The following is a 72089-nucleotide window of genomic DNA, read 5'->3' on the forward strand; positions in this document are numbered from 1 at the left end:
GTGAGAAAGTGTAGGGGGACGTGAGAAAAAGCAGACCCCCCGAGAGGAGACGCAAGGAATGCAGGGAGGATCCGCTCTAGTTTAACCCTTCCAAGGACAATCATCATGAAACTCTGAAATTGTGTTATATTGAGGTTTACTACATAAGAAAAGTATGTGCCCCCCCACCTCCCAACGACAGGAGCTTTCCTGACCTCCATCCTACAGCCATAGACATTAACACAGAGTCGGCCCCTCTGCAGGAATAACGGCCCCCGCTCTTCTGCAAGATTTTGGGAATTTTTGCCCCTTCATCCAAAAGAGCATTTGTGAGGTCAGACCCTGATGTTGGGGACACAATCTCTGCCGGGGTCTGTGCGGCTTTACACCACTCCATCCGACGCTCGGCATTGTGCTTGGTGATGTACGGCTGATGTTATACTCCGGGAGTCAATGGGACGGAATTCTAGTTTTTCATTCAATGATTAAGGCGCGAGTCCCGACCCTGTCCCCCATATTGTGTGTGTATCGGGGGACATTAATTGCAGGATAACAGGCCGGTTTATCGCCTATACAAGGGACGTCTTGGGCCGATGCAGCTGACACATTGTGACAATATTCCGATAAAACAAAACACAAGTCAATGGTTTTTATGCCAATAAAGTCTAAAGCTCAAACAATGAAAAAAGTTTTGCAACTTCTAATATTCTCTTTGCTTCATTGAAGACTTGATATAGAAAGTCCATTGGAACGCTGCAGAGCTAAGGACGTGTATCCCGTAGTGTGGTGGTCCTCCAGCTGCGGAGAACTACAACTCCCATCGGAGCATTGACGCAAGCAGAGCGAGTACCGAGTACCAGACATTTATTTACATCTATTGTATTTATACAGAAATAAAAATGCTCTATTTAGATAATTTTGCTCCTTTCTTTACACATCACTATACAAAGCCCTGATAACCATATACGGACCCCCGCCGCCCCTTTATGGCGGATTCATGCAACCCGCATCCCCTTCCCCCCCCCCCAAGAATTGTAACGCTGCAGGTTTCCGCTGTGCATGCCGGGACCTGCAGTTGTGTAGCGCTCGAGCGCCTCATTCCCTACTCTAGTCACATATCTATCCAATCCTTCGGTATGCTAATTCTACACAGGGGTCTTAAGACCCCCAATATCATTTTGGGTTGGAGCCCTTCCCTCTTAGAGGTAAAGACCATCTGTCATGTCACAATGTAATTCACCGTCATGATGTCCCCACAGCGACGACATCCCCCACAGCGACGACATCCCCGCAGAGACTACATCCCCGCAGAGACTACATCCCCGCAGAGACGACATCCCCGCAGAGACGACATCCCCGCAGAGACGACATCCCCGCAGAGACGACATCCCCCACAGCGACGACATCCCCGCAGAGACGACATCCCCGCAGAGACGACATCCCCGCAGAGACGACATCCCCGCAGAGACGACATCCCCGCAGAGACTACATCCCCGCAGAGACTACATCCCCGCAGAGACTACATCCCCGCAGAGACTACATCCCCGCAGAGACTACATCCCCGCAGAGACTACATCCCCGCAGAGACGACATCACCGCAGAGACGACATCCCCGCAGAGACGACATCCCCGCAGAGACTACATCCCCGCAGAGACTACATCCCCGCAGAGACTACATCCCCGCAGAGACTACATCCCCGCAGAGACTACATCCCCGCAGAGATCACATCCCCGCAGAGATCACATCCCCACAGACTACATTCCCCACAGAGACTACATTCCCCACAGAGACGACATCCCCCGCAGAGATCACATCCCCACAGAGATCACATCCCCACAGAGATCACATCCCCACAGACTACATTCCCCACAGAGACTACATTCCCCACAGAGACGACATTCCCCGCAGAGACTACATTCCCCGCAGAGACGACATTCCCGCAGAGACGACATCCCCGCAGAGACGACATCCCCGCAGAGACTACATTCCCCACAGAGACTACATTCCCCACAGAGACTACATCCCCCGCAGAGACTACATCCCCCGCAGAGATCACATCCCCACAGAGACGACATCCCCCACAGAGACGACATCCCCCACAGAGACGACATCCCCGCAGAGACGACATCCCCACAGAGACTACATTCCCCACAGAGACTACATTCCCCGCAGAGACGACATCCCCCGCAGAGACAACATCCCCCGCAGAGACGACATCCCCCGCAGAGATCACATCCCCACAGAGACTACATCCCCCACAGAGACGACATCCCCACAGAGACGACATCCCCCACAGAGACAACATCCCCACAGAGACAACATCCCCCACAGAGACGACATCCACCACAGAGACGACATCCCCCACTGTGACATCACTTCCCCTCTAAGCGTGGTTCTGGTTAATTTGCAGAGACTCAGTGTATATACATGGTGGCACAGGGGGCACAGGTCCTCTCCCCTCGGCTTCTTCCGTCGGGCAGGGTTATTCCACGGAGTTCGGAAGAGGCCGGTGCGTTTTCTTAGTATTTTGGTACTTTGGTGTAATCTTCGTTTTGGATGTTCCGGCAGAGACATATGGACAGGACAAGTCCTATTAACTGCAGAGGAGATGGAAATGGTGTAAGACACGGCGACACAGGGGCAGCAGAAGGGCGGCGCAGGCGTGGCGCAGGGGCGGCGCACATTAGAAGAAGCTCAAAGATACTAACAAATCCAGGCTCAATAACATTCAGATTCACCCAAATTTTTAATTTTTAGTGTCAAAAGAAAGAAAAAAAAAAAATCAGCCAGACGCCAAGCATAATAATTAAGAAATAATAATTTTTTTTTTTTTTTTTTTTTTTTTTTTTTTTTTTTTTACACCCCATCCTGGCAGGTTCAAGTCGCATCAAAATTATATATCAAATTTTGGGAGATTTGCTCAAATGATAAATTCAGCTCTGCTACATCTGCATGCGCAGCTACACGGCCAGCACCCCGATCCTCTGCCGTGCATCAGTCTTACCTCGGTAACGCCGACTCCCACGCACACGCCCAAGATAATCCCCAGATTGTCCTGCAGCCAGCTCTCCACTTGTTGCACACAGCCCTGAAACACAATGGCGGCATTTAGAAACTGGGAGCGGCGGAGACTTACTACATCAGACGGGAACAATGCCTGGCACGTCCACGCTTCAAGTGATACAGTTATATTGCCAAAATGGAGCGGCCCTTTAAGTGCTACACTTTACATGCCTGTCTAAGCAATGATCATCATGTTCCCCTAACAATGGAATGGAAATTTTCAACAATTTTTTTTTAAACAGATTAGTAGATGACATTGGTACCACTTGATTTTGCTTCTTTGCACTTTGTAAATGAGTTAACTGAGAATCCATCAGTGAGCTCATTGTGATGAGGAATTGGGACTTATCTCAAACGTTTTATGAACATATCAAAGTTGAGCTAAACTTTGATGTGGTCATAAATCAGCCGAGATGAGCTCAGAAACAGACAGAGAAGCAAAATTAGCTCGCTGACGGAGCCTCAGTGAAATCATTTCTGCAGTGAGAAAATGATGGCGACAGGCTATAGAAGGCAAAAGATGCAAATTATTTTAAGACACCCAACTGCAAGAATATCCATATCCTATAAATTGCACAAGATTCAAAAACTCACAACTTGATGCAGATTGGCGACGGTAGAATTGCAGAAACCTTCAGATATTGTCGCGTTTTTCTGGCAGGAGCAGGGATACACGTTGGTTTTGTTGGCAAGAGAATGATTTTCAGTCCAGTTCTGGTAACTGATCCAACCACAGCACTGGAGCTGCAACCCAGAAAAAAACAGCACGAGGCATGACGACAGTACAAACACTCAACGAAAATTCACTGCGCTGACAAACGTGCCAACACAATGCTTCGATAAATCACCGGGGATGAAAAAAGATGAACTACAATGGGATATGGTAAGATTTAGAGGAGATTCCCATAAATATAGGGTGTTTATAATAAGATCTAATAGAGAGGCTGCTAGGGGGCGGGTACTTACAAGTCCCTCCCCTGAAGAGCTGATTAGAGGCGGGCATAATAGAGAGGCTGCTAGGGGGCGGGTACTTACCAAGTCCCTCCCCTGAAGAGCTGATTAGAGGCGGGCATAATCTAATAGAACAGTATTAATCCATTAACAAAATGTCCAAATAGAAATGAAACAGTTTGCATTGTGAGTAGGGAGCACAGCAAGTCCTGTCAGATGATTAAAAATGATAACGAGGGTTTCATATAAAAAAGTGGGGTGAATAAGCACTTCTGAATGGCAAAGTGTTTCAGTAAGATGTTATTTGCTTATTGACAGCTCCTCGGGGGAGGGACTATTGTGTTTGCCCGCCCACCAGGAACCTTCGTATAGATAACTAAACTTATAGGGATCTACAGTGAAAACTGAATTTTTCCATCCTAATTATTTTGTATATACTCCTTCAGGACCCCAGTGAAAACCCGCTATGGCGAGCTGGTGAAGGATTGTCCAGGATTGTGCCACCAGCACTGCTGCACCCTGAATCTCACCCCAAGTTCTATGAATGGCCACATAGGTCAGGGCATACTGTGCTCGGGGCAATAATGTGTTCTCATCATATTTTATCCCTACTACAAGTCCTAACAGCAACCAATAAAATGAGAAGAATCATGAATTATAGGCTTCATAATAGGTCAAGACCGTAATTATACCAGTGCGTTATAAGCGGCTATAAACCTCCACCGTAATCACCGCTCCACACTCACGTTGTGCTGGATGTAGTCCCACGTGGCCTCCGAGCTCGCGTTCACGGTGTCACTGGGGTTGTAGTTCACTATCAGCTCATGAATGACGCCCGACATCTCAGTTTTGAGCTACAATCAGGGAAGAGAAAGAAAAAAAAAAAAAGAAAAAAAAAGTCAAAAAAGAGAAAAGGGAAAGAAGTCAGGCAGCACAAGTGACTGTACCGGGACGGGATCCTGAGTGGCATCACTCTGGGCAGCGCCAATGACGCTGAGGGACAGTTCCTCACTCACCCAACTACCTATGTCCAAGGCAATAAATGGAAACCTGAACACAACCAACAACCTACCGAGCCGCTCGATAACTCGCCCAAACACATAATACAACCAAGCTCCACATCCACCACCCACATATGAGGATAGCCAGCCACTAATTCATTCACTCCTTATCTATAGCTACCCACATATACCCTATACGTGCACGTATCTACCTAATCCCATACAATCACCCATCTACCCACCCAACCAACCCAACTATTCCTGCACTCAACCAATTATCCCCTTACCTAATGGTCCGCCCACCTATCACTAACCCAATCAACCATCCACAAATCAGGCCACCCCACAGTCCATCCACCAATCCGCACCCCTGTTCGTCCATCCAATCTGCCCTCCAGTCCATACATCCAGCAAATTAATCCACCTACCCATCCCCAAAACTATCCATAGACCTACCTACAGATACCATATACCTTCACACATCTATCAATCCCATGCAACCACCTAACAACCAACCCATATATCAGACCAACTATCCACTTACAAGTCCACCTACCCATCCAACCAGCCACAAATCTACCCATCTACCACCCATGTATGCAGATAACCATCTAGTAAAATCCAGAGGCCCATCACCCACTTAACCATAGACCTACCAACATACTGTATACCCTATACTTCACACACCATCAATCCCATACAACCAGCTATGCACCCACCCAACTAAACCACCCACCCAACCAAATCACCCAACTCTCCAACTACCCACCCAAATCACCCAACTAAACCACCAACCCAACCACCCACCTAAACCACCAAACCACCCACCTAAACCACCAAACCACCCACCCAACCAAACCATCCAACTAAACCACCCACCCATCCAACCACACCACCCAACTAAACCACCCACCCAACCAAACCACCCATTCATGCACTAAAATCAATTATCCACCTACCTAATGGTCCACCCACCTATCACTAAAGAATCCATGAATCTTTCAGACCACCCCACAGTCATCCACCAATCCACTCTGTCCGTCCAACCGCGACCCAGTCCATCCATCCGTGACCCAGTCCATCCATCCGCCCAGCCACCAGTCCACCCAAATAAACCCTCCAGTGACAGTGTCCCCCCCTGCAGGTGGGCGACCATTGCCGGACCCTTGTACTTACAGATTCCCTTTGGAGGTAAATCAGGACCCCGGCTGCGATCTGAGCGAGGAGAATGACGAGCAGGAACGAGAAATACTGAAATAAGAACAGAGACTGTAAGGACAACGACCGGAATCACAGCGAATAACTTACAGGCGCCACTATTCCATCGTATTATTCACGGTGCGACGGTCGTTTATTATTTTACATTTTATTGCTGGTGATCGGAAACGTCGGGCTTGGGATTCAGTACCGGAGCCATTATTCCATTTCAACAATTTACATAAAACACTTTGAAAAGTCAAAAAAAATCTTTGGGAAAAGTGAAGTTGTACAAAAACTTAGCATTTTTTGGGGGGGGAATTTTTTGGGCAGAAATGGGCAAGACACAGAGGGGCTACACCCGAATGTCAAGGTCTTCAGAAACTAGTTTGTTTCGCCTCTTAATGACTTTGGTGCATGTTATCCCTGCACGCCATCATTAAGACTGAAGGAATAATTAGTCAGTGAAATACGCACCAGTCCCAGCAGACAGCGGACTTCATTCACAGCCCCAATGCAGCCCAGGAATCCCATGATCATTGTGACGCCTCCCACCGCGATCAGGATGTACGAGCCGATCTTCAGCGAGGACGAGGAGCCATCTGTGTGCAAGACAACAATGGAGAGTTACATACAAGCCCTCTGTCCAGTGGTGGCGGCTTTACACCACTCCATCCGACGCTGGGCATTGTGCTTGGTGATGTACGGCTGTGTGCAGATGCTCGGCCATGAAGAGTTACATACAAGCCCTCAGTCCAGTGGTGGTGGCTTTACACCACTCCATCCGACGCTGGGCATTGTGCTTGGTGATGTACGGCTGTGTGCAGATGCTCGGCCATGGAGAGTTACATACAAGCCCTCAGTCCAGTGGTGGCGGCTTTACACCACTCCATCAGACGCTGGGCATTGTGCTTGGTGATGTACGGCTGTGTGCAGACGCTCGGCCATGGAGAGTTACATACAAGCCCTCAGTCCAGTGGTGGCGGCTTTACACCACTCCATCAGACGCTGGGCATTGTGCTTGGTGATGTACGGCTGTGTGCAGATGCTCGGCCAGGAGGCTCCCGGAGGGGGCGCAGTGTTTGTGCTGATATCAGAGGTGGTCTGGACTCTGCTCCTCAGCACTCGGCCCCCCGCTCTGTAACATTACAGCCCTGGCTCCATATGTCGCCTCTCGCTCAGGACAAGCAGTAACTTGTTTTCTATTCTTAAAACTGTTGACTTTTCTATTTTCCTTGCGGAAGTCCATGTGACTGGTCTGTGCTGTGTCAGGACGCTCTCTGACAGTCTCTTTCCATTTGCAATCTGCAGTGGAGCAGAACCTTACAGGTCAATGATCGACAGATGGCGTCCGACCAACACTTCCATCCAGCGGGGTCATTTCCCATCAGTAACTTCTCGCATATGTTACTTGTGCCACAATAACCCAATCTGTCAGTTCTCTTCCAGACGCAGCGCCCCTTATGTCCACAGGTTTTGAGTGGTATTACAATGCAGCTCCATTCATGTAATGGCTGCAATACCGACCACAGCCTGCAAGCAATGGTGGCGCTGCTTCACGTCTATACATGTGAAGCACCTCATCAGCAATCACATCAGCACAGCTCCGGGACGTCTCCTCCCCATAGAGGTTTCCTATCTTAGCACATTTCAATCCCCAGTTTTCAGATTTGCAAGAAAAATATAAAACATTAATGCCGACATTTACTGCTGGTGATTTTTCTTTTAGGTCGCAGCGATGAGGGGAAAGGATTTATAATTATTCACTTCATGATTTCTGTAAATGTAAAATTTAATGGACGATTCATTAAGAAATCTGACATAAAATATCTTACGTCAAAATATCTTCGCTCAACTCGGAAGTTGCTCAAAAATTCTGCAACATTTATCATTTACTGTCCGATCCCAGCCAATAGGGAGACGGCACAGGAGGGATGGGGAGAGTCTATGCCCGCCTGTCCCGGCCAATAGGGAGACGGCACAGGAGGGATGGGGAGAGTCTATGCCTGCCTGTCCCAGCCAATAGGGAGACGGCACAGGAGGGATGGGGAGAGTCTATGCCCACCTGTCCCGGCCAATAGGGAGACGGCACAGGAGGGATGGGGAGAGTCTATGCCCACCTGTCCCGGCCAATAGGGAGACGGCTCAGGAGGGATGGGGAGAGTCTATGCCCGCCTGTCCCGGCCAATAGTGAGACGGCACAGGAGGGATGGGGAGAGTCTATGCCCGCCTGTCCCGGCCAATAGGAAGACAGCACAGGAGGGATGGGGAGAGTCTATGCCTGCCTGTCCCAGCCAATAGGGAGACGGCACAGGAGGGATGGGGAGAGTCTATGCCCACCTGTCCCGGCCAATAGGGAGACGGCACAGGAGGGATGGGGAGAGTCTATGCCCACCTGTCCCGGCCAATAGGGAGACGGCTCAGGAGGGATGGGGAGAGTCTATGCCCGCCTGTCCCGGCCAATAGGGAGACGGCACAGGAGGGATGGGGAGAGTCTATGCCTGCCTGTCCCAGCCAATAGGGAGATGGCACAGGAGGGATGGGGAGAGTCTATGCCCGCCTGTCCCAGCCAATAGAGAGACGGCTCAGGAGGGATGGGGAGAGTCTATGCCCATCTGTCCCGGAAAATAGGGAGACAGGACAGGAGGGATGGGGAGAGTCTATGCCCGCCTGTCCCGGCCAATGGGGAGACGGCACAGGAGGGATGGGGAGAGTCTATGCCTGCCTGTCCCAGCCAATAGGGAGACGGCACAGGAGGGATGGGGAGAGTCTATGCCCATCTGTCCCGGAAAATAGGGAGACAGGACAGGAGGGATGGGGAGAGTCTATGCCCATCTGTCCCGGAAAATAGGGAGACAGGACAGGAGGGATGGGGAGAGTCTATGCCCGCCTGTCCCAGCCAATAGAGAGACGGCTCAGGAGGGATGGGGAGAGTCTATGCCCGCCTGTCCCAGCCAATAGAGAGACGGCACAGGAGGGATGGGGAGAGTCTATGCCTGCCTGTCCCAGCCAATAGGGAGACGGCACAGGAGGGATGGGGAGAGTCTATGCCCATCTGTCCCGGAAAATAGGGAGACAGGACAGGAGGGATGGGGAGAGTCTATGCCCATCTGTCCCGGAAAATAGGGAGACAGGACAGGAGGGATGGGGAGAGTCTATGCCCGCCTGTCCCAGCCAATAGAGAGACGGCTCAGGAGGGATGGGGAGAGTCTATGCCCACCTATCCCGGCCTATAGGGAGACGGCACAGGAGGGATGGGGAGAGTCTATGCCCGCATGTCCCGGCCAATAGGGAGACGGCACAGGAGGGATGGGGAGAGTCTATGCCCGCTTGTCCCAGCCAATAGGGAGACGGCACAGGAGGGATGGGGTCAGTCAAATTCATCAGCAGTTATGCCACTCTGGTGCTGCTATTAACTTCAGAAATGGAATTCTAGGAATTAAAATGTAAGTAGCCTCCTCAGAGAGGAAGAGGACTGGACCTCCAGCTCCCCCCATTTTTCTCTCCCTATCTAGAGACTACTTGCATATTTCCATTTCCAGAGGAGGTTTACAGGACTTACAGGTGTCCCCATGTCAAATTGGTACTCTACACTATGAGAAATGTTACACCTTTAAGACCCCATCCTCGGCCTCTCACCCAGCCATCCAGATCTCCTGCTCTGCACTGATGAGAGGCAAAAATCTGAAACACGTGTCTGCAAATGGAGCTTCTGCTTTGGCTCATCATCCTTTGTGGTCAGGCCGGTCAGGGAAGAAGAGGAAAGTGGTGCTGGGGAATAGCGCCAGGGAGGAAGAAACCTGGCGTGTCAAAGCACTTCCCAAGAGCACTTCAGCCTCATTTGCATGAAATAAAGCAACCATTTTGTTTTGTTCAGTCATGGAGCAACAGGTTAAAAGATTGTGTCACCCGTGGCGTTACTGAAGCAGAGAGCAGCATGACCATTGGGGTCTATTCCCTGAGCCCTGCAGCCCCCTGCAATACTCCAGATTTGGATCAGTCGCCCTGTTCTTCTGGGGGGGGGGGGGGGGTGCGTGTTTACAAGCATTTAGTATACTAGAAGTGCAATAAGAGGTTTTCTTGTATCTTCATAAAATTACCATTTTGTAGGTTTAGATTTTTCTGGACTTAGCAGAACTTACGTAAGACGGCGATGAAACTGGTTTTATCCACCAGGATCCATATTCCGAACCCGAGGATCACGGCTCCGAGAATCTGCAAACAAGAAGTGAGATGAATAACCAGATCGTCAGCCAGGAGGACAATATTAGACGCAGCTCCGGATGTGACTGGAGGATAACAGATAATGACTCCTACCTGCACGAGACTTTCAGTGGATCTCCACCAGTGACACACTCGCCGTTGCAGAACTACAACCCTCAGCATGCCCGGGCAGCTGGATATGAAACTTTGATTGCCCTCATATTGGGGTTCTGATGCAATGACCCTCCCCCGAGGATCCAGGGATGGATCTGTTATCTGCTGCGGCTGAAACCTTCCTACATGTTTCCATTAACAAAAATAAAAAAGGGGCAAAGAAATGGACGATATGATCCCGGTGTTCGGACCTCAGCTTTACCCAATGAGCCCAAAGTGAGGGGTCAGGGGTGCAAGGGTTAATGCCGCCCAGCTGCACCCGGACAGACCTGCTCGGCGAGATGAGGAACTTGCTGAATCTACACAAACACCCTCAGCAAAGAATGGACGCGGCTTCGATAATCAGCGGCGCCACTAATCAGCGGCTATAAAGGAAGACATTAGCGGCCAATGGAGCGTTCACCGCATCCCAGATAACAGAATCAGGGGCTAAATATCAGAAGCGGCTCCTCAAAATGGAAGGATATAGGAGGAGTGGTTGGGGAGTATGGCCACTGGGTCAGTTCATGCAAAACTACTGCAAATTAAAGTCATGGAGGGTTTTTCCAGATTCCTATTTTTTAATTACGCAGCTTGAATCTAAACTGACATTATTGTCCGTCTGTTCAGATCGATGCCAATCTCCCTATAGTTTGCGATAATAAAGCCACTAGGTGGCGCTGCTGCGCTGAAGCTTACAGGGATTGTCCAGGAGAGTGCAACTTCCCAGAAATTACCGCACAGGAATATTTACTTATGCAACGGGATATCAATCTAGGTAGATTGTCAGCTCTTTGGCTCGGTGGTTGTAGGGAGTTACCGGCGATGATGCCCTCGGCTCTGGGGCGGACCGGATGTGCGGCGCCTGGTACCCTCCAATACTCATCGGAATGCACTTTATACAGTTTCCTATGTGTGGAGTCACGCGGACCCCCAACCCTCACAGGGACAGCGGCTGCTCTCAGGGCTATGGAGTCGGTAAGCCAAACCTCCGACTCCTCAATTTCCATAACACCGACTCAGACTCCGACTCCACGACTCCGACTTAGGTGTACGGGCAGATACGGGCCGCCCTGTCTGGTGGTCACTGCCACCACACGGCGACGTGTCCAGTCCCAGAGGGAACGAAGCCCAGAATATCGGTCAAGGGGAAATCAGAGCGGAATCGAAGATTGTTACAATGTATCAGTGCAGGTGAACTGTATGGATTTAGAGCTCGCAGAGCATTGTACGGGGTATAATTCAGAAAGTGACACTTCAGGGCCTGAAACAGCGCCCCCCAGCTGTCATTTATAACACTACAAACAGTTCCTTTCGGGGTGGGAGTTATATAGGACCCCTCAGCACCGCTGTACCCCTTATAGGTACCTCTCAGGCAGTAATCACACTCCTCCGGGCCAGGACCGTACAGGCTGAAAAAAAATCGGGAATGCTTCTGTTTACTGACAACAAGCAGCAATCTTTACAAAAATAGAAAGAAAGAAAACGGTGGAAAGATTGCAGAACTCTCTGCAAACTGCAAGTTACCCCAGGACTTTTTGTCCATTCGCACGCCAAAGAGACCGACCTCTGGCTCATCAGCGCCGTGACCGCTTCAGCGCGGTCGTTTTACAGGAATCTCGGCTTACGGCGCCAATGACTGGCGCTCACGGACATGCGGCACAGGAAGGGTTAATGCAGACATTCCCTAAATTCCCAGGATGGGTCCAGCTGTCCTTTAAAGAAGTGCAGTTGGGGGGCAGCGGCTTCACATCCAACAGCGGAGGAGCAGCGGGCCGATCCCGCAGCTGCTCCATGTCCGTGCGTGCGTGCGGAATGTCCAAACAGCTGCAGCGCAGCCGCGCTTAACCCTTCACTGCTCGGCGGTTACAACGGCTCCCGTTCTTATACAGGATGCGACCGTCCAGTTGTTGCAAAACACCGGCCGATACTTTCTGATAGACTTTGGCCTCGATTTATTATTGCGTTTGCAACTCTTTTTTTTCTCTTCTTCTAGTTTTTGGTGTTTTCATATGTGCCCCAAATTCTACTTGGGGGGAGGCAGTGGGGGGGTGGGGGGAGCATTTTCGTTTCCCATTCAGCAACTGCAACTTCGTTGACAGTTTCAAGATCTCTGCTTGTTGTCGGTGGATGGAAGGATTCGTGGTTACATCCAGGTGCATAAAACTCGTACAGAGCCCAAAACGTCAGCGCTGAGGGGGTGAGACGACTCGCTACAATCCCATCAGTCTTCAGGATGATACATTTTACCTGCACTGATACATTGTAGCACATAGGGGGAGAGAAGGACCTATGCAAGCTGAGTGTGCCCACCATTGGCTATGGCGCCCCCTAGGTTTGCCCTGGCACAGCTCATTTCCTGCAGACACACAGGGAGGTGCCACGCACACAGATTATTTCGCAGAGGTTACAGCACAATGTTTAGTAACCGGAAGCCGCAGATCAGGAGCTTTATCTGTTCCTCATTCTGTGCAGACAGATACACGGCTCCATCATCAGAAGGGGAAACGGACGCAGCTTCCGACCCATTCATCCACATCAGCCATCCACACCGCTCACAGGAGGGGCAGAAACGGCTGCTCATCCTGAGCCTGCTGGTGCACCAAGAGAATGCTACAGCTACAGTAAATACTGGGCACAGATCCAACAAGATCTTTATATAAGGAACCTATAGGAGGACGAGGAGGAGATTTCAGGGTCAGGAGAAGTTTTATTAATGAGGAAGGAACTTACAGTCTGTGGGAAAAACTCACTGTAGCAAAGTATCAGCTGTGAAGGGCGATCTTCCTCTATATACTACAGTCATATCTATAGTAATAGGTCTCATGTGCAGAAAGAGCGCCACTCCTGGCCATGGGCAGACTCTGGTATTGCAACTCAGTCCTCATTACTCGGCTACTAGATTAGATACATGTCAGGTACAAAAGTGGCAAATATCTACGATCACCCCAAGTGCCAGCGTGTAACTCACTCTCCCTCGTCCCAAGCGTCAGTGCCGCTCTCCTGCCCCCCAGGGTCTATAGATGTCGGGACAGGTGCCGTGACGGGATGACCTGTATGGCGGGCTCCTCACCAGGTTTGGTCGGACTTGTGTAATGCACAGGACGAAGACCCCAACTTGGAAAAGGAAAACGGAATAAAGAAAACAATAGGAAAGATAAGAGCGGCTCCGATAAGCTGCTGCTAGGAAACACGAGAAGAGAAAAACTATAAGACGGGAACCTCACACGGGGTCAGCCGGCACAGGGACCGGCGGGGTCAGCCGGCACACGGACCGGCGGGGTCAGCCGGCACACGGACCGGCGGGGTCAGCCGGCACACGGACCGGCGGGGTCAGCCGGCACACGGACCGGCGGGGTCAGCCGGCACAGGGACCGGCGGGGTCAGCCGGCACAGGGACCGGCGGGGTCAGCCGGCACAGGGACCTCACACGGGGTCAGCCGGCACACGGACCGGCGGGGTCAGCCGGCACAGCGACCTCACACGGGGTCAGCCGGCACAGGGACCGGCGGGGTCAGCCGGCACAGGGACCTCACACGGGGTCAGCCGGCACAGGGACCGGCGGGGTCAGCCGGCACAGGGACCTCACACGGGGTCAGCCGGCACACGGACCGGCGGGGTCAGCCGGCACAGCGACCTCACACGGGGTCAGCCGGCACAGGGACCGGCGGGGTCAGCCGGCACAGGGACCTCACACGGGGTCAGCCGGCACAGGGACCGGCGGGGTCAGCCGGCACAGGGACCTCACACGGGGTCAGCCGGCACACGGACCGGCGGGGTCAGCCGGCACACGGACCGGCGGGGTCAGCCGGCACACGGACCGGCGGGGTCAGCCGGCACACGGACCGGCGGGGTCAGCCGGCACACGGACCGGCGGGGTCAGCCGGCACAGGGACCGGCGGGGTCAGCCGGCACAGGGACCGGCGGGGTCAGCCGGCACAGGGACCGGCGGGGTCAGCCGGCACAGGGACCTCACACGGGGTCAGCCGGCACACGGACCGGCGGGGTCAGCCGGCACACGGACCGGCGGGGTCAGCCGGCACACGGACCGGCGGGGTCAGCCGGCACACGGACCGGCGGGGTCAGCCGGCACACGGACCGGCGGGGTCAGCCGGCACACGGACCGGCGGGGTCAGCCGGCACACGGACCGGCGGGGTCAGCCGGCACACGGACCGGCGGGGTCAGCCGGCACACGGACCGGCGGGGTCAGCCGGCACACGGACCGGCGGGGTCAGCCGGCACACGGACCGGCGGGGTCAGCCGGCACACGGACCGGCGGGGTCAGCCGGCACACGGACCGGCGGGGTCAGCCGGCACACGGACCGGCGGGGTCAGCCGGCACACGGACCGGCGGGGTCAGCCGGCACACGGACCGGCGGGGTCAGCCGGCACACGGACCGGGGTCACAGGGGCAAAAACACCATTATTATCACACTGCGCTGATAAACATTATAAAGGAGGCTCCCAGAGTGGACAGCGCAGGTGACCGTGTGTTATTGTTCGCTCTCATCAGTCATTTCAGGCTGGGGGGGGCGGTCATTATATTTGTCATCTATCTGCAATCCATCAAGCAGATTCATCCATTTCTGTGAATAACATTAGCAGGAGGTGATTAAGGGTTAATGGCCCCATCGATACTTACAAAGAACAGGAGGTTAAATAAGAACAGGAAGTATTTGATCACTTTCATGCAGCCTCCACTTGCCATTTTCTCTGAGTTTTAGAACCTGGGAAAAGAAAAAAAAGACATCGAAGGGTTAATAACCTTATATTTATATAGCCAAGGGTCATTTTTTGCGGTTCATGAATGTCAGGAAAACAACAACAACTTCAGCTCTGCTATTCCGACCACTGGAGGATCAAGCAGCAAAAAACATCCAAGCTCCGCGGCCAGCCCCAGACAAAGACGTCCCCGGCCAGCCCCATTCCCAGCCGTCCTTGTCCCCAGCCAGCCCCATACCCAGCCGTCCTTGTCCCCAGCCAGCCCCATACCCAGCCATCCTCGTCCCCGGCAAGTCCCATAACCTGCCATCCTCGGCCAGCCGCACACCTATATACCCAGCCATCCTTGTCCCTGGCCAGCCCCATACTCAGCCGTCCTTGTCCCCGGCCAGCACCACCATACCCAGCCGTCCTTGTCCCCGGCCAGCCCCATACCCAGCCGTCCTTGTCCCCAGCCTGCCCCATACCCAGCCGTCCTTGTCCCCGGCCAGCCCCATACCCAGCCATCCTCGTCCCCGGCAAGTCCCATGACCGGCCATCCTCGGCCAGCCTTACACCCATATACCCAGCCATCCTTGTCCCCGGCCAGCCCCATACCCAGCCGTCCTTCTCCCTGGCCAGCCCCACACCCATATACCCAGCCATCCTCGTCCCCGGCAAGTCCCATAACTGGCCATCCTCGGCCAGCCCCACACCCATATACCCAGCCGTCCTTGTCCCCGGCCAGCCCCATACGCAGCCATCCCCGGCCAGCCCCAGACACACACATTTTATCTACACTGACATATTGTAACACCATCAAAAACAGGAAAGTGATTCGAGCCATTTATGGACCTCAGAGGATTTCTTTAAAGTGATAGTACATCATTAATTCCACATCTACGTTTGTTACCACTAATCTCCGGTGAACGCATTAGTTGCGCAGTCGCACCGTCCGTTATTATAGATGGCGGCTCTCTGTCTGCATTACACCGTGCTGAGGGCTTCTATAATGAGCCAGTCCCGATCAAGTAAATAAGTGCACGGGAAAGAGTTAATTCCCTGCCGAGGATCCCAGGCCCATGGCGGTCCTATAATGGGATTATAATACAGGGCCTGTAGTGTCACCTGCCGAACAAGCCCAGACACCCCACGGCCCAGGGAGCGGGCGTCGCTCACTCCACTTTACCTTACGCCCTAATTTAACACCCAGATTTCAACAGTAACAAAAATTGCTTGTTGGATGTAAACAGAACACTGAGCAAACGGGACAATCGCTTACTGGCAATTCCACAAAGTCACAGAAGTAGGCCTGGGAGTTAGTTACCAGCGCTGTGATAACATGGGATACAGGCGGGGGGTCCCTCATCCCTCGAGGATACATGTGGGGGTCCTCCGTCCCTCCAGGATACATTTTGGGGTGGGGGTGGGGGGGTCTCGACATTTACAAGCAGGGACCATTTTGCTGTGATGCTCTGCAGCCTCTCAATCATGACGTCTTCGAGGACTGGCACGATGCAATGATATTCGGAGTCCCACTACCACCCAGGACCCCCGGCCAAGCCTGCGGCTGCTTCTTTGTGTACAGCGCCGCCTAGAGAGAGGACCTGTCCATTGTCATTAGCAGTATTGTGGAGGGCTGCAGACAGGGGAACAATGAGACCTCTGTGTTCCCCAAATACGAGGAGCACTCCTCCTGTCCCCCCTGCACTGGCATTAATGAACGAGCCACGGGGGGCTACCAACAAAGGCTGCACAAGAGCCCAGTCTGGCAGCTGCAGGTCCGCGCTCTCCTTTTATATCTATGGAAATGAACTTCACCGAGGCCTCGTTCCCAGGGGCGCAGACACAAAGCCCAGCATCTACTAAAGGCAAATAATCTGATTGTCAGAGATAAGGGCATACGTACACAGGAAACCACCACTCTACCCCTATAAGGGGACGTCAGGGTCAGAGGTCGCCGCCTGGTTAAACCCTACACTATTCCCAATGTCATGGTAATTTCCGCACTATTATAATTCAGCTCCATTCCAGAGCAGCGATCAATATGGCGGCACTCGCTCATTACCAGCAATCACAAGAAGAATGACTATTTAGGTGGATTGGCACGATACGGCCACAGCTCACCTTAGACGACCCCCAGCGATTATCATGGCCAAGAAGTCCTTGTTCTATTCGTCTTTATTGACTTATTGCGGAAAGTGTCCATAAAACCTTTCCCTGCGAGAATTCATTGCTTTACAGGATTTATTTCCAATAATTCAGCGCCACCCTTGTCTGCAGGTTGTTTGCGGTATTACAGCTCAGCCACATTTACTTTAGTAGAATAGAACACGCCATGGTTTTCTAATCCTGGACATTCACACAAATCCCTTTAATTCAGCGTTCGATAGTTCGGAAACTCTAATGATAAAGATATGCAAAATAATCCAAAACTGCAATTACTGGGAAAAGCTCCTCCTATATGAAATTTATGAATTTCCATCTCTGGCGCTGTTAAATAAAGATGAAAAATAAATAAATTCTGACGTTTAAATCAAACGCTGCCCCCTAGAGACTAAATAATCATTAAAAATCATGGCCAAAAAAGAGCAAATGACCTCAATCTATACAAATCTGAAATTCCTTTATTTCGAAAGAATGAAGGCCAATGTAATCTAGTGTCATACGACTAGTAATGTTTCGGTTGTGTGCGCCCCTTTAAGAATTCACGACCGATAAGACTGCACCCAAGAAATAAAGACTCCATCGAACATTCCTGGGCAGCTCACTCAGCGCTAAACATCTAATAATAAAACCAGAAAACTTCACTTTTCTTGGGCAAATTTACAAAAACGGGAAAAATAAATACTTTGTATCTGCAGATGCCAATTTCTATAAAATCACACATAGCGGAGAGATAATTTTTCAGATCTGCTTCAGAACATTTCGTGCAAAGCTAAAACATAAAAAAAAAAAAAGTTTCTCTCCAAACTTTAGAAGAAAAAGGTTTCTCTCCAAACTTTAGAAGAAAAAGGTTTCTCTCCAAACTTTAGAAGAAAAAGGTTTCTCTCCAAACTTTAGAAGAAAAAGGTTTCTCTCCAAACTTTAGAAGAAAAAGGTTTCTCTCCAAACTTTAGAAGAAAAAGTTTCTCTCCAAACTTTAGAAGAAAAAGTTTCTCTCCAAACTTTAGAAGAAAAAGGTTCTCTCCAAACTTTAGAAGAAAAAGGTTCTCTCCAAACTTTAGAAGAAAAAGGTTCTCTCCAAACTTTAGAAGAAAAAGGTTCTCTCCAAACTTTAGAAGAAAAAGGTTCTCTCCAAACTTTAGAAGAAAAAGGTTCTCTCCAAACTTTAGAAGAAAAAGGTTCTCTCCAAACTTTAGAAGAAAAAGTTTCTCTCCAAACTTTAGAAGAAAAAGGTTCTCTCCAAACTTTAGAAAGAAAAAAGGTTCTCTCCAAACTTTAGAAAGAAAAAAGTTTCTCTCCAAACTTTAGAAAGAAAAAAGTTTCTCTCCAAACTTTTAAAAGTTTGGAAAGACACTTTTTAGACTCCTGAAAGGTCACCTAATTATCTCCCATGGCCTTCAGTTTTTCCAGACAGAACTGTTGCATGTCCCTTTAACAACCATTGATCGCATCACGGGCATTATGTCCCATGTGTGGCCCCAAAAAATCCATCTGTGGTTTACTGGCAGAAGTCACTGGATAAAGGAGTCAGTTCTTGTCTTACGATTTGTGCAAGAGCCCCCTATAGTCAAAGCAGGGCCCCCTATAAAAGCTTAGAGACGACTAAAAATCAACAGAAGCTTCGGTGCGGGTACTTTTGGCAGAACTAGCGTTTTTCAGACAAATTGCACCTATAAAAAGTTCCTGGTACAAACTCCATCGATCTTATTGCACTTTGAGGAGTTTATAAAGTTACTATTTACAGGGCCACACACACCTTTAGATGAACGACGAGATGACATTACAGCTTGTCTCAATGCAATGTGAAAGCTCAGCTAAGCTTTGGATGGAATGTCCAGAGACAAACTTGCTGACTGTTTCCACTTAGAACCCACCGACCTGCCTGATCAATGCTGTCTAGTTATCCGCATTAAATATGATCCATAGATATGTCAGTCCGCCCTAGAGCGAGCACATAAGACCCCGGCTCACTTCTCGTCCTGTGGCAATCAATGATGGAGGATGTAGTCTAAGGATTATACCACTGTGGTCTCCCGCAAGTTATGAGACCGGGGTCAAAACTAAACACAAGAACATGAGGCCGGAATCCATGCCACAACTTCCCTAAAGAACTCGTGCCCCTCAAAAACTAATTCCAAAAATGAAACATTCACGTTCCTGTTCCTTTAAAATGACTGCTGCCAGAGGGCTGACAGCGCTAGATGGCGGTGGACGGTTATTAGCATGCAGATAAATATTTACCATCCTCCATAGAAAACACATGGTCAGGCAGCGAGTGCCAACACGACTGCTGCGTCTGTGTACGAAGGGATGTAGAACTGGGGGTCCGGAGCAGAGACGAGGGGAACGAGGCCAAGGTGTGAACAGACGCAGCATTGTGGAGAGACCCTGAACACCGAGCGTTTCATGGCCCCCGTAAGGGCCCTTTAAGAAAATAAAGTGCAACGAACGGACAATAATTGACTATAAAAGGGTTAACCATGACACTATAAATAAAAAAGAAATAAACTATGGCCTGCTTGCTGACAGTTTCCACATGGGACAAGATCTAAAATTAAGTGTAAACAACAACAAAGGTAGTAAAACTGGAGTATTGGGCTGTGCTGACGAATTAAGTCTATGGATCAATACAAGAGTAATTTAATTTCCCTTATTATCTATGACTATTCCAAATGAACAGGAATGGACCCACCTATGGTTTAGCCACAGACAGTGCAAGCGATGCAGGGGCAAAATGTGAAAATATAAATATATATATATATATATACACTAGATGTTGGCCCGATTCAAACGCATCGGGTATTCCAGAATATATATATATGTATGTATGTATGTATGTATGTATGTATGTATGTATGTATGTATGTATGTACAGTTAGGGCCAGAAATATTTGGACAGTGACATTTTCGCGAGTTGGGCTCTGCATGCCACCACATTGGATTTGAAATGAAACCTCTACAACAGAATTCAAGTGCAGATTGTAACGTTTAATTTGAAGGGTTGAACAAAAATATCTGATAGAAAATGTAGGAATTGTACACATTTCTTTACAAACACTCCACATTTTAGGAGGTCAAAAGTAATTGGACAAATAAACATAACCCAAACAAAATATTTTTATTTTCAATATTTTGTTGCAAATCCTTTGGAGGCAATCACTGCCTTAAGTCTGGAACCCATGGACATCACCAAACGCTGGGTTTCCTCCTTCTTAATGCTTTGCCAGGCCTTTACAGCCGCAGCCTTCAGGTCTTGCTTGTTTGTGGGTCTTTCCGTCTTAAGTCTGGATTTGAGCAAGTGAAATGCATGCTCAATTGGGTTTAGATCTGGAGATTGACTTGGCCATTGCAGAATGTGCCACTTTTTGGCACTCATGAACTCCTGGGTAGCTTTGGCTGTATGCTTGGGGTCATGGTCCATCTGTACTATGAAGCGCCGTCCAATCAACTTTGCAGCATTTGGCTGAATCTGGGCTGAAAGTATATCCCGGTACACTTCAGAATTCATCCGGCTACTCTTGTCTGCTCTTATGTCATCAATAAACACAAGTGACCCAGTGCCATTGAAAGCCATGCATGCCCATGCCATCACGTTGCCTCCACCATGTTTTACAGAGGATGTGGTGTGCCTTGGATCATGTGCCGTTCCCTTTCTTCTCAAAACTTTTTTCTTCCCATCATTCTGGTACAGGTTGATCTTTGTCTCATCTGTCCATAGAATACTTTTCCAGAACTGAGCTGGCTTCTTGAGGTGTTTTTCTGTCTATTTTTGTTATTGATGAATGGTTTGCATCTAGATGTGAACCCTTTGTATTTACTGTCATGGAGTCTTCTCTTTACTGTTGACTTAGAGACAGATACACCTACTTCACTGAGAGTGTTCTGGACTTCAGTTGATGTTGTGAACGGGTTCTTCTTCCCCCAATTAAGTATGCGGCGATCATCCACCACTGTTGTCATCCGTGGACGCCCAGGCCTTTTTGAGTTCCCAAGCTCACCAGTCAATTCCTTTTTTCTCAGAATGTACCCAACTGTTGATTTTGCTACTCCAAGCATGTCTGCTATCTCTCTGATGGATTTTTTCTTTTTTTTCAGCCTCAGGATGTTCTGCTTCACCTCAATTGAGAGTTCCTTTGACCGCATGTTGTCTGCTCACAGCAACAGCTTCCAAATGCAAAACCACACACCTGGAATCCACCCCTGACCTTTTAACTACTTCATTGATTACAGGTTAACGAGGGAGACGCCTTCAGAGTTAATTGCAGCCTTTAGAGTCCACTGTCCAATTACTTTTGGTCCCTTGAAAAAGAGGACGCTATGCATTACAGAGCTATGATTCCTAAACCCTTTCTCCGATTTGGATGTGGAAACTATCATATTGCAGCTGGGAGTGTGCACTTTCAGCCCATATTATATATATATAATTGTATTTCTGAACATGTTTTTGTAAACAGCTAAAATAACAAAACTTGTGTCACTGTCCAAATATTTCTGGCCCTAACTGTATGTTGCGCTGTCAGTGGTGTTTAAATCCCGCACTAATATCGCTGATTGGCTGATATCCGAGACAGACAGACAATTAGACCCTTAAGGTACCGTCACACATAACGATTTCTTTAACGATATTGTTGCTTTTTGTGACAGAGCCGCGCTTAGTAACCCGATATTTACCCTGGTTACAATTGTAAATGTAAAAAAAAAAAAAAAAACCACTACATACTCACATTCCAGTGTCTGTCACGTCCCCCGGCGTCAGCTTCCCGCACTGACTGAGCGCCGGCCGTAAAGCACAGCGGTGACGTCACCGCTGTGCTCTGCTTTACGGCTGGCGCTCACAGTCAGTGCGGGAAGCTGACGCCGGGGGACGTGACAGACACTGGAATGTGAGTATGTACTGTTTTTTTTGGTAAATCGTTTAGTGTAACGGTACCTTTAGACAACACAATGGCGGCACTTGACAGCAGTGGAGGACAATGATTATTCCAGAATTCCTGGCGGCCTCGACCAATCAGCGACGCGGGATTTCCAGTACAGACAGACAAACCCTTAGACAAATATATATATATATATATATATATATATATATATATATATATATATATATATATATATATATATATATATATATATCCCTTAGGTGCCACAAATATTAAAGAAGCACTCCTCCTCCTCCTAACAAAATGCTTATCCTTTTAATATATTGCAGGCATCACATGATATAGCACTGTGTACTTACAATTGCTCTTTTTGCCTTTCTACCAAGTAAATTTTTCTCTGCTCTATGTAGAAACAGGTGGTTTCTAGTCCCTGCAGAAATCATTCCCCTCTTCACCTCACGACTCAGCTTCTCCATCTGCCCTCCTGCCAGGGACTGTTGCAGTGATTATGACTCCTACAGGGAAAATTGACCTCCTGTTTGTCCATAGAGCTTAGAAGGATTCATCTCATTAGTATTAATGACGTGATCTCATAGACCTAATGGAAAAGAGAATATATAATATGATGACTGCAATATATTGAGAGGATAAAAACAAATGAGGAGAATGGAGGGAGGAGGAGAATGGAGGGAGGAGGAGAATGGAGGGAGGAGGAGAATGGAGGGAGGAGGAGAATGGAGGGAGGAGGAGAATGGAGGGAGGAGGAGAATGGAGGGAGGAGAATGGAGGGAGGAGGAGAATGGAGGGAGGAGGAGAATGGAGGGAGGAGGAGAATGGAGGGAGGAGGAGAATGGAGGGAGGAGGAGAATGGAGGGAGGAGGAGAATGGAGGGAGGAGGAGAATGGAGGGAGGAGGAGAATGGAGGGAGGAGGAGAATGGAGGGAGGAGGAGAATGGAGGGAGGAGGAGAATGGAGGGAGGAGGAGAATGGAGGGAGGAGGAGAATGGAGGGAGGAGGAGAATGGAGGGAGGAGGAGAATGGAGGGAAGAGGAGAATGGAGGGAAGAGGAGAATGGAAGAGGAGAATGGAAGAGGGAGGAGGAGAATGGAAGAGGAGAATGGAAGAGGGAGGAGGAAGAGGAGGGAGAATGGAAGAGGAGAATGGAGGGAAAAAGGAGGAGGTAGGAGGAGAATGGAAGAGGGAGGAGGAGAATGGAAGAGGAGGAGAATGGAAGAGGAGAATGGAGGAGGGAGTGGAGGAGGGAGAAGGAAAATGGAGGAAGGAGAATGAGGGAGGAGAATGGAGGAGAATGGAGGAGGGTGCAGGATTGCTTCTGTAATATGCACGCCACTCGTCAACTCAATCTGCTCCAATTTGCAATGATTAAATTCTCAAATTTCACAACTTCCACAGTTCTTATAAATGAGCCTTTAGATTGTTGGGAAATAAAACAAATAAGTCAAAGATTTTTCTTACTTTGAATTACTGGAAAAAAAAGTGCAGATCTGTGCTGACTAATATGACAAGTGGGCCTATAGGGGGCGCCAGTAGGCACTCATCACTTAGAGGGGATTGCCCAGGATTAGAAAAAGGACTCCCCTTCCCCTGAGGAACAGAGACTCTGCCGCTATCAAGTCTTATATGACTGCTCTGCCGTGTGTAAAGCACTCCGGCTGCAATATCAGACGCGGCCTATAGACAAGGGAGGCGCCATTTCTGTAATAACTCCTGGTCTCATACAACCACTTTAAAAGGACGTTTTAATATGTAAACCTACAAGCGGATCCTTTCTCTTTGCCCACACAGAAGGGAAGGATGGAAACCTGCTGTAACAGCAGAGGGTCCGGGGGGGACTTCCTATAGTTAGGGTCAGTCCAGGTGGTGGTGTAATCACATTGCCAATCAGCTCTTCAAAGAACAGCAAAAGAAGTTCAGAAATTGAATAGTCCGGCAGAAAACACAACCCCCATCCGCTACTGGTATGCATCTTTAATTTGAAGGATTTGCCTCATATTCGATAGACCATATTTGCTAAATGGGTCCCCTGACAAATTGACCGGACCGCTAACAATCAGCCATATGCTGAGAAACACTGTCACAAATGCTCGGTTCTCCCACAGCACCCCCACAGGAGAAATGCGGTATTACACGTCCTAAAGAAAATCGGTGTCCTGTGTGTAACCTGTGCGGGGGCCGAGTCCTCCAGAGCAGGATAGGACGGAGATCACGTTACACAAGCAGAGAAACCACCTGGAAATCTACCTGGCACACAGACGTCTCCAGGTCTTGGCAGGTTTTATTGTAGGGCATTGATCCAGCATGCGATCCGCCCCATGTCCTAATAACGATGGAAATGCCCGAGAAGTGTGAATTACAGAACACTTCCCATGCCCGGAATGGCAGCAGACGCATGCTTCTTATAACAAGCGGACTAGGACAACCGATGCCCACCACAGACATGTACATGCCCACATTGGACTGGTCACCACCCCAAACATGCCCGTCGTAGGAAATATACAATTCTGGGGGTTTTATTAAAAGGCGGTGTTATGAATATTCTGTGTTCAGCTTCATTCACACGACCAATTTTTGCATACTAATGATGTGTCACTTTGTACCTGTGATAGACTATGGGGTCTGCCGATAATCTATGGGGTCCATGACCATCGGTCAGATCAAATTCAGCAATGCAAGTATGAAAAAAATCTGACAACATTTGAATGATATCGAAGGCTGGTATAATATTAAGTAAATAGGGCAGCACACTGCAGCGCCAAAACATGCAAACTTGAAAACACGAAACCTGAACTGCATTACTGCACTAGAAATATGAAAAATGAGAGCTTTTAGCGCATAAAAATGGCCATATTTATGTGTACCTCGTAGCCACTTTACGGCATCTCTCTTATACGAGGTCCTACGCTTGACCTACCTCGCTGAGAATAAACGTCTCCATCTGAACGGGTACATGTGAAACCTCTTCTTGGACTCAAATTCTCTCTGTCTGTGGAGGGGTATTGGACCTACTATAATTAAAACATAATTATAGCGAGGTAGGTCAAGCGTAGGACCTCGTATAAGAGAGATGCCGTAAAGTGGCTACGAGGTACACATAAATATGGCCATTTTTATGCGCTAAAAGCTCTCATTTTTCATATTTCTAGTGCAGTAATGCAGTTCAGGTTTCGTGTTTTCAAGTTTGCATGTTTTGGCGCTGCAGTGTGCTGCCTTATTTACTTAACTATATACGAGTTGGCGACTCTGGGTTCAGCACCTGTTCACACTCAGTCTATGTTTGGATGTGCAGGTCAGGTTTTTGAAATGGTTTAATATTCATTGACAGTCAGGAAAAAAAAATGCCCGTCCAGCCCCCAAGTAACAAGCCCGTCCATCCCCCAAGCAACGCGCCCGTCCAGCACCCAAGTAATAAGCCCGTCCATCCCCCAAGCAACGTGCCAGTCCAGCCCCCAAGTAATAAGCCCGTCCAGCACCCAAGCAACGTGCCAGTCCAGCCCCCAAGCAACGCTCCCGTCCAGCCCCCAAGTAATAAGCCCGTCCAGCACCCAAGCAACGTGCCAGTCCAGCCCCCAAGCAACGCATCCATCGAGCACCCAAGTAACAAGCCCGTCCATCCCCCAAGCAATGCGCCCGTCCAGCACCCAAGTAATAAGCCCGTCCAGCACCCAAGCAACGCTCCCGTCCAGCCCCCCAAGCAACGCTCCCGTCCAACCCAGCCCCAAGCAGCGCTCACGTCCAGTCCAGCCCCCAAGCAGCGTTCCCGTCCTGTCCAGCCCCAAAGCAGCGCTTTTGTCCTGTCCAGCCCCCAAGCAGCGTTCCCGTCCTGTCCAGCCCCCAAGCAGCGCTCCCGCCCTGTCCAGCCCCCAAGCAGCGTTCCCGTCCTGTCCAGCCCCCAAGCAGCGCTCCCGTCCTGTCCAGCCCCCAAGCAGCGCTCCCGCCCAGCCCCCAAGCAACGCTCCCGCCCAGCCCAGGCCCCAAGCAATGCTCCCGTCCAGCCCCCAAGCAGCGCTCCCGCCCAGCTCCCAAGCAACGCTCCCGCCCAGCCCCCAAGCAACGCTCCCGCCCAGCCCAGGCCCCAAGCAACGCTCCCGCCCAGCCCAGGCCCCAAGCAGCGCTCCCGTCCAGCCCCCAAGCAGCGCTCCCGTCCAGCCCCCAAGCAGCGCTCCCGTCCAGCCCCCAAGCAGCGCTCCCGTCCAGCCCCCAAGCAGCGCTCCCGTCCAGCCCCCAAGCAGCGCTCCCGTCCAGCCCCCAAGCAGCGCTCCCGTCCAGCCCCCAAGCAGCGCTCCCGTCCAGCCCCCAAGCAGCGCTCCCGTCCAGCCCCCAAGCAGCGCTCCCGTCCAGCCCCCAAGCAGCGCTCCCGTCCAGCCCCCAAGCAGCGCTCCCGTCCAGCCCCCAAGCAGCGCTCCCGTCCAGCCCCCAAGCAGCGATCCCATCCAGCCCCCAAGCAGCGATCCCATCCAGCCCGAAAGCAGCGATCCCTCATAAAAATGTATGAATAAAGTGATTGGGATTTACCACTCTGATAAGGGAAATGGTAAGTCCCTATAAAGCATCTCATTTTTCATATTTCTAGTGCAGTAATGCAGTTCAGGTTTCGTGTTTTCAAGTTTGCATGTTTTGGCGCTGCAGTGTGCTGCCTTATTTACTTAACTATATACGAGTTGGCGACTCTGGGTTCAGCACCTGTTCACACTCAGTCTATGTTTGGATGTGCAGGTCAGGTTTTTGAAATGGTTTAATATTCATTGACAGTCAGGAAAAAAAAATGCCCGTCCAGCCCCCAAGTAACAAGCCCGTCCATCCCCCAAGCAACGCGCCCGTCCAGCACCCAAGTAATAAGCCCGTCCATCCCCCAAGCAACGTGCCAGTCCAGCCCCCAAGTAATAAGCCCGTCCAGCACCCAAGCAACGTGCCAGTCCAGCCCCCAAGCAACGCTCCCGTCCAGCCCCCAAGTAATAAGCCCGTCCAGCACCCAAGCAACGTGCCAGTCCAGCCCCCAAGCAACGCATCCATCGAGCACCCAAGTAACAAGCCCGTCCATCCCCCAAGCAATGCGCCCGTCCAGCACCCAAGTAATAAGCCCGTCCAGCACCCAAGCAACGCTCCCGTCCAGCCCCCCAAGCAACGCTCCCGTCCAACCCAGCCCCAAGCAGCGCTCACGTCCAGTCCAGCCCCCAAGCAGCGTTCCCGTCCTGTCCAGCCCCAAAGCAGCGCTTTTGTCCTGTCCAGCCCCCAAGCAGCGTTCCCGTCCTGTCCAGCCCCCAAGCAGCGCTCCCGCCCTGTCCAGCCCCCAAGCAGCGTTCCCGTCCTGTCCAGCCCCCAAGCAGCGCTCCCGTCCTGTCCAGCCCCCAAGCAGCGCTCCCGCCCAGCCCCCAAGCAACGCTCCCGCCCAGCCCAGGCCCCAAGCAATGCTCCCGTCCAGCCCCCAAGCAGCGCTCCCGCCCAGCTCCCAAGCAACGCTCCCGCCCAGCCCCCAAGCAACGCTCCCGCCCAGCCCAGGCCCCAAGCAACGCTCCCGCCCAGCCCAGGCCCCAAGCAGCGCTCCCGTCCAGCCCCCAAGCAGCGCTCCCGTCCAGCCCCCAAGCAGCGCTCCCGTCCAGCCCCCAAGCAGCGCTCCCGTCCAGCCCCCAAGCAGCGCTCCCGTCCAGCCCCCAAGCAGCGCTCCCGTCCAGCCCCCAAGCAGCGCTCCCGTCCAGCCCCCAAGCAGCGCTCCCGTCCAGCCCCCAAGCAGCGCTCCCGTCCAGCCCCCAAGCAGCGCTCCCGTCCAGCCCCCAAGCAGCGCTCCCGTCCAGCCCCCAAGCAGCGATCCCATCCAGCCCCCAAGCAGCGATCCCATCCAGCCCGAAAGCAGCGATCCCTCATAAAAATGTATGAATAAAGTGATTGGGATTTACCACTCTGATAAGGGAAATGGTAAGTCCCTATAAAGCATTAAACTGCCAGCACGGATCGGTTAGTGGCAGAGTATTTACAGACTTGGCTGCAACAGGAAAAACAGAGGAACGGAACAATGTAGCGTTTAGGAAAATATGCTCCAGAATTGTTATTTCATGGGGAATATGGGGACAGATGTCTGAGAATGACGGATCCCCTTAAGGAGCACCCACGTAATTCTTTACAAAAGGGATTATCAAGGATTTTTTTCCCCATGCACCAAGTGATATTTCAGGTCATCACCGTTCAAATGAGCTGCAATACCAGACCTGACCCACCGACAATAGTGGCGCTCTAATACAGGGTAAAAGAAGAGATGCATTTCCCTAACCCTGAGCACAACTCCATGTCACAGGTGCTCATCTATGGTTCTATGACTCATCTTTGCCTTTAATTCCAGCACAATTTAAAGCTTCATTGCTCCAAATATTTGACCTGTTCCTTACTCTGCAATTACCGTGGCTTTGCTCTGACAGCGCAGCTTATAATTATCGGCTCCGTGTTTTCGTACATCTGAGACTTTTCTAAAACATTTAAAAATAAATATTTAAACTTCTTTATTTTCAAAATCAAATTCATTGTTCTAGAATGTGACTTATGGAACGTCCGGCACCTCCTGATAACGATACATTGTATTATTGCTTAAAGGGCAATTCCACAGACTGTGCTTTCCTATACTTCGCCACACACCTGGATGCTCCGAGCAAACTCGGAATATTTGCTGCACAGAAACGTGGAGTAAAATCGTGGCTCACAGTGGTGGTCAATGCAGGGCTGCTCAGATCTGGATCCAGCGAGCATGGTGGAGGACAGTCCCCTGCTCTTCGGTCCTCCGACAGCCATTGTCTACCCCTAAACCCCCTTTTTATCTTCACCCTTCCCGCTCCTCCCCCATTCTGGAACTCTGGTTCCCATGCAAATCCTTGAGTGGGGGAAGGAAAGCAAGAAAAAAGGAAATCCATTCCCACACTGCGAATTCAATGATGATGCACAACAGTGTCAGCCTAGCATTGCTGGAGGACAATAGTAGCAAACCCTCAGCTGTGAGAAAAGCTAGTTCTGTATCCACTGTAAAGAACGGCATTATTTACACACAATGAGATATTGTAGCAATAAGTATTGGAAAGTTAGAGAAGTTTTTGTTTCCAGATATAGTGAAGGATTTCGGGACCATTAGTGTTGGATCGATGGTAGAAGCCTAGAGGCCATAAGACCTGGAGGACCGTGCCGCGGGGGCACAGGGGCAGCGGCCAGGAGCACAATTTTATTTGAGAACTTTCAAAACTAAAAAAAAAAATAATATAGAAAGTAGCAGAGGTGTCACCAACGCTGAAAATCCAGAGAAGCTACAGTGGCTTGCGAAAGTATTGCCATTTTTTGCGTTTTGCTGCGTCACAATCCGGAGAGTCATTGTTTGTTTTTTGAGGGTTTGCATCAGTCCATGTGAAGAACATGTCTACAACTGTGAACATTTGGTTTTATTTTTTATTGTGAAGCAAACAACAAATATGACAAAATAAGGGAAATTGTGAGTGTGCATAACTACGGTATTTACGCTCCTAAAGTCAGTACTTTGTAGAGCCTCCTTTTGCAGCAATTACAGCTGCACGTCGCTGTGGATAAGTCTCTGAGTTTTCCACTGGGATTTTTGCCCGTTCCTCAATGCAAAACTGCTCCAGCTGCTTCATGTTAGATGGTTTCCTCTGGACAACAGGAATCTTCAATTCTGACCACAGATTCTCAATTGGATTCAGGTCCGGGCTCTGACTCGGCCACTCCAAAACATTTCCACTTTTCCACTAAAACCACTCAAGCGTTGCTTTAGCAGTATGCTGTAGGTCATTGTCTTGTTGGAAGATGACCCTCCGTCCCAGTCTGAAATCGCTGACAGACTGAAATAGGTTTTCCTGAATAATATCCCTGTTATATTTCACCCCATCCATCTTCCCCTTGACTAGGACCATTTTCCCTGTCCCTGCTGCCAATAAACAACCCCACAGCATGATGCTGCCACCACCAGGTTTCACTGTGGGGATAGTGTTCTTGGGACGATGATGAGCAGTGTTTGTTTGGCACCAAGCATAGAATTTACCTTTGTGGCCAAGAAGTTCAAATTTGGTTTCATCTGACCACAACAGCACCTTCCTCCATACATTTGGGGAGTCTCCCAAATGTCTTTTGGCAAACTCAAAATGAGCCTCGCAATTCGTGTAAGTAAAAGCTTTTTTCTGACCACTTTTCCATAAAGGCCACCTTTATGTAGCGTATGGCTTATTGTGGTCATATGGACAGATACTGCAGTCTCTGCTTGGAAACTTTGCAGCTTCTTCAGTGTTACCTTTGTTCTCTGTGCTGGAACACCAGAGATTGGCATTTTTTATATAACCCAACTCTGACTTGTACTTCTCAACAACTTTGGCCCTTACTTGTTTGGAGATCTCCCTGGGCTTCACGGTGGTGTTTGGAGATCTCCCTGGGCTTCACGGTGGTGTTTGGAGATCTCCCTGGGCTTCACGGTGGTGTTTGGAGATCTCCCTGGGCTTCACGGTGGTGTTTGGAGATCTCCCTGGGCCTCACGGTGGTGTTTGGAGATCTCCCTGGGCCTCACGGTGGTGTTTGGAGATCTCCCTGGGCCTCACGGTGGTGTTTGGAGATCTCCCTGGGCCTCACGGTGGTGTTTGGAGATCTCCCTGGGCCTCACGGTGGTGTTTGGAGATCTCCCTGGGCTTCACGGCGGTGTTTGGAGATCTCCCTGGGCTTTACGGTGGTGTTTGGAGATCTCCCTGGGCTTTACGGTGGTGTTTGGAGATCTCCCTGAGCTTCACGGTGGTGTTTGGAGATCTCCCTGGTCTTCGCGGCGGTGTTTGGAGATCTCCCTGGTCTTCACGGCGGTGTTCGGAGATCTCCCTGGTCTTCACGGCGGTGTTTGGAGATCTCCCTGGGCTTTACGGTGGTGTTTGGAGATCTCCCTGGGCTTTACGGTGGTGTTTGGAGATCTCCCTGGTCTTCACGGTGGTGTTATGTAATCAAATAGTTAAAAAGTCAGGAGGGGTGAATAATTTTGCAAGCCCCTGTACATGCCCGCGTCTTATGGCCGCGTGCCCCTAACTCAGAGCGATCCTGTTGTAGAGCCGGAGGCTATAGGAGCCACCAACGTGGCTTTGTTTTGCTTTAATGGTGCACTTGTAGCGCAGTTTTCAGGGTATTTACGACCCATTACTCCGGGATTAGACGGTGCAATACTCGCCTTGCCAGCGCCACCGACGACCCACTACTGCCGCTTGGAAACTGTTTCGATATGACCTCTCTCACCTTTGTAGCAGAATAGTGGAAAGAAGAAAGTTTCAGACTTTCTATAAACCCGATCAGAAGCGGCCGCGCCCGACCACTGCAGCTGTAACATCGACTATCAGCTCGCAGAGCGATTAATGCATCGGCTCAGAAACGGAAAATCTCTTCTAAACTGAGACCTTAATATTCGATAAATTATGCATCTGATGTACAGCGAGCGCCGGAGACGTGCTGGGAAGTGGAGCGCAATCGTCCTAAAGTGATAGCCGGGAATATTGTGGCCGCTGCAGCTCACACAGCTTTTCTAGGGTCCTGAACAGTAAATCTGACAATACATAAAACAGTCATTGTAATAACCGGGCCTGCCACGTCCACAAGCCACGGACCGGAGAACCTGTCACACTGCAGAAATATGTAAGTATTCTTATGTGGCGTTAACGCCGCCGTTCTCCTGAATCCGGTGATGTTTTTCTTTTGGTCCTGCTCCTCTCCGTTCCTGAGATATGGCCCAATCTTCCCTATATATAAATCTAGTATTGTTAGCCAAGTGGGCGTGTTCTCCAGCGCTTCTCTGTGTTTATGCTTGAGGTCCATACCCACTTGACTAAGAAGATTTATAAGCAGGGAATAAAGGGCCGTATCTCAGGAACGGAGAGCAGCAGGAACACAAGAAAAACTACGCCGGATTCAGGAGAACAGCGGCAATTACTCAACCTAAAAAAAACAAAGAAATAATAATACATATTTTTAGCACCCGATAGTTGCTTATATAGAGGTGACCCATGTCCCCATCCCAAACATTAAACTGAAAATTAGCCCGGACTTCATCCTTCATTTTTTAAATAGCTGATAACATAGAACAAAAGCTCAATATGTAAAGAAGTTACGGAAAGAAACCTGTATTCTTGGTTGTACTAGAAAAGGACCTCATAGAATTAACACTTCAACTCCCTAGAGATAAACATATTGTCCATCTGCGGTAGGAAGTGTTTACATATAATTATCATTCTAACGATAAATTTAGATGTTAAGTAACACACCCTGACCGAGGTATTCGGCGCTGGCATAGTGCCTCCTCGGCAGCGGTAACAATGTGGAAGGGCACGGCATGAGCAATACAAGGCGGCGTCCATTAATAGGAATCGGATCACAACAAAGTCAGATTTACCCTAAACATTCCAGGAGTGAACTACAACTCCCATCTTCTAGGGGGATCAAGCATCGTTTCCCTTATCGTCCAATGAGGTCTCCGACTACACAGTTCCGAAATAGAAGCTGATCCATTTACAGGAGTCTCCTGGAACCTCATAGAAATCAGTATTTCCACCAGTCCAGAGAATTCTAAGAATAATGAACTTATTATAAAAGGTCTCTGCTTCCTGATAGTGAAAGAAAAAACACCCAGAGGCTGAAAGCCGAAATATCAAATGTAAACAAAATGTATCAATCACCAGAGGACATTGGATACATTGTAGCAAACGATTAGGATGTCACCTGCCAACCAGATCACTATAGCTATGCCCCCGGCACCCACCAACCAGATCACAATAGCCATGCCCCCGGCACCCGCCAACCAGATCACTATAGCTACATCCCCCCCCCCCCCCCCCGCGCTCACCAACCAGATCACCATAGCTATGCCCCCCGGCACCTGCCAACCAGATCACCATAGCTATGCCCCCCGGCACCTGCCAACCAGATCACCATAGCTATGCCCCCCGGCACCTGCCAACCAGATCACCATAGCTATGCCCCTGTTGGTCGCCAACCAGATCACCATAGCTATGCCCTAACATTGACCAAATCCGCAGTGAAGCAGGAAGATTCAGGTCCATTACTAGATGGGCAGCAGTCCTTTACAATGGTTTCCTTTACTGTTTGTTTTTTAAAAAGTCACAAAGTGGGAACATTCGCCCTAATACACCATTATTTAAAACTCTCCCCTCTCCAATCTGTCCTGAATGCTGCAGCCAGGATCATATTCCTCACCAACCGTTACACCAATGCCTCTACCCTGTGCCAGTCATTACACTGGCTACCCATCCACTCCAGAATCCAGTACAAAACTACTACCCTCATCCACAAAGCACTCCATGGCTCAGCACCACCCTACATCTCCTCCCTGGTATCAGTCTACCACCCTACCCGTGCCCTCCGCTCCGCTAATGACCTCAGGTTAGCATCCTCAATAATCAGAACCTCCCACTCCCGTCTCCAAGACTTTACACGTGCTGCGCCGATTCTTTGGAATGCACTACCTAGGTTAATACGATTAATCCCCAATCCCCACAGTTTTAAGCGTGTCCTAAAAACTCATTTGTTCAGACTGGCCTACCGCCTCAATGCATTAACCTAACGATCCCTGTGTGGCCTATTTATAATAAAAAAAAAAAAAAAGGTTCCTCGCATCATGTTCTCATACACTTTATGCAGTTAATAGCCCTCTGTGTCTGTACTGCTACATACTTAGGCAGGTAACTGGTTCATGCAGCTTTACATGAACACCTGAGCCTTACACTATGGCCGGTCCGAATAACTAAAGCAATTGTTACCATCCACCTCTCGTGTCTCCCCTTTTCCCCATAGTTTGTAGCTTGCGAGCAGCAGGGTCCTCATTCCTCCTGGTATCTGTATTGAACTATATTTCTGTTATGCTGTAATGTCTATTGTCTGTACAAGTCCCCTCTAGAATTTGTAAAGCGCTGCGGAATATGTTGGCGCTATATAAATAAAAATTATTATTATTATTATTATTGCCCAATAACTGCATTTAGCGTCTTCTACAGCCGACAACTCTTTTCCCCCTAATTAATCTGGAACACACCTGGAGGGGTCTCAAACTGGAATGTGTAGCGTTTTACAGAAGACACCTGGTGTAAAAGATTTTGTCCGCACCCTTCTTCTCACTCATCGGTTCCTGGCTTCAGTTTTTTATGGAATATGAATCTGGATTCCCATCCTATCTGCAGGATGGAAAACAGGACCAGAGGGTCAGCCAAAGCCAGCAGAGGGTCCGCAAGTGGGGGGGGGGACATTCCGATATCTCTTCACTATCTTTCCCTTTTAATGTGCCTGATGTTATATTGTATCTGTCCAAGAAAAACAGCATTTCCGCACTGTTTTCTATGGGGCCAAATTCTGATCCACCGTCATTGGCCGCTATCCTCATCTTACATGTATACAGGGGGATTTCTTGTTAAATCAAAAGTTGAAAACACGGGAAAGGACAACATTTAAAAGGAACCTAAAAAAAACAATCAGTTTAGCCTCCAGAACAGATTTTTGAATAATGGTGGACAAAAGAGGAGTCAATGTTTGCATAAGAAGGAGCTGTATGTTACTCCATTCCCCAATACTCTCCTATTGTTCACATCTGCCCTGTGTGATCAGAGGATCTGCAGGATCCTACACCTGCTGCGCCAAACACCAGGGCTGCAGAAATGCAAAATCAGAGCTCAGAAGAACAAAAGGAGGAGAATCTCTACACAATGGAAACCAGGTAATGTCAATTTAGGTTCAAAGGTTTCTCAGAGGAAGGAAGGACAGTGCAACAAGTTCTCCAAGAACAAGACAAGTCATTCTGGTTGTCACTGTCATCTCAAAGATGACACATTGGAAAATATTATATCACCAAGTAACAAAACAAACCAAATAATAAATATATTTTCAGTATCTGCAGTACTAACAGTGTATCACCTTACCCATCCTGTACTGATCCCGAGTCACATCCTGTATTATGCCCCAGAGCTGCACTCACTATTCTGCTGGTGCAGTCACTGTCCATACATTACATTACTGATCCTGAGTCACATCCTGTATTATACTCCAGAGCTGCACTCACTATTCTGCTGGTGCAGTCACTGTGTACATACATTACATTACTGATCCTGAGTTACATCCTGTATTATACTCCAGAGCTGCACTCACTATTCTACTGGTGCAGTCACTGTGTACATACATTACATTACTGATCCTGAGTTACATCCTGTATTATACTCCAGAGCTGCACTCACTATTCTGCTGGTGCAGTCACTGTGTCCATACATTACATTACTGATCCTGAGTTACATCCTGTATTATACCCCAGAGCTGCACTCACTATTCTGCTGGTGCAGTCACTGTGTACATACATTACATTACTGATCCTGAGTTACATCCTGTATTATACTCCAGAGCTGCACTCACTATTCTACTGGTGCAGTCACTGTGTACATACATTACATTACTGATCCTGAGTTACATCCTGTATTATACCCCAGAGCTGCACTCACTATTCTGCTGGTGCAGTCACTGTGTACATACATTACATTACTGATCCTGAGTTACATCCTGTATTATACTCCAGAGCTGCACTCACTATTCTACTGGTGCAGTCACTGTGTACATACATTACATTACTGATCCTGAGTTACATCCTGTATTATACTCCAGAGCTGCACTCACTATTCTGCTGGTGCAGTCACTGTGTACATACATTACATTACTGATCCTGAGTTACATCCTGTATTATACTCCAGAGCTGCACTCACTATTCTACTGGTGCAGTCACTGTGTACATACATTACATTACTGATCCTGAGTTACATCCTGTATTATACTCCAGAGCTGCACTCACTATTCTGCTGGTGCAGTCACTGTGTCCATACATTACATTACTGATCCTGAGTTACATCCTGTATTATACCCCAGAGCTGCACTCACTATTCTGCTGGTGCAGTCACTGTGTACATACATTACATTACTAATCCTGAGTTACATCCTACATTATACCCCAGAGCTGCACTCACTATTCTGCTGGTGCAGTCACTGTGTACATACATTACATTACTAATCCTGAGTTACATCCTGTATTATACCCCAGAGCTGCACTCACTATTCTGCTGGTGCAGTCACTGTGTCCATACATTACATTACTGATCCTGAGTTACCTCCTGCATTATACCCCAGAGCTGCACTCACTATTCTGCTGGTGCAGTCACTGTGTACATACATTACATTACTGATCCTGAGTTACCTCCTGCATTATACCCCAGAGCTGCACTCACTATTCTGCTGGTGCAGTCACTGTGTACATACATTACATTACTGATCCTGAGTTACATCCTGTATTATACCCCAGAGCTGCACTCACTATTCTGCTGGTGCAGTCACTGTGTACATACATTACAGATCCTGAGTTACATCCTGTATTATACTCCAGAGCTGCACTCACTATTCTGCTGGTGCAGTCACTGTGTACATACATTACATTACTGATCCTGAGTTACATCCTGTATTATACCCCAGAGCTGCACTCACTATTCTGCTGTTGCAGTCACTGTGTACATACATTACATTACTGATCCTGAGTTACATCCTGTATTATACCCCAGAGCTGCACTCACTATTCTGCTGGTGCAGTCACTGTGTACATACATTACATTACTGATCCTGAGTTACATCCTGTATTATACTCCAGAGCTGCACTCACTATTCTGCTGGTGCAGTCACTGTGTCCATACATTACATTACTGATCCTGAGTTACATCCTGTATTATACCCCAGAGCTGCACTCACTATTCTGCTGGTGCAGTCACTGTGTACATACATTACATTTACTGATGCGGAGTTACCTCCTGTATTATATTTCAGACAATGTATCAGGTTGGGCAGGCAGTAGAACTGTAGGAGTTCAGCTCTGAAGCTGCATGTCACACTTCATTTATACCCTAATCCCACCTTCTGCGGCTTCATTGTGTATAAACGCTGGTGGAAGCTGCGGAGAATCATTCCGCACTGGATAATGGCGTTATGTGACTTTAGTCCAGCAGTTGGAAAGAAGGTTGTTGTCGCTTACAGGAAGCATCCAGTGGTTTTGTTTGCAGCTCTAGATGTGACTGGAGTAGAATGTTACATTTTTTATCGTTTTCCATTCCCATGATAGGACACAGCTCTGTGCCGACACTCGTGTCACAATGCAGAGTCACCAGAACCATTTCCTCTTGCAGATGCTGATGATGTAACATATAATCCTTTTACTGTAAGGATGACAAGATGCCCGGGGACAGCGAGGTGCGCCTGAGCGAGGCGGCGACGTTCCTGCGCAAGGTGAGAGCAGGGGGCCGAGACCGCCCGACAAACCGCTGCAACAATCAGACTTTACATGACAAGTGTCTCCCCAGGTGTAAATCTACGAGCGGCGATCACTGCTGGAAAATCACTGATTTACGGATCACACTTTGGAATCTTACTGGTCTCAGACCGGTAACTCTTATTACCTGTAAACGCCGCCGCTCTCCTGAATCCGGAGAGGTTTGCCATTTTGTCCTCTCTTCTCTATATAGAAAGCGATTTGCATTTTTATTAAATGTCACCTTTTTTATTTCCTGATATTCTGTAACATTTTGGGGGCTTAATTCAATTAGAATGACACATGTGCTTCGTAAATTGTGGAAAAATTCACAACTTGTTCTCCACTATAATGTTGATGTTCCGCACCTGCCCAGACTGGGACGAGGTCTGCGACCGTCCACCATGGCCACCGCCTTCTGCTGTGCTCCACGTTGTGTTTTCCAAGTTGCCCGGTGTCTCTTACATCAGGCAAACACAGAAAATAAACTTTAAAAATGGCGCAGAAACAGCTCTGCAGATTCAGTCACATCTGTAGGGGGGCCGCTCTGTTTCAGCAATAGGTGGGGGTCTCAGAACCATCCCCACAAATCCCACTGATCAGCGGATTGGAGGAATCGTCCCAATGTAATACTAATACAATAATCTATATATATAATTGTCTAAGGGTCACTTCCGTCTGTCTGTTCTGGTTGTTCGCTCGCTGATTGGTCTCGGCAGCTGCCTGTCATGGGTGCCGCGACCAATCAGCGACGGGCACAGTCTGATTAGTCCCTCCCCTACTCCCCTGCACTCACTGCCCGGCGCCTGCTCCATAATCCCCTCCACTCACCGCTCACACAGGGTTAATGGCAGCGGTAACGGCCCACGGTGTAACGCACTCCATTACCGCTGCTATTAACCCTGTGTGTCCCCAACTATTTACTATTGACGCTGCCTATGCAACATCAATAGTAAAAATAAAACAAAAACCTGCTATACTCGCCCTCCGCCACCTTTCTCGCTCCTCGCCACGCTCCCGGGACCGCTCCATTGCAAGTGGCAGCTTCCGGTCCCGTCCCAGGGCTGGTGTGCGACAAGGACCTGCCGTGACGTCACGGTCATGTGACTGCGACGTCATCATAGGTCCTGCTCACACCAGCGCTGGGATCGGAAGCTGCCGCTTGCAATGGAGCGGTCCCGGGAGCGTGGCGAGGAGCGAGAAAGGTGGCGGAGGGCGAGTATAGCAGGACTTCCAACGGGCTAGAGGTGAGTATCTGTTTTTTTTAAGTCTCTATATTACGTGGCTCTGTGCTGGGCAATATACTACGTGGCTGGGCAATATACTACGTGGCTCTGCTATATACTATGTGGCTGGGCAATATCCTATGTAGCTCTGCTATATACTATGTGGCTAGGCAATATACTACGTGGCTCTGCTATATACTATGTGGTTGGGCAATATCCTATGTAGCTCTGCTATATACTATGTGGCTGGGCAATATACTACGCGGTTGGGCAATATACTACGCGACTGGGCAATATACTACGTGACTGGGCAATATACTACGTGACTGGGCAATATACTATGTGGCTGTGCAATATACTACGCGACTGGGCAATATACTACGTGGCTGGGCAATATACTACGCGGTTGGGCAATATACTACGCGACTGGGCAATATACTACGCGACTGGGCAATATACTACGCGACTGGGCAATATACTACGTGGCTGGGCAATATACTACGCGACTGGGCAATATACTACGCGACTGGGCAATATACTACGTGGCTGGGCAATATACTACGTGGCTGGGCAGTATACTACGTGGCTGGGCAGTATACTACGTGGCTGGGCAATATACTACGTGGCTGGGCAGTATACTACGTGGCTGGGCAATATACTACGGGCTGGGCAACATACTACGTGACTGGGCAATATACTACGTGGACATGCATATTCTAGAATACCCGATGCGTTAGAATCGGGCCACCATCTAGTAATAATAATAATAATGAGGATACCAGTCTTGTAATAATCCAATGTATCGGCGGGGAAAAAAAAGAGCTTTGAACTTGTATGCAAATTAGCCTGAAAGTGCACTGGGGGCGGGTGAATACTGAGTACAGACACGCCTCCAATGCACTTCCAAGCTGATTTGCATATGGCTTCAAGGCCTAAATTCTCAGCGCCGGACTGTCCAATTACTGAAAAATAGGCCACATGTTCATTGTTGTTCTTTGACCTTTACAGCCTGCTTCAGTAGTGACATATCCTGACTGGTTCTCTCTAATTGGTGGGAGTCATGGAGGTGGGATCTACATAGGTAGAGGCCTCATTATTGACAAAGGCACAGGAGCTTATGCCCAGCGCTGAATGGGTTATATGGATGTGCCGCCCACCGTACCTATATAACGCTCTGTTCAACTGATATTCTAGTCAAAAAGTTGTAGATATATGTTGCAGGCTTTGGACACAGACCTCACATCCGGCCTATATTACTGGGAGAGAAACCCAGACCTCACATCCAGCCTATATTACCGGGAGAGACACACAGATCTCACATCCAGCCTATATTACTGGGACACACAGAGCTCACATCCAGCCTATATTACTGGGAAAGAAACCCAGACCTCACATCCAGCCTATATTACCGGGAGAGACACACAGATCTCACATCCAGCCTATATTACCGGGAGAGACACACAGACCTCACATCCAACCTATATTACCGGGAGAGACACACAGACCTCACATCCAGCCTATATTACCGGGAGAGACACACAGACCTCACATCCAACCTATATTACCGGGAGAGAAACCCAGACCTCACATCCAGCCTATATTACCGGGAGAGACACACAGACCTCACATCCAGCCTATATTACCGGGAGAGACACACAGATCTCACATCCAGCCTATATTACTGGGAGAAACACACAGACCCCACTTCCAGCCTATATTACTGGGAGAGACACACAGATCTCACATCCAGCCTATATTACTGGGAGAGACACACAGAGCTCATATCCAGCCTATATTACTGGGAGAGACACACAGAGCTCACATCCAGCCTATATTACTGGGAGAAACACACAGACCTCACTTCCAGCCTATATTACTGGGAGAGACACACTGAGCTCACATCCAGCCTATATTACTGGGAGAGACACACATACCTCACTTCCAGCCTATATTACTGGGAGAGAAACCCAGACCACACATCCAGCCTATATTACTGGGAGAGACACTCAGACCTCACATCCAGCCTATATTACTGGGAGAGACACACAGGTTTTTAATAGTGTCAGTCTTCTCATATGGACCTTTAAGGCACCGCTAGACTCAAGGGCCAGGTACAACTGCAACCCCTGCACCCCTCACTATAGTTACGCCGTTGGATACATATGATGTTTTCTCATTTAAAACTCAAACTGCAAACACATCGACAGTAATCCACTAAGTTATATCTAAGAAAGAGAGTAGAAGATTCGTCTTACCAGCGGATAAGTGGAAAACTGTGATTGTGGATTCTCCTCCGGCAACGCTTTGAGAAATGAAAGAGAAACGAGTCCGTCCTCTTATTATGGAGCTGCAGCTGCTCAGGGTGTAACCAGACACCGGGGCCATGGACGCAGGTAAGGGCAGGGCTTCCCCGGCGCAGGTAAACAGGAAGGGGGGCAACGAACCCAAGGTCAGAAGGACAATTTACACCTATAGAGACTGGGACACGTGACCTGCGCCATAACGGGATCCTATAGAATGCCGCGTACATCCGTCTACTTTGCCTGGTTCTGTAGCCGTGTACACAGATTGTAACCAAATCAGTCCCCGATACCAGGAGCTCACAATCTAATCTCTCATAATCTAATCTCTCACATTTGCATTTCAGTAAGAAGGAAACTTATAAATTCACTGAAAGTATAAAAACTTTGTACAAAATTTTATTCTATTCTTATTAAGTTGCCCCGAGATAACAGCGCCAACATGAATAGTGTCAGAGGACCCCATAAATGTATAAAATGGGAATAATTGGATATGTTCACACTGGCACCAAGTCAGTATTTTTTTTTTATAAAGTTTTCAGATCTGATGCGTTTTTGGGAATTTTTAGCAAATTTGATTTTTTTCAGCTTTTTGACTTGACATAGTGTCAAGTTTCGGTAGTATTCCGAGGAATCGGCATCAAAGAAGAGACATGACACTTGCAGATTGTCCGCAGAAAGGTTTTCGGAACCTCAGTTAAGAAAAACTCGGTGGATTTCCCATTGTAATTAACAGAAGTTTCCAAAAAAAAGTTTTTAAAAATTTGTTATGTAGATCGAGAAACTCTTAATTTGGCGCCGCTGCGTGACGGAATGTGAGCGAACGATCGTAGAAAAGTATAGAACCGTCCCAGAAGTTTCAGGAACAAAGTTTACAAACAGTCTTCTAATTAATGGAATTTCAGAAACTTCTGTTTGTATGAAATAACTTTATAATTATGATACATTCTACATTATATTCCAGTTTTGTGCTGGAAAAATGCCGGATTATCGACCTTTTTAGATTACGAGATGATGGATTAGCGGATTCTCACTGTGCTTCATATTCAACATCATTCTGATAGGAGAGTAATCTGTAATCTCATTTAATCTGCCATGATATTTCCTGAGTGGTGGGTGATGAAATGTGCAGAGAACAGATATAAAAGCCAGGAGAATAATCATAATATTTATTATTTATTATTACTAAATAATAATAATAAATAAAAAATAATAATTATAATAAAGATTTTTGAAAGCTGGGGTCTACATTACGGAGAGGGTCCGATAATCCCCCTCTCACGCCCCTGGTAATTCTGGGTTAAAGGAATTTTACCGATTATAGTTTGATGTTGGTTTCTGGATTTTTTTTTTATTTCTTTTTTTAGTATGACCCTGTGGGACGATTCCTGAGGAATTTGCTGCAATTCCGTCAATCACTCCCCCCTCACTCACAAGATACAGCCGGGAGGCATCGACTAAACTTACGGCACTTTGTTCACTGCGGCGTCAATAATTCATTGCTCCGGACAAGTGCCGGATTATCAGACATTCCGGATCACCAGAGGTGACATCCACTCTCTGATCTCCAGGTGACTTTATATTCTCCGTCCCGCGGCCATTTAATGTAAGCTGATTATTTGCTTGTTTAGGCCGGCCGACTGCACCACCAAGCAGATAGGCAGTCATTGTTCTCGGCAGCACAAGATGCTGCCGAGAATAATGATTTTTTTTTTTTATGCAATTTCATTTCACCCAATGAAGCAATGAAGTGATGGCAGCCTGATTATATTGGCCGATTATCTGGATATGAGCATTCCTAGGATTGCTCATAGCTTATATAAAGTATAAAGGGACCTAAAGCCAGAATGGTAATTAGCAGGGTAAGAGATCAAACAAATTTGGTCAAATTTTTGTTGCCTTATGTTTGAGCAGAATGCTCCGTCATCTGGTGAAATGAGTTTTAAGCCTAGCTACAATTCATTGTTCTCGGCAGCACGTGCTACCGAGAACAACTCCGGCCAATGAGCCGGAACGTTTGTATTGGCGATCATACTGAGTGAATGGAAATGTGTATGGGAGAATCGGGAGGGATGACTGCACCCGAACCATCTGTATGGGGCCCCGAAATCAGCCAGAGAGATGCAAGATAACCGGGAACTGACGGCACCGGAAGAAGCGCTGCAGATTCCGAGATCTGATCGTCTGCCGCTTCCTAAGTGCGGAAGGTTAATGTAGATGTGACATAAGGAAGTTAAGGTTAAAAAAAGTTTTAGAAAAGTTTTTGAGAAGTTGTAGAGAAAATGATTCCTGATCAGCGGAGACCCCCAGACCACCGAGACCTCATTCAGATGGCAGATCTTCACAGATCGAGCATGTTCCCATTATAGTCCATGGGGGGATGCTCCCATGTCCGCGTTAATTTTTCGTTTTTTTGCTGACCATTTGTCCATGCAAAGATCACGGAGACGTGTCCAATTTTTGATCGGAGTCATGGATCAGAGTCGCTCATACGGGTCTAAGGACCCATGGAAATGGCGGACAGCACGTGGGCGACATCGGTGCGGTCCGTGATTAACGCTGCAGCGGACGGGAAAAATGGACAAAATTCATTTTTTCATACATGATGGACTCACAGAAGAACAGACGACACTTGAAAAGTGGTTTTATGTACGAGAAAAATGACCGGCGTTTTGTGACGAGGCCTTAGAGATCACAGGGGTCTCACCAGCCGGACCCTCACTGTCATGCCAGAAGTTTCCTAGAAGCGCATTACTTATCATTGGGATTTTCCACCCCTGTGACGTCACCCACCAGCCCACTCAGGTCACAAGTGGAGGGTTTTTCCCACTCAAGAACTCCCCAATATTAATATTACTTCTCTCCATGACACAGATTACAGATCTGAGAGTCACACGATCAGGGGAGGGGTCTCCGCAGTGTAAGGATGGAAACCCCCTTTAAATCAGAGAATTATTCAGCCACTGAGGGAATCATCCGGCTTGGCGAGGGGGCGATACATGGTGTACATACAAAGACAGCGGCAGATTAGAGGACAACGTGAGCTCTGCTACATCTGTATAACGAGAGCCAATCATCAAACTTCATACATTTATAATGTAGAAAATCAGCTCTGCTACATCCTCCTGTGGGTATAAACAGATGCACCAGAGCTGGACTGGAATCTACAGCAAAAACCCAACATAAAAAGCTCTAACTTTTCTAATCCACAAAAACCCTCTAAAAAAGACAAGAACATGAGTCTAACCAGATGACAAACTCAACTCTGCTGAATCTGTATGTTTGTGGGCACAACCACAACTCAGTAACCGCAGTCCCAGCAGCGCGCACACACACAGGGCGCAGTCCCCGCAGCGCGCACACACACAGGGCGCAGTCCCCGCAGCGCGCACACACACAGGGCGCAGTCCCCGCAGCGCGCACACACACAGGGCGCAGTCCCCGCAGCGCGCACACACACAGGGCGCAGTCCCCGCAGCGCGCACACACACAGGGCGCAGTCCCCGCAGCGCGCACACACACAGGGCGCAGTCCCCGCAGCGCGCACACACACAGGGCGCAGTCCCCGCAGCGCACACACACAGGGCGCAGTCCCCGCAGCGCGCACACACACAGGGCGCAGTCCCCGCAGCGCGCACACACACAGGGCGCAGTCCCCGCAGCGCGCACACACACAGGGCGCAGTCCCCGCAGCGCGCACACACACAGGGCGCAGTCCCCGCAGCGCGCACACACACAGGGCGCAGTCCCCGCAGCGCGCACACACACAGGGCGCAGTCCCCGCAGCGCGCACACACACAGGGCGCAGTCCCCGCAGCGCGCACACACACAGGGCGCAGTCCCCGCAGCGCGCACACACACAGGGCGCAGTCCCCGCAGCGCGCACACACACAGGGCGCAGTCCCCGCAGCGCGCACACACACAGGGCGCAGTCCCCGCAGCGCGCACACACACAGGGCGCAGTCCCCGCAGCGCGCACACACACAGGGCGCAGTCCCCGCAGCGCGCACACACACAGGGCGCAGTCCCCGCAGCGCGCACACACACAGGGCGCAGTCCCCGCAGCGCGCACACACACAGGGCGCAGTCCCCGCAGCGCGCACACACACAGGGCGCAGTCCCCGCAGCGCGCACACACACAGGGCGCAGTCCCCGCAGCGCGCACACACACAGGGCGCAGTCCCCGCAGCGCGCACACACACAGGGCGCAGTCCCCGCAGCGCGCACACACACAGGGCGCAGTCCCCGCAGCGCGCACACACACAGGGCGCAGTCCCCGCAGCGCGCACACACACAGGGCGCAGTCCCCGCAGCGCGCACACACACAGGGCGCAGTCCCCGCAGCGCGCACACACACAGGGCGCAGTCCCCGCAGCGCGCACACCACAGGGCGCAGTCCCGGCAGCGCGCACACCACAGGGCGCAGTCCCGGCAGCGCGCACAGCACAGGGCGCAGTCCCGGCAGCGCGCACAGCACAGGGCGCAGTCCCGGCAGCGCGCACAGCACAGGGCGCAGTCCCGGCAGCGCGCACAGCACAGGGCGCAGTCCCGGCAGCGCGCACAGCACAGGGCGCAGTCCCGGCAGCGCGCACAGCACAGGGCGCAGTCCCGGCAGCGCGCACAGCACAGGGCGCAGTCCCGGCAGCGCGCACAGCACAGGGCGCAGTCCCGGCAGCGCGCACAGCACAGGGCGCAGTCCCGGCAGCGCGCACAGCACAGGGCGCAGTCCCGGCAGCGCGCACAGCACAGGGCGCAGTCCCGGCAGCGCGCACAGCACAGGGCGCAGTCCCGGCAGCGCGCACAGCACAGGGCGCAGTCCCGGCAGCGCGCACAGCACAGGGCGCAGTCCCGGCAGCGCGCACAGCACAGGGCGCAGTCCCGGCAGCGCGCACAGCACAGGGCGCAGTCCCGGCAGCGCGCACAGCACAGGGCGCAGTCCCGGCAGCGCGCACAGCACAGGGCGCAGTCCCGGCAGCACACACACAGGGCACAGTCCCGGCAGCACACACACAGGGCACAGTCCCGGCAGCACACACACAGGGCACAGTCCCGGCAGCACACACACAAGGCACAGTCTCGGCAGCACACAGAGCACAGTCTCGGCAGCACACAGAGCACAGTCTCGGCAGCACACAGGGCACAGTCTCGGCAGGGCACAGTCTCGGCAGCACACACAGCACAGTCCCGGCAGCGCACACAGCACAGTCCCGGCAGCGCACACAGCACAGTCCCGGCAGCGCACACAGCACAGTCCCGGCAGCGCACACAGCACAGTCCCGGCAGCGCACACAGCACAGTCCCGGCAGCGCACACAGCACAGTCCCGGCAGCGCACACAGCACAGTCCCGGCAGCACACACACAGCACAGTCCCGGCAGCACACACACAGCACAGTCTCGGCAGCACACACACAAGGCACAGTCTCGGCAGCACACAGAGCACAGTCTCGGCAGCACACAGGGCACAGTCTCGGCAGCACACAGGGCACAGTCCCGGCAGCGCCCACAGCACAGTCCCGGCAGCACACACAGCACAGTCCCGGCAGCACACACAGCACAGTCCCGGCAGCACACACAGCACAGTCTCGGCAGCACACACAGCACAGTCTCGGCAGCACACACAGCAGTCTCGGCAGCACACAGAGCACAGTCTCGGCAGCACACAGAGCACAGTCTCGGCAGCACACAGAGCACAGTCTCGGCAGCACACAGAGCACAGTCTCGGCAGCACACACACACAGCACAGTCCCGGCAGCACACACAGGGCACAGTCTCGGCAGCACACAGAGCACAGTCTCGGCAGCACACAGAGCACAGTCTCGGCAGCACACAGAGCACAGTCTCGGCAGCACACACACACAGCACAGTCCCGGCAGCACACACAGGGCACAGTCTCGGCAGCACACAGAGCACAGTCTCGGCAGCACACAGAGCACAGTCTCGGCAGCACACAGAGCACAGTCTCGGCAGCACACACACACAGCACAGTCCCGGCAGCACACACAGGGCACAGTCTCGGCAGCACACACAGGGCACAGTCTCGGCAGCGCACACAGAGCAGTCTCGGCAGCGCACACACAGAGCACAGTCTTGGCAGAACACAGGGCACAGTCTCGGCAGCACACACACACAGCGCAGTCTCGGCAGCGCACAGGGCACAGTCTCGGCAGCACACACAGGGCACAGTCTCGGCAGCACACAGGGCACAGTCTCGGCAGCACACAGGGCACAGTCCCGGCAGCACACAGGGCACAGTCCCGGCAGCACACAGGGCACAGTCCCGGCAGCACACAGGGCACAGTCCCGGCAGCACACACACACAGCGCAGTCCCGGCAGCACACAGGGCACAGTCTCGGCAGCACACACACACAGCGCAGTCCCGGCAGCACACACAGGGCACAGTCTCGGCAGCACACACAGAGCACAGTCCCGGCAGCACACACAGAGCACAGTCCCGGCAGCACACACAGGGCACAGTCCCGGCAGCACACACAGGGCACAGTCTCGGCAGCACACACAGGGCACAGTCTCGGCAGCACACAGGGCACAGTCTCGGCAGCACACAGGGCACAGTCTCGGCAGCACACAGGGCACAGTCTCGGCAGCACACACACACAGCGCAGTCCCGGCAGCACACACAGGGCACAGTCTCGGCAGCGCACAGGGCACAGTCTCGGCAGCACACACAGGGCACAGTCTCGGCAGCACACACAGGGTACAGTCTCGGCAGCACACACAGGGTACAGTCTCGGCAGCACACAGGGCACAGTCCCGGCAGCGCACACAGCACAGTCCCGGCAGCACACACAGCACAGTCCCGGCAGCACACACAGCACTGTCTCGGCAGCACACACACAAGGCACAGTCTCGGCAGCACACAGAGCACAGTCTCAGCAGAACACAGGGCACAGTCTCGGCAGCACACACACACAGCGCAGTCCCGGCAGCACACACAGGGCACAGTCTCGGCAGCACACACAGAGCACAGTCTCGGCAGCGCACAGGGCACAGTCTCGGCAGCACACACAGAGCACAGTCTCGGCAGCACACACAGAGCACAGTCTCGGCAGCACACAGAGCACAGTCTCGGCAGCACACAGAGCACAGTCTCGGCAGCACACAGAGCACAGTCTCGGCAGCACACAGGGCACAGTCTCGGCAGCACACACAGGGCACAGTCTCGGCAGCACACACAGGGCACAGTCTCGGCAGCACACACAGGGCACAGTCTCGGCAGCACACACAGGGCACAGTCTCGGCAGCACACACAGAGCACAGTCCCGGCAGCACACATGCAGGGCACAGTCTCGGCAGCACACACAGGGCACAGTCTCGGCAGCGCACAGGGCACAGTCTCGGCAGCACACACACAGGGCACAGTCTCGGCAGCACACACACAGGGCACAGTCTCGGCAGCACACACACAGCGCAGTCTCGGCAGCACACAGGGCACAGGTCTGATCCAGCACGGACTGCAGACGTGTCCTGGCAGCACACCCTCCTCAGGCCTCCTGCTCCACAGACCCCGGTGCTGGGAACATGGTGACCCGTGCTCTGTCCCTGACTGCATCAGACGCACATGTGAAATGTCTGCAGGGAGCGGGGCTGAGCTCGTGGAGACCGTCAGATCCAGAAAAGGCAGTGTCCCTTTAAATCCTCCCTCCCCCGTTGTAGCAGTCGGTGGTCTCTTGGGGGGCTCTGCAGCTCGGGCTCCTTTCCCTTCCGCTTACCGAGGTTTCTCCGCGAGTTTCCCGCCGTCCCGGACCCTCCTGTTGCTGAGATCCCGCCTGGAAGCCGCCGGCAGCTGCTCTGAGGAAACTTCTGAGAGACTCAGAGTCCAAGGCTGCAGCGAGGAGAGGGCGCTCCGCCGCCACCTGGCGGCCAGAGCGCGAATTACAGCGAGCGCGGACAGCGCTGTGTGCACTGTGTGACCAGTAGGGGGCAGAGCGGTCGGGGCTGCAGCTGTTCAGGGGTGAGGGGTGATAATAACGGGCTCAGTCCTCTGCTGTTTGTTGCCCAGCGAGTTTTATAGTTTATTTTACAATTCTTCCATCACTATAAGTCTTCATTAGATCACCGTGTTATATCGCCACTGGTCACAGTAGAGCCGTGTGCACACTGGACTGTTGTGGGATTTTATTTTATTCTTCGCATTGCAAATAGTAGAATGTTCTGGAAAGTCCGACGCGTCGCGGAATATACATCTTCAGTTCCCGTCAGGTTTTTTCAGATTTTTTTTTGTGTTTGTGCTGATACCAGAGGAGGTTTGGGTCTGCAGAGCGGTGGTGACTTTTCTGCCCTCTGCTCCTCCGCACTCGGCCCCCCCGCTCGGTAACATTATGGGGTCTCCACTTTGTGGTTGGGGTTCTTACCATTTCTCAATATCACTCACAGGTGATGGGGGAAAATTCAGGATAGATAGATACAGTAGATAATAGATATGGAGCCCCCCGGTGGGCAGTGGGGTACTCGGTCCTTCGGTTCTCAGTGGGGATGTCACGGTGGTGGACCCGGTCCGTGGCCCTCGGGAGGTCCGGTGATGTTGTGGGGGAAAGGTCTTTAAAGGGGTATGTTCGTGACACCACCTGTGGTATTCGGTCGGTGGGGACCGACGCTGCTCAGGGGTCCGCTGGGGTGATGTTATGGCAGCTGGATGGTATACCTTCCCACAGGTGAAGTAGGTCCCCAGGGCTTCTCAGTAAGGTGGATGGTGTGAGGCGCAGTGAATAACGAGGACACAAGGTTGCAGTCTCTTTACCTTTACTGAAGTCTTCAGCATCCACAGTCCAGGGTAGGGACCACAGGGCAGGCAGAGTCCGGCCGGTCTGAAGGCAAATCCAGAGTCCCCTTATCCAGGTGGAATTCAATAGCCTTCCTATAGCACCTGAGTGTTGTAGTCCCTCCCTGCTGAGCAAATCGGTGAGGTCCTCACAACTATTGTAGATGTTAAGTCTCTTCCTCTCTATACCCCTGACGGATAGGACAAACCTATATGACTGATGGCCTGAGGCTTTTTATAGGGAGCCTAGAGATGCCCCAGCCCCCACAAGTTGCCACCGTGCCTCCTGGGTATATGGTCGGGCAGCTAACGTGGAATCAACTGTCCTGCCAGTCTCTGAAGTAACGGCATAGAGCTCTTTACTCCCTCAGTGTTCCGGCCACCGGCTCTGCGCTCCAGATGGAGGCAGCCTGCTTCTAGCTGGTCTCCCACTGATGTTCCTCTCCTGTTGCTATGACTTCGTTGCTCACTCACTGCAACGCAATTCCTTTCGTGTCCTTTCTTAGGATGCTGCCGCATGAGATGGAGGCGCAGCTCCGTGTACCCTCACCTTCCGCAGGCCGCAGTCTGGAGCTGGCTGGAGATTACTCCAACCAGCCTCTGCCAAACTCGGTCGGGACTCACTGACTATCTCCTACTCCCTCCAGTCAGCTTCTGTCCCACTTCCTCACCAACCCACCAGTTTTACCTAAGTGCGAGGAGTGCCCTAATAGATAGAAGCATGGCTCCCCCTGGTGGACTGGAGTGTGAAGTGTGTTGTGTGGTTGTCATACCTGGACAGAAGATCTCCTTCATTGCCTTCAGACGTAACATCACTCCCCCTGGTGGAAGAACAACATTACTGCAATGAATCAGGACTCTGGGGCGCTGCAGATAGATGATAGATAAATAGATAGATAGTAGATGGGCAGCACGGTGGCTCAGTGGTTAGCACAGCAGCCTTGCAGCGCTGGGGTCCTGGGTTCTAATCCCACCTTGGACAACATCTGCAAAGAGTTTGTATGTTCTCCCCGTGTTTGCGTGGGTTTCCTCCCGGCACTCCGGTTTCCTCCCACATTCCAAAGACATACTGATAGGGAATTTAGATTGTGAGCCCCATCTGGGACAGTGATGATAATGTGTGCAACCCGTAAAGCGCTGCGGAATATGTTAGCGCTATATAAAAATAAAGATTATTATTATTATAGATAGATGATAGATAGATAGTAGATACTGTAGATAGATGGATAATAGATCATAGATAGATAATAAATGAAAAGATAATAGATAGATAATGGCTAATAGATGAATGATAGCTAGATAGATGATAGATAAACAAATAGGTAGATATTATAATATATAGATATATAAATAGATAATATAGATAATGAAATGCCAGAAAGTTGTGACATTTTTGTAACCTGACGACTATTTTCTCTCACTGTACAGGAATGTGAATGTTCTAGTTGGAAAAATAAACAGCTGTTTCTTGAGGCAGCAGAATATTACAGGTATCATCCGGTCGTGTGCGGGACGTCGCTATGTTCCTATCCATGATGGGGTGTGTGGGGTCCGCACAGTACGGGGTCCGCACAGTATGGGGTCCGCATCCGCACAGTATGGGGTCCGCACAGTATGGGGTCCGCACAGTATGGGGGGCCCGCACAGTATGGGGTCCGGACAGTTTGGGGTCCGCACAGTATGGGGTCCGCACAGTATGGGGTCCGCACAGTATGGGGTCCGGACAGTTTGGGGTCCGCACAGTATGGGGTCCACACAGTATGGGGTCCGCACAGTATGGGGTCCGCACAGTATGGGGTCCGGACAGTTTGGGGTCCGCACAGTATGGGGTCCACACAGTATGGGGTCCGCACAGTATGGGGTCCGGACAGTTTGGGGTCCGCACAGTATGGGGTCCGCACAGTATGGGGTCCACACAGTATGGGGTCCGCACAGTATGGGGTCCGGACAGTTTGGGGTCCGCACAGTATGGGGTCCACACAGTATGGGGTCCGCACAGTATGGGGTCCGCACAGTATGGGGTCCGCACAGTATGGGGTCCGCACAGTATGGGGTCCACACAGTATGGGGTCCGCACAGTATGGGGTCCACACAGTATGGGGTCCGCACAGTATGGGGTCCGGACAGTTTGGGGTCCGGACAGTTTGGGGTCCGCACAGTATGGGGTCCGCACAGTATGGGGTCCGCACAGTATGGGGGGCCCGCACAGTATGGGGTCCGGACAGTTTGGGGTCCGCACAGTATGGGGTCCGCACAGTATGGGGTCCGCACAGTATGGGGTCCGGACAGTTTGGGGTCCGCACAGTATGGGGTCCACACAGTATGGGGTCCGCACAGTATGGGGTCCGGACAGTTTGGGGTCCGCACAGTATGGGGTCCACACAGTATGGGGTCCGCACAGTATGGGGTCCGGACAGTTTGGGGTCCGCACAGTATGGGGTCCGCACAGTATGGGGTCCACACAGTATGGGGTCCGCACAGTATGGGGTCCGGACAGTTTGGGGTCCGCACAGTATGGGGTCCACACAGTATGGGGTCCGCACAGTATGGGGTCCGGACAGTTTGGGGTCCGCACAGTATGGGGTCCGCACAGTATGGGGTCCACACAGTATGGGGTCCACACAGTATGGGGTCCGCACAGTATGGGGTCCACACAGTATGGGGTCCGCACAGTATGGGGTCCGGACAGTTTGGGGTCCGCACAGTATCAGGTCCACACAGTATGGGGTCCGCACAGTTTGGGGTCCGCACAGTATGGAGTCCGCACAGTTTGGGGTCTGTTCTCTTATCTGCTGTTCTCTATCTATATTCAGTCAGTGGCGCCCTCTGCTGAAAAGTTTCAGTATTGCAGACACAGACATTTTCCTATACCAGAGTCACTGATTCCCTGCAGCACAGACGACATTACGCCGCAATACTGAGGAGTGCGGATATTATTCTGCCATGGGGAGAGATAGAAAACTCACCCAAAACAGCAGACTGTCTGTGTGTCTGTGCCTCCTTCTCTGCAGTTGTTCGCTCCTTCCCCTAGCTCAAAAGACAACCATGTGCAGGAGCTGTAACCTGATCTCTCAGTGAAGTTGATAATCCGTCTCATCTCTGCATTTCTGAAGGTCAGTTTTACCAGTGAATTATAGGGGTTGTCCGGTCCAAATCGATAAGACTGCAGTCACTCTGGTGGCCGTGGCCTCACTCCAAACACTTCTGTAGAGCAAGATGGCGCCACCGACTAGAAACGCAGCTGTCCAGTGGGCGTGGCCGAATATAAGGCACCGCCTCGCTCCATACAGGTGTATATAGTGAGGCTGCGCATCGCCGGTCCTGGAGAATCTCAGCAGTGCCCAGTATGTGATCTGGGGGATTGATAAGTGCAGTCACACAGAGTGACACAGATTCATCACTCCCCTCCAGACTCCTCTGTTCTTCTACAATCTCTTTTGCCCCCCTCCAGACTCCTCTGTCTCCATCCAGACTCCTCTCTCCCTTCCAGTCTCCTACATCTCCCTCCAGATTCCTCACTCCCCTCCAGACTCCTCAGTGCCCTCCAGACTCCTCTGTTCTTCTACAATCTCTTTTGTCCTCCTCCAGACTCCTCTGTCTCCCTCCAGACTCTTCTCTCCCCTCCAGACTCCACTGTCCTCCTCCAGACTCCTCTGTCTCCATCCAGACTCCTCCCTCCCCTCCATACTCCTTCTCCAGATCCCTCCTATATACAGAGCTCCTGTGTGTAATGTCACTGGTAATCACTGTATTACCTGTACACTGACACTATATGCAGAGCTCCTGTGTATAATGGCACTGGTGATCCCTGTATTACCTTTACACTATACACTATATACAGAACTCCTGTATATAATGTCGCTGGTGATCACTGTATTACCTGTACGCTGACACGATCCACAGAGCTCCTGTGTGTAATGTCACTGGTGATCACTGTATTACCTGAAGACAGACACTATATACAGAGCTCCTGTGTATAATGTCACTGGTGATCACTGTATTACCTGAAGACAGACACTATACACAGAGCTCCTGTGTATAATATCACTGGTGATCACTGTATTACCTGAAGACAGACACTTTATACAGAGCTCCTGTGTATAATGTCACTGGTGATCACTGTATTACCTGAAGACAGACACTATATACAGAGCTCCTGTGTATAATGTCACTGGTGATCACTGTATTACCTGTAGACAGACACTATATACAGAGCTCCTGTGTATAATGTCACTGATGATCACTGTATTACCTGTACACTATACACTATATACAGAGCTCCTGTGTATAATGTCACTGGTGATCACTGCATTACCTGTGCACTGACACTATCTACAGAGCTCCTGGGTATAAAGTCACTGGTGATCACTGCATTACCTGTACACTGACACTACTGTATATACAGAGCTCCTGTGAACTGTAGAATGTCACTGGTGATCACTGTATTACCTGTATACTATACACTATACACAGACATCATGGGTTTAATGTCACTGGTGATCCCTGTATTACCTGTACACTGACACTATATACAGAGCTCTTGAGTATAATGTCACTGGTGATCACTGTATTACCTGTACACAGATACTATATACAGAGCTCCTATGTATAATTGCAGTTAGTATTGTATTTTGTTATTGATTATCAGTATCGTATTATTCGATCACTATGTGGTGGTAATATGTGATCTGGTCATGGTGTGGCGGTATTTGTCCCTTGTATGTGGTATTATTCAGTCACTATGTGGTGGTGATATGTGGTCTTGTCATGGTGTGGTGTTATTTTTTCCTTATATGTGGTGTTATTTGGTAACTATGTGGTGGTAATATGTGGTCTGGTCATGGCGTTGTGGTATTGTTCCTTATATGTGGTATTATTTGGTTAATATGTCGTAGTAATATGTAGTTCAGTCATGGTGTGGTGGCATTTCTCCCTTGTATTTGTTATTATTCGGTCACTATGTGGTGGTAATATGTAATCTGATCATGGGGTGGCAGTATTTGTCCATTATATGGGGTATTATTTGGTCACTATGTGGTGGTAATATGTGGTCTGGTCATGGTGTGATGGTATTTGTCCCCTGTATGTGGTATTATTGGTCATTTAAAAAAATGTATGTGACACATTCCCTTGAAGAAAAATAAAGAAAAATATACCTACAAAGAGTATTGGGTATTTTAACAAATGTTTAATACGTTTGAGTAAAGCCCGGCCAAAAGAGTCTACCTTATTCTGGTGGCGGCTAAGAAATCTTTTGACCAAAACAAAAGCTGCCGGCTTTATGTGCGATCTGGTCTTAGATGGGAACTGTTAGTGAGTGATTGGTGAGGACGTGGCGCAGAAGTGTTTTTTCTATGAGTGGGTGGTGGGACTGTGGACAGTTCGAGGGGTGAAGGTGGAGCTGGGGTGGAGCCTGGGCGGAATCTCAAGGGGGCCCCGAAACTTTTGCCAGTATGGGGCCCTAAAAATTCCTGGTGGCAGCCTTGTGTACGGGAGCCTTCAGATGGTCAGCTGTCAAACTGGAGGCATGTGGTCTACTGTATATGGGGGGCCTTTAGGTTAGACCGCTCTGCCTGGCCCACAAGCACACAGCGGCCGGCCAGTAGTTTCCTGCTCTCTAGTAGCCACTCCATTACCAGACCCTGGTCTCATGTTGGAGGAATTGATTAATTTACACTGCAGACTCCTCCGTGTCCCCTGTTGCCCCCATAGCTTCACCATTGCTGAGCACTGCAGAAAGCAACAGATGCAAGGGACAGAAGGATCGGAAAAAGACACATAACCCGACTGCAGAATAATAATAATAATAATAATGGCATGAGACAATGTAGAGTTTATGTAGTCTGTAGCATTGGATACACATAAATAGGCATTGGAGCTGGGTACACAATAAGTAGGATATTTTAATCAGGATGATATGCAATGTTGCTTTCCTTTACCACCATAAGAAAAGTATACAAACCCTTTATATACTGTAATAGATGACAAGAAATACTATATATGTGCCATGTGTGACATTTCTGTATTTCTTCTCACCTAGAAATTTTTTATCACGTTGTAATTGTAAGGTCCATCCAGCAGATGGCAGTGTTGTCAAACGTTTGGTAGGCAACTAGCATTATGCCTTATCTTGGCATGTCAGAGGCAGCATACTGGCATATTTACCCCTTAGACCTCAGTCCGGAGCCTCTCACCTAGCCAAATCAGATCTCATACTTTGCACTGATGAGGGGCAATAGCCCGCAACACTGTGTCTGCAAATTGAGATTCTGATTTGGCTTTTATCCTATGTCATAACTTTCCAACAGGTGGCGCTAGAGAGTTCAAGTTCTCTTCATCTCTGAAGAGGCAATTTGCATATTACATTTTTCAGAGGAGGATGCGAGGCGAATAAGTCTCCTTACCTGGGCAAGCCAGAGCCGACATGTCACTCTCCACAAGGAGCAATGTTACCCCTTAAAGTTTGGTAGCAATCTAAGAAAGTCAGAATCAATAGAATTTGTCATAGATCAATCTATCAAAATTATAAACTTTCTCTTGTCCTGAAAGTTTGCTACAATGTATCAGCTGGATCCTCCTATTATATTTTTACTTTGTGCTTATTTCCATGGAATATACGCCTGGCTGTTCTCCTTTTGACCACTAGAGGGCAGTGTAAACCACATGATAACATTATTATTATCCTTCATGGTTTTAAGGGGTATCTACTGGGTAACTGCCCCATTTCTTCTGAGATACAAGTACTAGACCCACAGGAGTAAACAGAGAGCACGGCATGAAACATTCACTGCCCTGGACCATCAGTGACTTTATTATGGACTTCTGCCATTTATGCATTGTATGGCGGTATTATTTGTGCAGTGGAAGAGCTTTATTTGGCGGTCACTATATGGCAGTATTTATTTACACCGTATTGTAGTATTACATAGGTAGTGTATGGTGGACACTGGATGGTCGTTTTATGGAAGTATTGTGTAGAGAATACAGGCTATACGGGGGTATTATGTGGCCACTATATGGCTGCATTATTTCTCTATTCTATCGAGACATTATATAGACAGTATATGGTGATGTTATTCGTAGTATATGGCAGAATGGCATGGTCGTTGTATAGAAGCATTCTGTAGGGAACTTATGGAGGTGTTTGGTGGTCACTATATGGCAGTATTTATTTTATATTGTATTGTAGTATTATATCGGTAGTGTATGGTGGGCACTGGATGGTTGTTTTATGGAAGTGTTATGTAGGGAACCTATGGAAGGATTTGGTGCTCACTGTATGGCAGTATTTTTTTGATACCATATTGTAGTATTATATCGGTAGTGTATGGTGGGCACTGGATGGTCGTTTTATGGAAGTATTGTGTAGGGAACCTATGGAAGTGTTTGGTGGTCACTATATGGCAGTATTTTTTTGATACTGTATTGTAGTATTATATCAGTAGTGTAAGGTGGGCACTAGATGGTCGTTTTATGGAAGTATTTTGTAGGCAACCTATGGAAGTAATTGGTGATCACTATATGGCAGTATTTTTTTGATACCGTATTGTAGTATTATATCGGTAGTGTATGGTGGGCAGTGGATGGTCGTTTTATGGAAGTATTGTGTAGGGAACCTATGGAAGTGTTTGGTGATCACTATATGGCAGTATTTTTTTGATACCGTATTGTAGTATTATATCGGTAGTGTATGGTGGGCAGTGGATGGTTGTTTTATGGAAGTATTGTGTACGGAACCTATGGAAGTATTTGGTGATCACTATATGGCAGCATTTTTTTGATACCGTATTGTAGTATTATATTGGTAGTGTATGGTGGGCACTGGATGGTCGTTTTATGGAAGTATTGTGTACGGAACCTATGGAAGTATTTGGTGATCACTATATGGCAGCATTTTTTTGATACCGTATTGTAGTATTATATCGGTAGTGTATGGTGGGCACTGGATGGTCGTTTTATGGAAGTATTCTTTTTATTGTATCCATGGAAGATTATGTGGCTTTCAGTCCTGAGCTGTTTTCAGGATCTGGTAATAAGAGGCCGTAGCTGGTCCTAATATAGCGGCGCTATAGGGCGAAGGTTACCTACTGTAAGTCATTATCTCCTCGGAGCGGACACTTATCTGCTTTACAATGTGACACTGGATGGGGCACAGGATCAGGACATGGCGAATGGACATGGCCGTGAGGTTTGGCCGCCCGCTCCGGTTCTAGGCAGGAATTGCAAAACAAAGGCGCCCGTCAGTGCGGGATTAGCAGAAAGCAGATTATTTATGAAGATGCATAAAATGCTGTTCAGGAAGCCAAGATGTGAGAATGTCACAGCTGGATCCCAGGAGAAGACTCGCTGCCAGGGAGGGTTTTATGGCGCAGTACATGCAAAGTCTGTAACTCCCTCAGCGTGTACATGGTGGCAGGGTGGTCTCCAGCGACAAGTCCTCCTGGTGAACCCTTTGTACCCCTTGTTACATGGATCTGCGTGAGGAAGAACCGGCGGTAGGGCAATTATAGGGCAACTGTCCTCAGTGATTGCTCAGAGCGCACTCATGCCACCTAGTGGTGAAATATGGAAATACCGTTAATAGCATAATATTTTATTTTTTTTCGCGCAAATTTGCAGAACTGTGTAAATTTTTGCAACAATTTTGCAGCAGAAAACGACACAAAAAAGTCCTGTGTGTGATCGCCAGACAACAAATTGTATTGCACATTTCTTAAAGGGCTATTCCCACCATGGAGATTTATGATAGACCCCCCCCAGAAGGATATGCCCTAAATGTCCGATATATACAAGTCCGTCGTGAGAGAAAGCTGTAAATACTAAATAAACATTACAGATAGTGTGTGACAGTGCAGCAGTGAGAAACTCAAGCACAGCCGCTGTTGTTGAAGGGGTTAAACCTCTGGAGCTTCTTCAATCTTCAATCCAGGCTGATACAGGAGGAGTCCGGCTGTCACCGGCAGTTCTTGCTGTTGGCCATGCAGGCAAGGTAATCAATGATGTGCTTTTATGTAATGGTGCATTAACCCCTTTACCCCCAAGGGTGGTTTGCACGTCAATGACCAGGCCAATTTTTACAATTCTGATGACTGTCCCTTTATGAGGTTATAACTCTGGAACGCTTCAACGGATCCCAGTGAATCTGACACTGTTTTCTCGTGACATATTGTACTTCATGATAGTGGTAAAATTTCTTTGATAGTACCTGCGTTTATTTGTGAAAAAAACGGAAATTTGGCGAAAATTTTGAAAATTTTGCAATTTTCAAACTTTGAATTTTTATGCAATTAAATCACAGAGACATGTCACACAAAGTACTTAATAAGTAACATTTCCCACATGTCTACTTTACATTAGCACAATGTTGGAACCAAATTTTTTTTTGTTAGGGAGTTATAAGGGTTAAAAGTTGACCAGCAATTTCTCATTTCTACAACACCATTTTTTTTTTAGGGACCACATCTCATTTGAAGTCATTTTGAGGGGTCTATATGATAGAAAATAATGAAGTGTGACACCATTCTAAAAACTGCACCCCTCAAGGTGCTCAAAACCACATTCAAGAAGTTTATTAACCCTTCAGGTGTTTCATAGGAATTTTTGGAATGTTTAAATAAAAATGAACATTTAACTTTTTTTCACAAAAAATTTACTTCAGCTCCAATTTGTTTTATTTTACCAAGGGTAACAGGAGAAAATGGACCCCAAAAGTTGTTGTACAATTTGTCCTGAGTATGCCGATACCCCATATGTGGGGGTAAACCACTGTTTGGGTGCATGACAGAGCTCGGAAGTGAAGGAGCGCCATTTGACTTCTCAATGCAAAATTGACAGGAATTGAGATGGGACGCCATGTTGCGTTTGGAGAGCCACTGATGTGCCTAAACATTGAAACCCCCCACAAGTGACACCATTTTGGAAAGTAGACCCCCTAAGGATCTTATCTAGAGGTGTGGTGAGCACTTTGACCCACCAAGTGCTTCACAGAAGTTTATAATGCAGAACCGTAAAAATAAAAAATCATATTTTTTCACAAAAATTATCTTTTCGCGCCCAATTTTTTATTTTCCGAAGGGTAAGAGAAGAAATTGGACCCCATAAGTTGTTGTCCAATTTGTCCTGAGTACTCTGATACCCCATATGTGGGGGTAAACCACTGTTTGGGCGCATGGGAGACCTCGGAAGGGAAGGAGCGCCGTTTGACTTTTCAATGCAAAATTGACAGGAATTGAGATGGGACTCCATGTTGCGTTTGGAGAGCCACTGATGTGCCTAAACATTGAAACCCCCCACAAGTGACAACATTTTGGAAAGTAGACCCCCTAAGGAACTTATCTGGATGTGTGGTGAGCACTTTGACCCACCAAGTGCTTCACAGAAGTTTATAATGCAGAGCCATAAAAATAAAACAATTTTTTTCCCACAAAAATTATTTTTTAGCCCCCAGTTTTGTATTTTCCCTAGGGTAACAGGAGAAATTGGACCCCAAAAGTTGTTGTCCAATTTGTCCTGAGTATGCTGATACCCCATATGTGGGGGGAACCACCGTTTGGGCGCATGGGAGGGCTCGGAAGGGAAGGAGCTCCATTTGGAATGCAGACTTAGATGGAATGGTCTGCAGGTGTCACATTGCGTTTGCAGAGCCCCTAATGTACCTAAAGAGTAAAAACCCCCCACAAGTGACCCCATATTGGAAACTAGACCCCCCACAAACTTATCTAGATGTGTTGTGAGAACTTTGAACCCCCAAGTGTTTCACTACACTTTATAACGCAGAGCCGTGAAAATAAAAAATCTTTTTGTTTTCCCACAAAAATTATTTTTTAGCCCCCAGTTTTGTATTTTCCCAAGGGTAACAGGAGAAATTGGACCCCAAAAGTTGTTGTCCTATTTGTCCTGAGTACGCTGATACCCCATATGTTGGGGTAAACCCCTGTTTGAACACACGGGAGACCTCGGAAGGGAAGGAGCACTGTTTTACTTTTTCAACGCAGAATTGGCTGGAATTGAGATCGGACGCCATGTCGTGTTTGGAGAGCCCCTGATGTGCCTAAACATTGGAAACCCCCCAATTATAACTGATACCCTAATCCAAACACACCCCTAACCCTAATCCCAACAGTAACCCTAACCACACCTCTAACCCTGACACACCCCTAACCCTAATCCCAACCCTATTCCCAACTGTAAATGTAATCTAAACCCTAACTGTAACTTTAGCCCCAACCCCAAACTGTAGCCCTAGCCCTAACCCTAGCCCTAACCCTAGCCCTAGCCCTAACCCTAGCCCTAACCCTAGCCCTAACCCTAGCCCTAACCCTAGCCCTAGCCCTAGCCCTAACCCTAGCCCTAACCCTAGCCCTAACCCTAGCCCTAACCCTAACCCTAGCCCTAACCCTAGCCCTAACCCTAGCCCTAGCCCTAACTCTAACCCTAGCCCTAATGGGAAAATGGAAATAAATACATTTTTTTTATTTTTCCCTAACTAAGGGAGTGATGAAGGGGGGTTTGATTTACTTTTATAGCGGGTTTTTCAGCGGATTTTTATGATTGGCAGCCGTCACACACTGAAAGACCCTTTTTATTGCAAAAAATATTTTTTGCGTTACCACATTTTGAGAGCTATAATTTTTCCATGTTTTGGTCCACAGAGTCATGTGAGGTCTTGTTTTTTGCGGGACGAGTTGACGTTTTTATTGGTAACATTTTCGGGCACGTGACATTTTTTGATCGCTTTTTATTCCGATTTTTGTGAGGAAGAATGACCAAAAACTAGCTACACATGAATTTCTTTTGGGGGAGGCGTTTATACCGTTCCGCGTTTGGTAAAATTGATGAAGCAGTTTTATTCTTCGGGTCAGTACGATTACAGCGACACCTCATTTATATCATTTTTTTATGTTTTGGCGCTTTTATACGATAAAAACTATTTTACAGAAAAAATAATTATTTTTGCATCGCTTTATTCTCAGGACTATAACTTTTTTATTTTTTTGCTGATGATGCTGTGTGGCAGTTCATTTTTTGCGGGACAAGATGACGTTTTCAGCGATACCATGGTTATTTATATCTGTCCTTTTGATCACGTGTTATTCCACTTTTTGTTCGGCGGTATGATAATAAAGCGTTGTTTTTTGCCTCGTTTTTTTTTTTTTTTCTTACGGTGTTTATTGAAGGGGTTAACTAGTGGGCCAGTTTTATAGGTCGGGTCGTTATGGACGCGGCGATACTAAATATATGTACTTTTATTGGTTTTTTTTTATTTAGATGAATAAATGTATTTATGGGAATAATATTTTTTTTTTTTTCATTATTTAGGAATTTTTTTTTTTTTATTTTTTTTTTTTTTACACATTTGGAAATTTTTTTTAAACTTTTTTCCTTTGTCCCAGGGGGGGACATCACAGATCAGTGATCTGACAGTTTGCACAGCACTCTGTCAGATCACTGATCTGACATGCAGCGCTGCAGGCTTCACAGTGCCTGCTCTGAGCAGGCTCTGTGAAGCCACCTCCCTCCCTGCAGGACCCGGATCCGCGGCCATCTTGGATCCGGGGCTCGAGCAGGGAGGGAGGGAGGTAAGACCCTCGCAGCAACGCGATCACACCGCGTTGCTGCGGGGGGCTCAGGGAAGCCCGCAGGGAGCCCCCTCCCTGCGCGATGCTTCCCTGCACCGCCGGCACATCGCGATCATCTTTGATCGCGGTGTGCCGGGGGTTAATGTGCCGGGGGCGGTCCGTGACCACTCCTGGCACATAGTGCCGGATGTCAGCTGCGATAAGCAGCTGACACCCGGCCGCGATCGGCGGCGCTCCCCCCGTGAGCGCTGCTGATCGCTATGACGTACTATCCCGTCCAGGGTCAGATAGGCCCAGGGCACCTCGACGGGATAGTACGTCTAAGGTCACAGAGGGGTTAAAGGGAAGCTGTCAGCAGGTTTTTGCTATCCCATCTGAGAACAGCATGATGTACGGGCAGATACCCTGATTCCAGTGATATGTCACTTACTGAGCTGGTTGCTATAGTTTTGATAAAATTACTATCCTATCTACTGCAGATCTAGCAATTCTGTACAACCCCACCCACACCGCTGATTGGCTGCTTTCTGTTTGCACTGTGCATAGGCAGAATGCTGCCAATCAGAGCTAAGGGTGTGGTTTCACCATATGGCAGCAGTTTGCTAGTCCTCTACTGATAATGGCTGGTCTATGTATATATCAGAGACAGCAATGCCCCATATTGGCTGATGGGAGATGAGCTGAAACAAGGGGTTAATGTCACCAAGCATCTGTTTCTGTGGGATTTTTGGAACGAAGCTTTACTCCAGGCACAGACCCCACATAATGTCAGTGGCTGGGGAACACCAGGACACCCTTCTCCCCCGCCCAGAGTCAGACCCATAGCAAAAAGCCAAAATCAGGCAGCCCTCCTGTCTATGACAATGAGACTATGAGGTTTATTTCACATCATGGCAGAAACAGCTGAAATAATCCAGAAAGCAAAGAGTCTTCTGAGTGGTAAAAGCTGAGTTGTAAAACTGCAAAAGTCAACAGTAGAAGTGAGGACGAGAAACTTTGTAATATATCTTAATATATCTTAAAAGAGAAATTTGCTACTTTCTCCACTGATGAGCCACTTCTTCTCCCTCCTCCTGAACTCTTCATTCACTGTTAAAAGCAGCTGAAGGGAGGGATCAGATTACAGCTGTCTTTACAGGTGAAGGATGCACAGTCAATGCGGCTGCTTTCTAGTAAGTGTTTATCTCACCTCAATTCTGGATTCACAGCTACACTGCTCAGTATATATATATATATATATATATATATATATATATATATATATATATATATATATATATATATATATATTGGGAATAGGGTTAATTATTCTATTTTACTGCCTTTATGCATAAAATAGGTGTTAAAGTGTGATATGCCAAGTGCATATATCCGTATGTGTGGAGTACAGACCTCCTAACCATGAGGCCATGATGGGGAGACGGCATAGTGAGCATGCCGTCTGAGCAGTTGCATGCGGGGTCTGCACTGCACTCTTAGGGTTTGTTCACATGCTGCGGAAACAACGCCGCATTTTACAGTACCAGGAAAGTGTATGAGATTCATGAAATCTCCCGATCGTGCTGCTTATTTTTTCGATGCAGATTTGAACAATGAAAATGTTTTTCAAATCTGCAGCATCAATTCTTTCAGTGTTTATACAGCCCTTTTCATCCATTGAAAAAAAGGAAAAAACGCAAGTAAAACACACTAAAAAATGGACTTCTTTTCCTGCCAACCCTCTGGTTTATGCTGCAGAATACTGCTGTAAATACTGAACGTGTGCACATAGCCTTACTATGGCTGCAGCGTGTCCCTCTATGGACCTTTGTATAGGAGAGAATACGTTACAGTCGCGCCTGTCACCGCGGATGACGTCACAACGCAGACTGCCCCTCTCCCCCCTACAAGACCCTGACCGTCATACTACATCCCCTCCCATTACCTCTGTCCTGCATCCCCCTCCATGACTGCCGTCCTGCATCCCCCTCCCATGACCGCTGTCCTGCATCCCCTCCCATGACCGCAGTCCTGCATCCCCTCCCATGACCGCAGTCCTGCATCCCCCTCCCATGACCGCAGTCCTGCATCCCCCTCCCATGACCGCAGTCCTGCATCCCCTACCATGACCACCGTCCTGCATCCCCTTCCCATGACCGCAGTCCTGCGTCCCCTACCATGACCACCGTCCTGCATCCCCCTCCCATGACTGCCGTCCTGCATCCCCCTACCATGACCACCGTCCTGCATCCCCCTCCCATGACCGCTGTCCTGCATCCCCTCCCATGACCGCCATCCTGCATCCCCTCCCATGACCGCCGTCCTGCATCCCCTACCATGACCGCCGTCCTGCATCCCCCTCCCATGACCACCGTCATGCTTCCCCCTCCCATGACCGCCGTCCTGCATCCCCCTCCCATGACCGCAGTCCTGCATCCCCTCCCATGACCGCCGTCCTGCATCCCCTCCCATGACCGCCGTCCTGCATCCCCTACCATGACCGCCGTCCTGCATCCCCCTCCCATGACCACCGTCATGCTTCCCCCTCCCATGACCGCCGTCCTGCATCCCCCTCCCATGACCGCCGTCCTGCATCCCCTCCCATGACTTCTGTTCTGCATTGCCCTCCCATGACCGCTGTCCAGCATCCCCTCCCATGACCGCCATCCTACATCCCCCTCCCATGACCGCCGTCCTGCATCCCCTACCATGACCGCCGTCCTGCATCCCCCTCCCATGACCACCGTCATGCTTCCCCCTCCCATGACCGCCGTCCTGCATCCCCCTCCCATGACCGCAGTCCTGCATCCCCTCCCATGACCGCCGTCCTGCATCCCCTCCCATGACCGCCGTCCTGCATCCCCTACCATGACCGCCGTCCTGCATCCCCCTCCCATGACCACCGTCATGCTTCCCCCTCCCATGACCGCCGTCCTGCATCCCCCTCCCATGACCGCCGTCCTGCATCCCCTCCCATGACTTCTGTTCTGCATTGCCCTCCCATGACCGCTGTCCAGCATCCCCTCCCATGACCGCCATCCTACATCCCCCTCCCATGACCGCCGTCCCGCATCCCCCTCCCATGACCGCCATCCCGCATCCCCCTCACATGACTGCCGTCCTGCATCCCCCTCCCATGACCGCCGTCCAGCATCCCCTCCCATAACCGCCATCCTACATCCCCCTCCTATGACCGCAGTCCTGCATTTCCCTTCATGACTGCTGTCCTGCATCCCCCTCCCTTGACCGCCAACCTGCATCCCCCTCCCATGACCGCCATCCTACATCTCCCTCCCATGACCGCCATCCTACATCCCCCTCCCATGACCGCCGTCCCGCATCCCCCTCCCATGACCGCCATCCTGCATCCCCCTCCCATGACCACCGTCCTACATCCTCCTCCCATGACCACCGTCCTGCATCCCCCTCCCATGACCGCCATCCTACATCCCCCTCCCATGACCACCGTCCTGCATCCCCCTCCCATGACCGCCATCCTACATCCCCCTCCCATGACCGCTGTCCTACATCCCCCTCCCATGACCACCGTCCTACATCCCCCTCCCATGACCGCTGTCCTACATCCCCCTCCCATGACCGCCATCCTGCATCCCCCTCCCATGACCACCGTCCTACATCCTCCTCCCATGACCACCGTCCTGCATCCCCCTCCCATGACCGCCATCCTACATCCCCCTCCCATGACCGCTGTCCTACATCCCCCTCCCATGACCACCGTCCTACTTCCCCCTCCCATGACCGCTGTCCTACATCCCCCTCCCATGACCACCGTCCTACATCCCCCTCCCATGACCGCCATCCTACATCCCCCTCCCATGACCGCCATCCTGCATCCCCCTCCCATGACCACCGTCCTACATCCCCCTCCCATGACCGCCGTCCTGCATCCCCCTCCCATGACCGCTGTCCTACATCCCCCTCCCATGACCACCATCCTACATCCCCCTCCCATGACCGCCATCCTACATCCCCCTCCCATGACCACCGTCCTACATCCCCCTCCCATGACCACCGTCCTGCATCCCCCTCCCATGACCACCGTCCTACATCCCCCTCCCATGACCACAGTCCTACATCCCCCTCCCATGACCACCGTCCTACATCCCCCTCCCATGAACGCCATCCTACATCCCCCTCCCATGACCGCCATCCTGCATCCCCCTCCCATGACCGCCGTCCTGCATCTCCCTCCCATGACCGCCGTCCTGCATCCCCCTCCCATGACCGCTGTCCTACATCCCCCTCCCATGACCACCGTCCTACATCCCCCTCCCATGACCGCCATCCTACATCCCCCTCCCATGACCGCCATCCTGCATCCCCCTCCCATGACCACCGTCCTACATCCCCCTCCCATGACCACCGTCCTGCATCCCCCTCCCATGACCACCGTCCTACATCCCCCTCCCATGACCGCTGTCCTACATCCCCCTCCCATGACCACCGTCCCGCATCCCCCTCCCATGACCGCCATCCTGCATCCCCCTCCCATGACCGCTGTCCTACATCCCCCTCCCATGACCACCGTCCCGCATCCCCCTCCCATGACCACCGTCCTGCATCCCCCTCCCATGACCACCGTCCTACATCCCCCTCCCATGACCGCTGTCCTACATCCCCCTCCCATGACCGCCATCCTGCATCCCCCTCCCATGACCGCTGTCCTACATCCCCCTCCCATGACCACCGTCCTACATCCCCCTCCCATGACCACCGTCCTGCATCCCCCTCCCATGACCACCGTCCTACATCCCCCTCCCATGACCGCTGTCCTACATCCCCCTCCCATGACCACCGTCCCGCATCCCCCTCCCATGACCGCCATCCTGCATCCCCCTCCCATGACCGCTGTCCTACATCCCCCTCCCATGACCGCCATCCTGCATCCCCCTCCCATGACCGCTGTCCTACATCCCCCTCCCATGACCACCGTCCCGCATCCCCCTCCCATGACCGCCATCCTACATCCCCCTCCCATGATCGCTGTCCTGCATCCCCCTCCCATGACCACCGTCCCGCATCCCCCTCCCATGACCGCCATCCTACATCCCCCTCCCATGACCGCCATCCTACATCCCCCTCCCATGACCGCTGTCCTGCATCCCCCTCCCATGACCACCTTCCTGCATCCCCCTCCCATGACCGCCGTCCTACATCCCAGGAGTACATTTCTGTGCACCTCGCATGTCACATTGTTGCACCTATTTTCTGAATCAAAGCAGTAAAATAGAGGAATTAACCCTTTTCTAAAATGTATCAAAATCAGATTTTTAGTAAAAAAAAAAAAAGTAAAAGTTTAGAAAGTTTTCTAGAAATCCCAGCGATGGCTATTTTTAATCAGGGCACATTTTCCATATAAACTGTCCCCTGTAATGAATCCCAGCTCCCGTCTCGCTGCGCCAGTTGACATTAATCTTCCATGTTTTGTGATTCTCCAGTTATGGGGAATTTTAGGGGAATGACGCCTGCAGAGATTTTATGTCTCCTCTGGGACATGTTGGGATTTTATTGGCTTTTTTTTACATGATTCCACATTGTAGGGCTGCAGACGTTGTTCCTGCTGAATATGAGGCTGTCACCACCCGACCTCAGAGCTGGAATCATACTGCACACATATGAGGACAATGGATGGAGAAGAAGTCACATCCCAAGTGACAGTGACAGTGCCTCTCTGCACCACTCCGACATCTAGGGCTAAGTAGAGCAATGAGCTTAAACGACAAGGGCTGCTAATATAATCTCCAAAATGTGCAAAACGACACGGATTCCAGCTTTCTGCAACGACCCGAATCATAAGCATCCTTCTAATATAGTTTGTGATTCCGGGTCTCTGCATTGGTTCACATCATATAAAACCAAAACCACCAGCGCGAGAAGCCGAATGAGAAAATATTATCCCTGGTGGCCTAGTGGTGAAGTATACATCCCAGTGGCCTAGTGGTATAGTAGACATCCAGGGTTATTTACTAGTGAGGTGTAGTATATACCTATGGTGGCTCGGTAGTGTAGTATATATCCATCGTGACTTGTTGGTGTAGCATACTTCCATGATGCCCATTTGTGCACTATATATACACAGGGTGGCCTAGAGGTGTAGTAAATTTCCACGACGACCCAGTGTTGCAATGTTTTTTGTTCATCTTGTAATTCAATTGTAATCTTGATTGTGGACTCCAAACTTTTTTGACTTATTGACAGTGTCCAGTTTCTGGTGATCCAAAGACTTGTTCCTTCTGGTAGAAATTCAGTAGTTTAGATATACAGTTGTGCTCAAAAGTTTACACACCCCGGCAGAATTTTTGCTTTCTTGGCCTTTTTTTTCAGAGAATATGAATGATAACAACAAATCTTTCTCCGCTCATGGTTAGTATTTGGGTGAAGTCATTTATTGTCAAACTACTGTGTTTTCTCTTTTCAAATCATAATGACAACACAAAACATCCAAATGACCCTGATCAAAAGTTCACATACCCCATTTCTTAATACCATGTATTCTGTTGTGAATTCCGTTCTTGGGCTCCCTCTTGTGGTTTCAAGTGGTATGGCTGCTCCTTGGATTTAGCTGTCTTCAGCTGCTTCCACTGATTGTCTTTTCTGCTTGGCTATTTATGCCTGGCTCTTTCTTCAGCCAGTGCCACTTGTAAATGGTTCCTGGTTGGATTCACATCTCTTTGGATTTCCCTGTTATCCTGACCAGTTCAGCAAAGCTAAGTCCTTGCTTGCTCTTTTCTGTCCACAGGTTGTGGACTTATCCGTTCTGTGCTTGCTATGTTTGTCCAGCTTGTCAGTATGATTTAATTCTGTTGCTGGAAGCTCTGGGAAGCACATTTACCCTCCACACCTTTAGTCAGGTGTGGAGATTTTTGTAATCTCTGCGTGGATTTTTGTAGTGTTTTATACTGACCACACAGTATTCCATCCTGTCCTCTCCATCTAGCTAGACTGGCCTCCTGTGCTCATCCTGGTTTCATTCTGTGTATGTCTTTTTCCCTCTCCTCTCACAGTCATTATTTGTTGGGGGCTAAGCTATCCTTTGGGGATTTTCTCTGAGGCAAGATAGCTTTCCTGTTTCTATCTTTAGGGGTAGTTAGTTCTCAGGCTGTGACGAGGTGCCTAGGGAGTGTCAGGAGCATCCCACGGCTACTTCTAGTGTTGTGTTGAGCTTAGGGACTGCGGTCAGTACAGATACCACTTCCTTTAGAGCTCGTTCCATGTTGCTCCTAAACCACCAGATCATAACAGTATTCCTCCTCTAACATCAATGACAGCTTGAAGTCTTTTGTGGTAGTTGTGGATGAGGTTTTTTATTTTCTCAGATGGTAAAGCTGCCCACTCTTCTTGGTAAAAAGCCTCCAGTTCCTGTAAATTCATGGGCTGTCTAGTATGATCTGCACGCTTGGGATCTTCCCAGAGTGGCTCAATGATATTGAGGTCAGGAGACTGAGATGGCCGCTCCAGAACCTTCACTTTATTCTGCTGTAGCCAATGACAGGTCGACTTGGCTTTGTGTTTTGGATCGTTATCATGTTGGAATATCCAAGTACGTCCCATGAGCACCTTTTGGGCTGATGAGTGCAAATTTGTCTCCAGTATTTGCTGATAACGAGCTGCATTCATCTTTCCTTCAACTTTGACCAAGTTTCCTGTGCCTTTGTAGCTCACACATCCCCAAAACATCAGCGATACACCTCCATGCTTTACAGTAGGAATGGTGTCCCTTTCATCATAAGCGTTGTTGACCTCTCTCCAAATGTAACGTTTATGGTTGTGGCCAAAAAGTTCAAGTTTGGTCTCATCACTTCAAATTCCTTGTTCCAGAAGTTTTGAGGCTTGTCTCTGTGCTGTTTTGCGTATTGTAGGTGAAATACTTTGTAGCATTTGCACAATAATTGCTTTCTTCTGTCGACTCGACCATGTAGCCCATTATTCTTCAAGTGCCTCCTTATTGTGCATCTTGAAACAACCACACCGCTAGTTTTCAGAGAGTCCTGTATTTCAGCTGATGTTATTTGTGGGTTTTTATTTGCATCCCGAACAATTTTCCTGGCAGTTGTGGATGATATTTTTGTTGGTCTACCTGACCGTGGTTTGGTTTTTACTGAGCCCCTGATTTTCCATTTGTTAATCATAGTGTGAACGCTGCTGACTGGCATCATCAATTCCTTGGATATCTTTTTGTATCCCTTTCCTGTTTTATACAGTTCAACTACCTTTTCCCGTAGATCCATTGACAATTCTTTTGCTTTACTCAAGACTCGCAATCCAGAAACATCAGTGGCTGGATGAAGGATGCAAGAGTCTGTCTGGATACCAGAAACTCAGCTTGTATGCACACACACTGATTACAAGCAAACAGGTCACAGGTGAGGATGTTACCTTTAGTAGCCGTTCAAACCCATTTGTGTCAACTTCTGTGCATGTTATCAGACCAAAATCACCAGGGTATGTGAACTTTTCATCAGGGTCATTTGGATGTTTTGGGTTGTCATTATGATTTAAAAAGAGAAAACACAGTAGTTTGACAATAAATGGCTTCACCCAACCACTAACCAGGAGTAAACGTTTGAACACAACTGTAGTCCCTCCAGTAACCTAATAGCCATTCCTTGTGGGCTGGTGGTTTTATGGGAATCCCTGGTAATCTACCATAAATTTTAAGAAAGGATCCATTTATCATTTTGCATTCCCAGTTATTTTTGGATCTTTTAGTGGGTCGCCTCTTCTAGTCTCCGCAATTGAATCATAGTCCCTGGTACCCTAGGGGTTTAATCTTCATTCCATGGCCATCAAAATTAATATTTGTCATCCCTGGTGATAAGATGGTTTATTGCTCATTCCTAATGGATTGATGAATGTTCCAAGTGATGTGTAGTGTTACTCATAAGCTTTGGTATCTCCGGCATTAGCCCTGCCGATCCAGCCATATAGTGATCATGGTGTCCTAGTGGATATTTTTTTACCATCTAGGTGTATAAAAAGTTACACAATACATGGAAACTTTATATCTTCATCTGTTGATCCCAATGGTTGTCCCATTTTTAGTCTACTGGACCATTACTCGGAGGGATCTGTGCCACGTCAGTGAATTGCAGGATGGGTAACCTTTACATTGCCCCGATTTGATCTGTGTTTTTTTTTAGGGTGGATTTGCTTTTTCATTCCTTGAATGGGACGCGAATGTCTTACATCAGGTCATTTGTCATCTTCGGTGAGCTAGTCCTGCAAAGCTTTGATGATTTGCACTGGTCCAGAAGGAAGCAGAGTGCCGGCTGCGGCGCACACATGGACCAGGGCGGTGGAGTTTGCGGCGAGCTCGCGTTCCAGCTATTATTCTCTCACGCCTCTCCATTACTTAATGAGAAGCAAAACTTTGTTGGCTCTGGAGAAAGAAAGAAAAAAATAATGCAGAACAATATGAGGAATTGCCGTGCTTCCTCCGCACATGGAGGCAGGGAGCAGGCAGACAACGACGAAAAAGCTGTCTTGGCTCGGGCTCGTGTTTTCCGGCTTCCAGGAGAGAGCGCTCGGAGCCCAGACGAACTCTAGGGACCATGCAAAGAAA

The 72089-nt window shown here is 49.6% G+C and overlaps 1 protein-coding gene across 2 annotated transcripts; it reads right to left on the reverse strand.

Moving 5' to 3' along the window:
* Nucleotides 1–614: 614 nt before the first annotated feature.
* CD82 (CD82 molecule) lies at nt 615–49014 on the reverse strand. Of its 2 annotated transcripts, none has more exons than XM_069739920.1 (9): nt 48901–49014; nt 15192–15276; nt 10335–10407; nt 6670–6794; nt 6172–6246; nt 4741–4848; nt 3638–3787; nt 2985–3068; nt 615–2577 (listed from the first exon to the last, which is right to left on the reverse strand). In XM_069739920.1, the coding sequence occupies exons 2-9, from the start codon at nt 15255–15257 to the stop codon at nt 2500–2502; spliced, it is 759 nt and encodes a 252-aa protein (XP_069596021.1). In that variant the 5' UTR covers nt 15258–15276; nt 48901–49014; the 3' UTR covers nt 615–2499. The 2 variants fall into 2 exon arrangements, with proteins under 2 accessions (XP_069596021.1, XP_069596022.1); XM_069739921.1 differs by lacking the exon at nt 48901–49014 and adding an exon at nt 41127–41253.
* Nucleotides 49015–72089: the final 23075 nt, after the last annotated feature.

Source organism: Ranitomeya imitator, chromosome 9, assembly GCF_032444005.1.
Source record: "Ranitomeya imitator isolate aRanImi1 chromosome 9, aRanImi1.pri, whole genome shotgun sequence".
In the NCBI taxonomy this organism is placed as follows: domain Eukaryota; kingdom Metazoa; phylum Chordata; class Amphibia; order Anura; family Dendrobatidae; genus Ranitomeya; species Ranitomeya imitator.

Excerpts from the sequence above, each read along its gene's own strand:
- CD82 (XM_069739920.1), bottom strand. The coding sequence starts at position 15,257 with ATGGCAAGTGGAGGCTGCATGAAAGTGATCAAATACTTCCTGTTCTTA. Across the intron at positions 6,247-6,669 it reads TCCGCTGTCTGCTGGGACTG|TATTTCTCGTTCCTGCTCGT; the intron begins GTGCGTATTTCA and ends TTCTTATTTCAG. Across the intron at positions 2,578-2,984 it reads TGGGAGTCGGCGTTACCGAG|TTAATAGGACTTGTCCTGTC; the intron begins GTAAGACTGATG and ends TCTCCTCTGCAG.